The sequence below is a fragment of the Arachis hypogaea genome, chromosome 15 (genome assembly GCF_003086295.3).
Source record: "Arachis hypogaea cultivar Tifrunner chromosome 15, arahy.Tifrunner.gnm2.J5K5, whole genome shotgun sequence".
In the NCBI taxonomy this organism is placed as follows: domain Eukaryota; kingdom Viridiplantae; phylum Streptophyta; class Magnoliopsida; order Fabales; family Fabaceae; genus Arachis; species Arachis hypogaea.
The window spans coordinates 80,153,935-80,226,023 of NC_092050.1; the positions used below are offsets into that span (position 1 = coordinate 80,153,935).

At 38.4% G+C, this 72,089-nt stretch overlaps 1 protein-coding gene and 3 non-coding genes across 17 annotated transcripts; 1 reads left to right on the forward strand and 3 right to left on the reverse strand.

Moving 5' to 3' along the window:
• The first annotated feature begins 17,625 nt into the window (after positions 1-17,625).
• Positions 17,626-17,732, forward strand: LOC112753964 (small nucleolar RNA R71). The gene has a single exon (XR_003178323.1). It is a non-coding gene; the product is annotated as a small nucleolar RNA R71 (small nucleolar RNA).
• A 5,432-nt stretch (positions 17,733-23,164) lies between these two features.
• On the reverse strand, positions 23,165-26,156 carry LOC112750265 (uroporphyrinogen decarboxylase 1, chloroplastic-like). 14 transcript variants are annotated; one of them, XM_072216390.1, is made up of 7 exons: positions 25,809-26,156; positions 25,540-25,561; positions 25,247-25,292; positions 24,740-24,815; positions 24,433-24,645; positions 24,064-24,348; positions 23,165-23,541 (listed from the first exon to the last, which is right to left on the reverse strand). In XM_072216390.1, exons 4-7 carry the CDS (start codon positions 24,761-24,763, stop codon positions 23,302-23,304), a joined length of 762 nt encoding a protein of 253 aa, XP_072072491.1. In that variant the 5' UTR covers positions 24,764-24,815; positions 25,247-25,292; positions 25,540-25,561; positions 25,809-26,156; the 3' UTR covers positions 23,165-23,301. The 14 variants fall into 14 exon arrangements, with proteins under 14 accessions (XP_072072491.1, XP_072072492.1, XP_072072490.1 ...); XM_072216391.1 differs by lacking the exon at positions 25,247-25,292; XM_072216389.1 differs by having other exon boundaries at positions 24,740-24,798; positions 25,540-26,156.
• A 6,850-nt stretch (positions 26,157-33,006) lies between these two features.
• On the reverse strand, positions 33,007-33,114 carry LOC112753708 (small nucleolar RNA R71). The gene has a single exon (XR_003178080.1). It is a non-coding gene; the product is annotated as a small nucleolar RNA R71 (small nucleolar RNA).
• A 38,140-nt stretch (positions 33,115-71,254) lies between these two features.
• LOC112752614 (small nucleolar RNA R71) lies at positions 71,255-71,362 on the reverse strand. Its single transcript, XR_003177041.1, has one exon. It is a non-coding gene; the product is annotated as a small nucleolar RNA R71 (small nucleolar RNA).
• Between the last annotated feature and the right edge of the window lie 727 nt (positions 71,363-72,089).

Sequence of the window (72,089 nt, forward strand, 5' to 3'; positions counted from 1 at the left end):
TCAGTTGATGATCCCGGGTTTGTTAACCCAAGTCACCAAGTGTTGATGCACTCCAAAGAACTTAATAATCCAAGCAGATCCCAATACAAAGACACCACAGGCATATATTCTAAGGTTCAAGCTATTGGTGTCTAGCTTTGTTTCTTTTTATTTTTCTTTTGTTCTGCTGCCATTTTTGGCTTTTTCTTTTCTCTTTTTGTTTTTCTTTTCACACAAGGACTTTTATTTGATTGAGATTCATAGACAGTGAGCTGCTTTCTTCTTAAAGAGAGAACAATCTATACCTTTTATTCACTGATAGTGAGTTGCCACACAATCACACATATATGCCACCACTTACTATTATTTGACTTCTAGCTAACAATGAACCATCTTACTTCATGTTTCAAACATTTCTTTTATTGAATTGAAAAGATGCAGGGGACAAAGCATGCATTAGTTAAGTGAAAGTAACCACACAAGCACACACTTAGACTAGCTTATTTTTAAAAAAAAAAAAATTTCTACTTGTACTAGCTGAGCACTTTAGCAAGATATAAATCATAGCATTTCTCAACAGCAGAAGTTAAGTATAGATACAACCTATTGGTTTGCAGTTCTTTTGTCTTCCTTTCTGCTGTTCCCTTTTTGCGTCATGGTGCGTAATGTCTTCAATTTGTGGTTAGTTCCCTGCACAATTCTCAAAAGTTGCTTGCTTTCCAAGCCCTTTGGGTGACTGATTAGTATGCATAAATTGAGTGCGGCTTTTGGATTTAATTTGGTGTGGGAACACCAAATTTAGTTCCTTGCCACTTCCTCTGATGCAACAAGTTACTATGTGTAAAATCTTGTGCTCTTGCTAAAGGTTATGGGGTTAAACTAGAGAGCAATTAAGTAGTTGAATAATCTGTTTGATTGCTTGGAGCTAGTATTGCGCAAGAAGTGAGAATGTGCTTTTAAATGATGTTTTGGTGGAACACCAAACTTAGAATTCTTCATTCTCCCTTAAATTGTTTTGGTGTGCAACACCAAACTTAGCTTCTTGCAATGCATACAAATCATTTGACATTTTTATTGAAAAGGCTATGAAAAGAAAAAAACTACCTCAGATTGGGTTGCCTCCCAACAAGCGCTCTTTTAATGTCACTAGCTTGACATTCTCTGTGTTTGTTCAGCTCAGGTACTGAACTTCCTTTTCCTTGTCCCATTGGTCTCCTAAATAAGGCTTTGCTCTATGTCCATTTACTGTGAAGTGGCTCTGTGTGGCTTCATCTAGCAGCTCAAGACCTCCATAAGGAGAGACTTTTGTTACTAGATACGGACCTGTCCATTTGGACTTGAGCTTGCCAGGGAAGATCTTGAGCCTTGAGTTATACACGAGCACTTGCTGTCCTGGCTTGAACTCCTTCTTTATGATTTTCTTATCATGCCACCTCTTAACTCTTTCCTTGTATATCTTAGCACTCTCATAAGCTTCTAGCCTGAATTCATCCAGCTCATTCAGTTGTAGCAACCTTTTCTCTCCCGCAGCTTGGGAGTCAAGGTTGAGGAGTTTAGTGGCCCAAAAAGCTCTGTGTTCAAGCTCTATAGGAAGGTGGCATGATTTTCCATACAATAGCTGAAAGGGTGACTTTCCAATGGGAGTTTTGAAAGCTGTCCTGTATGCCCAAAGTGCATCTTCTAGCTTCCTCGCCCAATCTTTTCTTGTGCTTCCCACTGTCTTTTCTAAGATCTTCTTCAACTCCCTATTTGCTAATTCAGCCTGGCCATTGGTTTGAGGGTGGTATGGTGTGGCTACTTTATGGATCACTCCATATTTATGGAGGATTTTCTCCATTTGTTTGCTGCAAAAGTGACCACCACCATCACTAACAAGACCCTTGGGTACTCCATATCTTGTGAAGATGTGCTTCTTAAGGAATTGGAGGACAATCTGTGCATCACAGGTGGTTGTGGCTATGGCTTCCACCCACTTTGAGACATACTCGACTGCAACCAAGATATATCTGAACGAGTAGGAAGGGGGAAAAGGTCCCATGAAATCAATGCCCCATAGGTCAAATAGCTCTACTTCCAAGATGAAATTTTGAGGCATCTCATTTCTTTTTGTCAATCCTCCAGCTCTTTGACATTCGTTGCATTGGTGAACGAACTCTCTGGCATCCTTAAACATAGTTGGCCAATAAAACCCACTCTGTAGTACCTTTGCAGCTGTTCTTTCTGATCCAAAGTGTCCACCATATGCTGAGCCATGGCAATGCCATAATATGTCCTTCACTTCATTTTCAGGGACACACCTCCTAATCATTCCATCAGAACATCTCTTGAATAGGAAGGGTTCATCCCACAAGAATTTCCTTGCTTCATTGATCAGTTTTTTCGTTTGTTGCTTGGAAAATTCTTGAGGTATCTTCCTTCCTACCTTATAGTTTGCTATGTCCGCAAACCAAGGTGTTTGTTGAACTTGGAATAAGTGTTCATCAGGGAAGTTCTCATTTACTTGCTGTGGTTTATCTTGCTTGGCTTCTTGTGGTACTCTTGATAGATGATCTGCTACTTGATTTTCACTTCCCTTTCTATCCCTAACTTCAATATCAAATTCTTATAGCAGCAACACCCACCTAATAAGCCTTGGCTTTGAATCCTGTTTAGACATTAAATACTTGAGAGCAGAATGGTCAATGTACACTATAACTTTTGAACCGATCAAGTATTGTCTAAACTTATCAAATGCATATACAATTGCTAACAGTTCTTTTTCAGTGGTGGTATAATTTTTCTGTGTTTCATTCAACACCTTGCTAGCATAATATATGACATGATGCAATTTGTCTTTCTTTTGCCCCAGTACAGCACCAATAGCAAGGTTACTTGCATTGCACATAAGTTCAAAAGGTAAATTCCAATCAAGAGGTGTGATGATTGGTGCTGTAATGAGCTTTCTCTTGAGAGTTTCAAAGGCATGTTTACAAGTGTCATCAAAGATGAAGGGAGTATCATTCATTAGTAAGTTGCTCAATGGTTTTGCTATTTTTGAAAAATCTTTGATGAACCTTCTGTAGAACCCAGCATGCCCAAGAAAACTCCTTACTGCTTTCACATTAACAGGTATAGGGAGTTTTTCAATAACTTCTATTTTAGCTTTATCAACTTCTATACCTTTACATGACACTTTATGCCCAAGAACTATTCCTTCCGGAACCATGAAATGGCATTTTTCCCAATTTAACACTAAATTAGTTTCTTGGCATCTTTTCAAAACAAGAGTTAAGTTATGCAAGCAAGTGTTAAATGAATTTCCGAAAACAGAAAAATCATCCATGAAGACTTCTAAGAATTTTTCCACCATATCAGAAAAGATGGAAAGCATGCACCTTTGAAAAGTGGCTGGTGCGTTGCACAGCCCAAAGGGCATCCTCCTATAGGCGAAAACTCCAAATGGGCATGTGAAGGATGTCTTCTCTTGATCCTTGGGGTCCACCACTATTTGATTGTATCCAGAGTACCTATCCAGAAAACAATAGTAAGCATGGCCCGCTAGTCTTTCTAACATTTGATCAATGACGGGTAGAGGGAAATGATCTTTTCTTGTTGTATCATTCAATCTCCTGTAGTCTATACACATTCTCCACCCAGTCACTGTCCGAGTGGAGATCAATTCATTCTTCTCATTGGTGATGACTGTCATTCCTCCCTTTTTTGGCACAACTTGTACCGGACTCACCCAAGAACTGTCTGAGATTGGGAAAATTATCCCCGCATTCCATAGCTTCATCACTTCTTTTTGAACCACCTCTTTCATGGTTGGGTTGAGTCTTCTTTGAGGTTGAACCACAGGTTTTGATTCTTCCTCCAATAATATTTTGTGCATACAAATAGCAGGGCTGATGCCTTTGATGTCCTCAATTGTCCACCCCAAAGCTGTTTTGTGAGCTTTTAATACCTCAATCAACCTTGCTTCTTCATACATGTTCAAGGAGGAATTTATGATCACAGGCAGTGCCTCGGCTTCCCCAAGAAACACGTACTTGAGGTGAGGAGGGAGAGGCTTCAACTCCTGTTTTGGTTTATCCTCTTTCTTGTCTTCAATAGATATTTCTACCACTTCCTCTCCTTGTTCTTCCTGATGCTCCAAATAGTCTTCTTCAAACATTTCTTCTACCAGCCCTTCTATCATATCCACATTCACGTAGTTCTCTTGCTCTGAGGGGTGTTGCATTGATTTGAAGACATTGATTACCATTTGTTCATTATGCACCCTGAAGGTCATTTCTCCCTTCTCCACGTCAATCGTGGTTCTTTCTGTGGCTAGAAATGGTCTCCCCAAAATGATTGAGTTGTTTCCTTCCCCTTCTGTGTCTAAGATTACGAAGTCTGCAGGGAAGATAAACTTTCCAACCTTCACTAGTAAATTTTCTACAATTCCATTGGGTATCTTGATTGATCTATCGGCCATTATTAGTGACATCCTGGTGGGTTTGACTTCTTCTATAGCAAGCTTTTCTCATCAGTGATAGAGGTATCAAGTTGATGCTGGAACCTAAATCACATAAAGCATTTTCCAATGTTATCTTGCCTATGGTGCATGAGACTACGAAACTCCCTGGGTCTTTGAGCTTTGGTGGGATACCCATCTGGATCACAGCGCTACATTCTTCAGTGAGCATAATGGTTTCCTTCTCAAGCCAACTTCTTTTCTTGTTAATGAGTTCCTTCAAGAACTTGGCATATAAGGGCATCTGTTCCAATGCTTCAGCCAAGGGAATGTTGATTTCCAGTTTCTTGAAAGTTTCCAGGAATTTGTGGAAGTGTTGATCTTTGGTTTCTTTGTTGAACCTCTGAGGGTATGGTAGTGGAGGTGTAATGCTCTTCTCCACTTGCTGCTGTCCCTGAATCACTTCCTTTGAACTATGTGGCTGGTTGTCTTTCTCTTTGAGCTTCTCTGGGGCACTTCTTCTTGTTGTCATGTCTTTATTGCTAGCTTCCCCTTTCTCTGATGATTCTTTGTTGCTATCCAAAGGCTTCTTGGTTACCTCCTTGTTGTTGTCTATCAATGTTTTTCCACTCCGTAATTGTATAGCTTTGCACTCTTCTTTTGGATTAGGAATGGTGTCACTCGGAAGTGAGCTTGAAGGTTTCTCAACAGAAATCTGTTTGGAGATTTACCCAATCTGCCTCTCTAAGCTCTTCATGGAAGCTTCATGGTTCTTGGTTGTCATTTCTTGGTGTTTCCACATCTTGTCCATCAAGGTTTCCAAGTTAGTGACTCTTTGAGATTCTGGTGACACTTGTGGTGGGTTGTGAGGTGTGGATGGTGGATGGTAGGAATTTTGGTTGGTGGGTTGGTTATTGGATTGATAGTGGTTGGGGTTGGAGTAGTTGTTTTGAGGTTTTCTGTAAGGGTTTTGGTTAGTTTGCTGCTGGTTGTGGTTTTGGTTGTTTCTTGAAGTGTTTTGGTTTGAGTTCCTCTGCCATGGTTGTTGGTTCTGGTTGTGATTGTCTCCCTATCTGAGGTTCGGGTGGTTCTTCCAGGATGGATTGTATGTGTCTCCATACACTTCATTCTGTCCAGAGTTTTGGTTGTGCATGTACTGGACTTGTTCTTGCTGCTGCTCCTCTTGAGTCTCTTCATTTTGCACTCATGTGGATGATGGTTGGCTTGTGTTAACTGCTGCAACTTGGAGGCTATCAATCCTCTTGGCCATTTGCTCAAATTGTTGTTGAATTTGCTGCTGCATCATCTTGTTTTGAGCCAAGATTGAGTCTACTCCTTCTATCTCCATTACTCCTCTCCTTTGTGATGGTTGGCGGTTTCTTTGATGAGCAAAGAAATATTGATTGTTGGCCACCATGTCCACAAGATTCTGGGCTTCCTCAGCAGTTTTCATCAGTTGTAGTGAACCTCCAGCAGAATGATCTAATGCCTCCTGAGATTTCAATGTCAGGCCTTCATAGAAATTTTGCAGCACGTCCCATTCATTGAACACCTCTGGGGGACACTTTCTGATTAAGGCTTTGTATCTCTCCCATGCTTCATACAAGGATTCGGCATCTAATTGTGTGAATGTCTGCACCTCGGTTTTCAGCCTGATGACTCTTTGGGGTGGATAGAATTTGGCTAGAAATTTAGTCACCAAGTCATCCCAACTAGTGATACTTCCTTGGGGAAAAGTTTCAAGCCATTGTGCAGCCTTGTCCCTTAATGAGAACGGGAACAGCAGAAGCTTGTAGGTTTTAGGATTCACGCCATTGGATTTGACAGTGTCACAAATCCTTAAGAAGGTAGATAGATGTTGATTTGGATCCTCCAATGGTCCTCCCCCAAATGAGCAGTTGTTCTAGACCAATGTGATGAGTTGTGGCTTCAGTTCAAAGTTATTTGCATTGACATTAGGGGTGACAATGCTGCTTCCACAATGTCTAGCATTTGCAAAGGTGTAGGAGGCCAATACTCTCCTCTGTTGTGGGTGATTGTTAACTCCTCCTCCTGGATTAGATGTATCTCCTTCCATCTCGTGATATTCTTCCTCAGATTCTTCTTCTCCAACAATATTTTTCCCTCTTTCGGCTCTTCTTAACCTTCTAAGAGTTCTCTGGTCAGCTTCAGATAAAACAGGAACGGATCTCCCTGTACCTGACATACAAACAAAACAAAAGAAACACCAACAAAATCACTTCAATCTATTGCTAGAATGAAGTTTAGTTTAAGCAAAAATTCGAACAGTTAGTGGGTTAGTCCAAGATTAAAGAATCAGAAAAGAAAAAGTGCTTGATCTAGATCTCCACTTCACGTAATCATTGTCAATCTAATCAATCCCCAGCAACGGCGCCAAAAACTTGATGTGCGGAAAACGATCCGACACAAAACTCACCGGCAAGTGCACCGGGTCGCATCAAGTAATAATAACTCACTTGAGTGAGGTCGATCCCACAGGGATTGAAGGATTGAGAAATTTTAGTTTAGTGATTGATTTAGTCAAGCGAATCAAGTGTTGAGTTGAGTGAAGTATAATTTCAGAAACTAAATTGCTTGAAATGTAAAGGGGAGTGGGTGAATTGCAAAAAATTAAAGAGAACAGAAAATAAAAGTGCTGAATCTTAAAGAACAAGAAATTAAATTGTAGAAACTTAGATTGCAAGAAATGTAAATGACTGAATCTTAAGCTGCAAGAAATGTAAATGGCTTGAATTGTAAATGGGTTAGGGATGTGGAATTGCAGAAATTAAACACAGAAAAGTAAATTGCAACAAGCAGGGAAGTAAAGGATGAATTTAATTGCAGTAGATCTCAAACAGAAAATGTAAATTGCTTGAAGAAGCATTCAACAGAGAAACTTAAAATAGAATCTCCAGATCTCAGGACCCAAGAGACTAGATAACCAAGTCTAGATCTCAATGCCTTCCTAGATCCAATTTCAGAATTTAATTACAAGAAAAGTAAAGATGAAGCAGTAGAAGAAAAGAAGTGAAATCGCAAATTCTCAATGATGCAGTAAATCAAAACAGAGAGATCTCAAGGTGAGATTGAAACAGAATTCCTTCAATTCTCAACACTCAAGACTCAGACAAAGTGTTTAGAAAAGAAAACAAAAACAACCCAGAGGAAGAGAATTCAATTCTCCTTCCCAGGGACTCTCAAATTCTAAAAGCAACTACTAAGGTGAGCTCTCTACTGCCAGAATTGAAAATTCTAAAAAGGAAGCTCTTAAAGAAAACTCTAAAACGAAAAAAACTCTTTAAAACTTCAAATCCTAAGCTATTTATACACTTTCTTCAAATGATCATTAAGCCTTGAATTGGGCCTTTAGCCTTGATGGAATTGGGTTGATAGTAGCCTCCGTTGATTGCTCTTGGTGTTGGGAAGAAATCCATTAGTGAACCGGGCCATGAACCATTCACGTTTGAGCCAACGTTTGAGGCAAACGTTGACTCAAACGTTACTTGAGTGAGGCATTATGCAGCTAGGCCGTGTGCTGTCTTCCACGTTTGGCTCAACGTTTGAGGTCAAACGTGAGCTCAAACGTGGACCTCCCTTTTTGTATGCTTCTTGGGGGCTACTTTGTCCTCTTGTTGCGTTGCCAATTTTGTGCCCAATAGAGACTATTATATATGGTTGGAAAGCTCTGAATGTCAGCTTTCTAACCCACTTGGAATCACCTCAATTGGACATCTACAACTCAAGTTATTCTTGTTTGAAGTATGCCCCTTCATGCTGTTTGGTGCCAACGTTTGACCTCACGTTTGAGTCAAACGTTGGCTCAAACGTTGCTGTGCCCAGGAGCTCCAACTCTCTTCTTTTTGGAGCCAACGTTTGACCTCACGTTTGAGGCAAACGTTGGCTCAAACGTCGCTGCCTCCAGGGATGCCATTTCTCTTCTCTTTGGCGCCAACGTTTGACCTCACGTTTGAGGCAAACGTTGGCGCAAACGTTGCCTTCCCAGGAGCTTCAATTCTCTTCTCTTTTGGAGCCAACGTTTGACCTCACATTTGAGGCAAACGTTGGCTCAAACGTTGCTTTCCAGGAGCTTCATTCTTCAGCCAACGTTTGACCTCAATGTTTGAGGCAAACGTTGGCGCAAACGTTGGCTTTTCCCCAGGGTGTTTTTCAACTGCTACTCACGTTTGAGTTGACGTTTGAGGCAAACGTTAGCTCAAACGTGAATTCCATTTTCTCAAACCCATTCTTGCAACCTTCTTCCATAATGTTGGCACACCTTTTGTTTCCTTTCTTCACCTACAAGTAATCAAAACAACCGATCAAAGTATCACAAAATTCACAAGGTTTATAAATCAATTAATTATCAACTAAAGTTAGCTTGAACCTCATGATTTTGTATCAATTAAAAGGTGGTTTATTGATTTAAGGAAACCATGCAATTCCAATTCAAATGGTTAATTTATAATGCAAGAAAGTGCATAAAACTAAATGAAAACAAAAGAAAAAGGCTAGTGAAACTAGGCTAAGATGACTTGTCATCACCTCTCTCCTTGGTGCATCCTCCAATATGTACACCTCTAGCTCTCTTCGGGGCTTGCAACCATGATACTTCTTCACTCTATGTCCATTCACTTTGAAAGTTGCTTCACTCTTGGGATCAAACAATTCCACCACTCCGTAGGGCTTCATCTCCTTCACCTTGAAAGGACCTTCCCATCTAGAACGGAGCTTGCCAGGCATAAATCGGAGCCTTGAGTTGTAGAGGAGGACCTCATCACCTTCTTGAAAGTCCTTCTTCCCGATGTGATGGTCATGAAATGCCTTAGTCTTTTCCTTGTAAATTTGGGCATTCTCATATGACTCATTCATAAAACACTCAAGCTCTTCTAGTTGTAACTTCCTAGCCTCACCCGCCTTGGCTAAATCCATGTTGCACTACTTTACCGCCCAATAGGCTCGATGCTCAATCTCCACCAGAAGGTGGCACACCTTACGGTAGACGATCTGGAAAGGACTCATCCCTATCGTAGTCTTGTAGGCCGTTCTATACGCCCATAGTGCATCTCCTAACCGGAGGCTCCAACCCTTTCTTTGTGGATTGACCACTTTCTCCAAGATTCTCTTGATTTCCCAGTTGGACACTTCCGCTTGTCCATTTGTTTGCGGATGATAAGGAGTAGCAACCTTATGCGACACTCCATAGCGCTTGAGCAATGCTTCTACCTTCCTGTTACAAAAGTGGAATCCTTGGTCGCTCACAATTGCTCGTGGCGACCCATAACGGCATACAATGTGATTCCTAATGAAAGAAACAACGGCATTGGCGTCGTCAAGGCGGGTAGGTACGGCCTCTACTCACTTTGACACGTAGTCAACTGCTAACAGAATATACAGATACCCACTAGAGTTGGGAAATCGTCCCATAAAGTCAATGCCCCATACATCAAATATCTCACAGAACAACATAGGTTGCTGAGGCATTTCATCCCTTTGGGATGCGTTTCCTAACTTCTGACACTGATGGCAAGACACACATAACCGGTTAGCATTCTTGAATAAGGTTGGCCACCAGAATCCACAATCCAACACATTTTTAGCGGTCCTTTATGGGCCAAAGTGGCCACCACATTCGGACGAATGACAAGCATCAAGAATTGGTTGGAATTCAGACTCCGGGACACATCTTCGAATTACTTGGTCTACGCCCCTCTTCCACAAGTGAGGGTCATCCCAAATATAGTATTTGGAATCACTCCTCAACTTGTCCCTTTGGTTTTTCGAAAAGTTGGGAGGGAAGATTCTTGCAACCAAGTAGTTCGCCATTGGGGCAAACCAAGGAAAGCTATCCGACACAGCATGCAAACTATCCAATGGGAATGAGTCATTGATCGAAAATGGATCAATTTTTAAATTCTCAATGAGGCTTAAATGATCCGCAACCAGGTTTTGAGATCCACTCTGATCCTTAATCTCAATGTCAAATTCTTGCAAAAGCAAGATCCAACGTATGAGTCTAGGCTTTGACTCATTCTTTGTCAATAAGTACTTTAAAGCTGCATGATCCGTGTATATCACTATCTTTGAACCTAGCAAATAAGATCTGAATTTATCTAAAGCATCAACAATAGCTAGGAGTTCTTTTTCAGTAATGGTATAGTTGGATTGTGCCGCATCTAGTGTCTTAGAAGAGTAAGCAATGACATAAGGGAGTTTACCATCGCGCTGTGCAAGCGCGGCACCCACAGCATGGTTTGATGCATCGCACATTATCTCAAATGGCAACGTCCAGTTGGGGCCTCGCACAATTGGTGCCGTGGTAAGAACTCTCCTTAGCTCTTCAAAAGCTTTTACACATTCACCATCAAACTCAAAATCCACATCTTTTTGGAGTAGGCGCGACAATGGCAAAGCAATCTTGCTGAAGTCCTTGATAAAGCGCCTATAAAATGCTGCATATCCCAAAAACGAGCGGACCTCCCTCACGGATGAGGGGTGAGGCAAAGTGGTGATAATATCGACTTTGGCCGGGTCTACAGAAATGCCTTCATGAGATACTACATGTCCTAACACTATACCTTGTTGTACCATAAAGTGACATTTTTAAAAATTTAAGACAAGGTTAGTGTCAACACATCTAGCTAGGACCTCGACCAAGCTCTCTAAATAAAAATCGAATGAAGTACCATAAACGCTGAAGTCGTCCATAATGACTTCCAGGCAATTCTCCATTAGATCGGAGAAGACACTCATCATGCACTGCTAAAAAGTAGCGGGTGCGTTACATAGTCCAAATGGCATCCTTTTATAGGCAAAGGTGCCAAACAGACAAGTAAACGTGGTTTTCTCCTGATCTTCAGGAGCAATATGTATCTGGAAGTAGCTAGTAAATCCATCAAGAAAGCAGTAGTGAGATTTACCTACCAAGCGGTCTAGCATCTGATCGATGAAGGGTAAGGGATAATGGTCCTTCCATGTAGTGGCGTTCAATCTTCTGTAGTCAATACATACTCGCCACACATTTTGTACTCTTTTAGTGACCATTTCACCGTCGTCCTTCTCGACTGTTGTGATGCCCGACTTCTTGGGGACAACTTGAACCGGGCTCACCCACTCACTGTCGAAAAATGGGTATATGATATCCGCATCCAGTAATCGGGTGACCTCTTTCTTCACTACATCGAGGATGGTCGGGTTGAGCATCCTTTGCGGTTGCCTAACCGGCTTAGCTCCATCTTGGAGAAATATCCTATACATGCACTTGCGGGGGTCAATTCCAACAATATCCGCTAGGCTCCATCCTATTGCTTTCTTGTACTTTCTGAGAACATCTAGGAGCTTTCTCTCTTCTTCACTTGGGAGCTCACTAGCAATAATGACCGGAAACCTTTGGTTATCCTCTAAGAAAGCATACTTCAAATGAGATGGAAGGGGCTTCAATTCATTTTTTATCTCAAGTTGAGGTTCCTTTTCATCAATCTCATGGGATTCATTCTCGACAACTTCTTCATGTTCATCTTCTTGGTGATCCGTCTCCTCAACAATGGGGTAGCACAACTTGTCATGGTCTTCTTCTTGCACTTCTGCTACCACTTCATCAATCACATCACATCGGAGCACGGAATGTTCTTCGGGAGGATGTTTCATGGCTTCCTCTAAATTGAACTTGATAGTCTTGTCTCCAACCCCAAAGTAATATATACCAGTGAAGGCATCTAACTTGAATTTGGAGGTTTTAAGGAAGGGTCTACCAAGTAGAACGGAGGAGGAGCTTCTATTTTCTGTTGGAGGCATTTCAAGGATGTAAAAGTCAACCGAAAAAACCAAATCCTTAATTGCCACGAGTACATCTTCCGCTATCCCCATCACTGTGATCACACTCTTATCGGCTAAGCCAAACCTCGTCGCTGACTTCTTTAATGGAGCTAAATTCAACTGCACATAGATAGAAAGTGGCATGATGCTTACACAAGCTCCCAAGTCACACATACAATCATGAAAAGTGTATCCACCAATACAACAAGACACTAAGCACGGTCCAGGGTCACTATATTTTCTTGGAATAGGTTCCATCAAGAAAGAAATTGAAATACCCAAGGATAATGTCTCCAATTCTCCTATCCTATCCTTGTGTGTACACAAGTCTTTCAAAAATTTTGCATACTTTGGAATTTGTTGAATAGCATCAAGGAGTGGTATGGTTACCTCAACCTTTTTGAACACTTGAAGCATGTTCAAATCAAACTCCGGTGTCTTCTTCGCCTTCTTCACCATGGAAGAAAATAGAATAGGAATTGACTCATCCACTATAGCTTTCCTCTTGGGTTCCTTGAGGTTTACTCCTTCTTCCTCATGCCTTTTGTCTACCACCTCTTCTTCATGTGGAGCTTCAACAACTACCTCTTCCTCATGAATTTCTCCCATGACCCTTGGAGGTATCTTCTCTAATGTAGTTCCCGACCGTAGAGTGATGGTGTTGAGACCGCCTCTTGCGTTTGGTTGGGTTGGGATGGAAGGTTAGAGGAACTTGAGGGTTGATTGGTGTTGTTATTGGGGGTTGGTGATTGGCTTGACATGTTCATCTTTGAAAGCATGTTGGTGAGGTTGGCCAATTGAGTATTCAAGGCCTCGAATTAAGCCTTGTTGCTCTCATCTCGTTTTTCCATAGCGGCTCTAAGCTCATCAACTTGATTCTTGGAAGATGGAGGAGTTTGGTTTTGATTTTGTTGTCTATGGTGTGGTGCTTGGTACTTGGTGTAGTTGTTTTGGTTTTGGTTGGAGTGGCCTTGGTTGGCTTGGTAGTTGGTGTTGTTATGGTGGTATTGGGATGAAGATTGGTTATTGTTGTGATGAGAAGAAGAGTTGTTCCACCTTTGGTTTTGATTGCTTCTTTGTGCATAATCTCTCCACCCTTGATGTTGATTACCACCTTGATGGTAGTTGTTTTGACCTTGAGAAGGGTAGGGTAGACGGTTGTTGTAATTCAATTGGCTACCACAGGGGCATGTTCCTCTTGAATTTGATGGCATTGGTCGGTGTAATGTGTGGTGCTAGAGCACAAACCACAAATTCTAGGAGGGCCTTCAAGTTGAGCAACCGGAGGTGGGGCTTGGACGGCTTGGATGGAGTAGTATTCCTTTTGATCCCTTTGGATTTGTGTAAGGATGGTGGTCATATCCCCAAGTGCCTTGGTTAGACTTGCTTCGGAGGGGGATGGTTCTACCACACCCTTGAGAGGATTACTTCTCACCCTTGTGTGTTGTGTAGCTTCGGCAACATCCTTTATCAAATTCCAAGCATCTCCCTCCGTCTTGTTTTTCGAAAGGGAACCGCCACTAGAAGCGGTGAGCAATCTTCTATCTTCTGCACAAAGACCTCCGGTAAAGTAGCTAATGAGCAAGTGAGTGGTCATTTCGTGGTGTAGACATGACTCCAATAGCCTCTTGAACCGAGACCAATACTCGTACAAACTCTCTTGGTCTCTTTGCATTATACCCGAAATCTCTTTCTGGATGTAGTCGGTCTTCTCCGGTGGGAAGAACTTATCAAGAAACTCTCTTCTCAAGAAATCTCAATTAGTCACAATCTCATCCGGTAGCGAGTAGAACCATGTTTTTGCTTGCGCTTCAAGAGAGAAAGGGAATGCAAAGACCATGATAGCTACCTCATCGGCTCCTTGCCTTCGAGCTGTAGAACAAGCAACTTGAAAATCCTTCAAATGTCGGATGTGGTCTTGACCCGGCAACCCATGATACTTAGGAAGTAGATTTATCAAGCTACTCTTCAACTCAAAGTTTGGATCAAGGTTAGGATACCTTGCTTGCAACGGTTGAAGTATGATATCCGGAGCTCTTTGCTCATGCAAAGTGATCCGGCGTGGCTCCGCCATGTGTGGCTCACCTGTAGGATGCAAAGATGTATTAGTAGTGTCAACAAAAGAATAGGAAGTAGCGGACTCCAAGTCACTCTAGGTGACGTCTAGTGATTCGGTATTTTCCTCAAGAGAGGCCGAAGTACTAGGCGTATAGTCTAACCGTCGTCTAGCTTGCCGAGTGTGTAACAAAGTTCTTTCGATCTCGGGATCAAAATTGGCTAAGCTAGAATTCGGTTGAGACCGAGTCATCAAACTTGAAAGTCATAGCACAAATGTAAAAGAAATCTAAACTATAGCTAAGTATTGAAAGAGGTAAAATATCTACAATATTCACATATTCACATAACCAATATCAACGCATATGTTGCAACCATTCCCCGGCAACGGCGCCAAAAATTTGACAGGCTCCCAAGGGTGTATTGGTAAAGATTTTCTCTAATAAAATCACGTTGCAAGTATAGCTCTACCAACAACAATCCTCGGGGGTCAAATTTAGAGAGGAATTTGGTTGTCACAAGTTCAACCCCAATAGAAATAACCGAAGTATTCAAACCTCGGGTCGTCTCACAAGGAATGGGCAAACATGTGCTTCAACATTGGTTAGAAATCTGAGGTTGTGAGTAATGAGCATGAAAATAAATAGGAATCTTAACAAGCAAGTAATCTTAAATTGCAACAAACTAATTCAACTATCTAAGTAAAACATGAGCAATTCCAATGAACAAGCAACGTTCCACTTAATTCTATTATAAACCAAGCAAGTAACTGTAACTAAAGCAAATAATTTGGGAAAATTCATTTTCAAATATGAATAATAAAAGCAACTCTTGGCTAGGCATGGGAATTGGGGTCACGATCCTTGTCTAACAACCGTATCTTGACAATTATGAGGAACCAAGCTCATTAAGTCTACCCTCAAAGTCTTAAGTACATGATATCTACTCCTAGACTTGAAGTACATCAAATGGCTTTGATCACATCAACCCATAAGTCCCAACCTACCTACTAATTGGATTAGTATTGGGTTGGCGTCAATGAGTCTTAAATTGACCACCAAGGGCTCCCAAATCATCAAATCCATTAGACCCAATGACTCAAGTTTACCCAATTCCATTGACCTAGGCCAAGAGTAAAGAAGACTACTCCATAATCAAAGTAAAGAATTCATCGAACACTTGGTAAGCATTAAAAAAAGACATGTTCAAAATAGCAATTAAATTGAAATCTACAAGTACCCACTAACAATTATCAACATACAATAATCCAAACAACAAGATTAAACATAGAAATCATCAATGTAACATCAACAAGTCAAGATTCACAACATTCATGAAATGGGTATAAAATGATAATTGACAAGAATTCATAAAACTATCATTAGATATAAGCAAAATTGTAACAAGGAATTCAAATTGAACAATTAAAACTAGTAATTAACAAGATCCAATTCATAAATCAACAAGGAAAGATCAAATTAAAACTAGATCTAGAGAGGAACAAGGGTTTTTCTCTCTAGAATAACCAAAGAACCAAAAACTAGCTAAAATTATGTCTTAGTGTAAAAATGATTGATCCCCCCTTTCCCCTTAGCATCCTTGGGTCTTTTCCATGCAGAAACAGCTTGAAATTGGGCCTGATGAGCCTCAGAAATCGCCAGGCACGATTTCCTTTAATGAGGTCACGTGTAGCTTCCCACGCGTGTGCGCCATGCGTGCGTGCGCGCCGATTGCTTTTGCGATCCACGCGTGCGCGCCAAGTGCGCGTGCGCGTCGATAGGAATCTTCTGATCCGCGCGGATGCGTCCATCCTTGCGCTCCGGTTCCAGCCAATCCCATCCACGCATCCGCGTGAAGTGCGCGGGCGCGCCGATGCTGCTTTTCCCAATATTTCAATTCTTCATGTTCCTCCCTCTTTGTACATGCTTTCCCCCTCTCTTCTAAGTCATTCCTACCCTATAATTCCTGAAATTACTCAACAAATACATCACGGCATCGAATGGCAATAGAAGAGGATTAAAATATGGAAATTTTAAGGCAAAATAAGCATGTTTTCCATCATGGAGCAATATTGGGAAGTGAACACAAAACCATGCATTGCTTGCGAATATGTGTGAGAAATATTGATAAAATCCCCCAAAATAAGCACAAGATAAACCACAAAATCGGGGTTTATCACTCATCTCCCTTTAAAGGCTTCTTCTTTGACAATAACTCCTTCATGAATTTAACATAGAGAGGCATTTGCTCCAAAACCTCAGCAAAAGGAATATTAATTTGTAACTTTCTGAAAACTTCCAAGAACTTGAAAACTACTTGTCCTTGGTCTCCTTTTGAAGTCTCTGAGGATATGGCATTTTAGGCTTGTACTTAGGTGCCTTAGGCAATGTAGGATGAGTGTCAAGAGAGACTCGGAATGGATTATCTACACGCTTAGGAGGGGCGTGTTCCACCTCCTCTTTCTTCTCCTCTGGAGCTTCTTTTTCAACTGGCTCCTCATTAACTTGTGCTTCCGTACTTGCCACTTGTCCACTTATCAAGGTGATAGCATTGCAATCCTCTCTTTGATTTGGAATTGTGTTTCCAGGAAGGCTATTAGTGGTCCTCTGATCAATTTTATTAACTTTTGTGTCTAATTGACCCATCTGAATCTCCAAGTTTTTGATTGATGCTCTGGTTTCCTGTATAAAACTGGCCATTAGTGCTTCCAGATCAGTGTTCTTTTGCAATTGAGGAGTTGCTTGCTGAGATGACTGAAACTAGTGGTTATTAAAATTATTCTGTTGAAAACTGCCCTGTGAATTATTATTAAAATTTTATAGCCTCTGAGGTTGCTCTCTCCACCCAAAATTTAGGTGATTTCTCCACCCCTGATTGTAGGTCTTAGAGTATGTATCATTATTGGGGTTTCTAGGAGCACTCCCCATGTAATTGACCTGTTCAGAAGAGGATTGAGGTCATAATTCTCATTTTGCATAAAATTACCTGTCATGTCATAAGGGACATCTTGAGGTGCATTCTGAGTGTTGATAGCTGAAACTTGCATTCCACTCAACTATTGAGTAATTATATTTATTTGCTGAGACAAAAGTTTGTTCTGGGCAAGAAGAGGATCAACAGCTTCCACTTACAAAATGCCTCTCTTTTGAGGAGCCTCAGAGCTCACAGGATTCCTGTTAGATAAGTATAAATATTGGTTGCTAGCAACCAACTCAATAAGCTCAATAGTTTCCTCTGGTGTTTTTTTCATGTGAAATGAACCACCTGCAGAATTATCTAAGTACATCTTGGACATTTCACCCAAGCCTTCATAAAAGATATCTAATTGGGTCTATTTAGAGAACATATCTGGAGGGCATTGCCTGGTCAGTAGCTTGTATCTCTCCCAAGCTTCATAGAGGGTCTCACCATCCTTCTGTCTGAAGGTCTGAACCTGCACACTAAGCTTAGTCAGTTTCTTTGGTGGGAAAAATTTAGTAAGAAACCCAGTGACAACCTTATCCCAAGTATCCAGACTTTCCTCGGGTTGAGAATCTAGCCACAGCTTTGCTCTATCCCTCAAAGAAAATGGGAAGAGCATGGGTTTGTAAACCTTAGGGTTCACTCCATTAGTTTTCACAGTATCACAAATCTGCAGAAAATTAGACATAAACTGATTTGGATCTTTTTGAGGGAGTCCATGATACTGACAATTTTGTTGCACAAGAGTGACTAGCTGTGGCTTTAGCTCAAAGTTGTTTGCAGCAATAGGGGGTACCACAATGCTTTTTCCATAAAGATCTACAATAGGAGCAGTGTAAGAGCTAAGCACTCTCCTAGGTTGCTCATTCCCATTCGGATTTGCCATATTGGCATTAGCAGCATTATTATGGTCCGTAGTGAACTCTGTAGCCTTGTAAAGTCTTGCTTGTTGCAGACGCCACCCCAAAGTCCTTTCAAGTTCAGGATCAAACTCTAAATGAGGTTTTTTGTCCCTGTTCCTGCTCATAAATAGACAGAAGACAAGAAAATATGAAACTCTCTACGTCAGAGTGTAGAGAATTCCCAGTGAGGTAACTTGTGTAAAGAAATAAAATAAAATTACTAAATAAATTAAACAGTAAAAATTTGAAAATGATGACTGAAATTAGACTGAAAAATTCAAAAATAATAGGCAAATTAAATAGTAAAATTAAAATAAAATCAACTAGGTAACACCAAACTTACTTTTAGAAATTAATGGAAACTACTAATACTAAATTTCGAAAATAATAAGGCAAAAATTAAATAAAATTAAAACTAAAACATCTAATCTAAGCAATCAAACAACTAATAGTTGTTAATCACTATCAATCCCTGGCAATGGCGCCAAAAACTTGGTGTGGAATTTAAAGTCCACAAACTAACCGGCAAGTGCACCGGGTCGTACCCAGTAATACCTCACGTGAGTGAGGGTCGATCCCACAAGGATTGATGGACTAAGCAACAACGGTTAAGTGATTTACTTAGTTAGACAAACATAAAATGATGTTTAGAGAGTTCAAAAGCATTAACAGTAAATTCAAAATAGCAGAAAGCAAGCAGTAAATAAGTTGTGAATAATATATGGAGAAATAGTTAAGGCTTCAGAGATATCTATTTTTCGGATTGACTTTTCTTACTAACTATTTTAATCATGCAAGATTTAATTCATGGCAAACTATAAGTGACTAAACCCTAATTCCTTAGACCTTTTTAGTCTCATCTAACCTTCATCAACGGCCAATTCCTTGGTCATATAATTCTGATTAGAGGCTGAAGTTCAATTCTAGTTATATGCCACAAAAACCCTATTTACCCAAATATAAGAGGATTATATGTCACGTATCCCATTAAGTCCAGATAATTAGAAGTTTAGGAGAATATGTTTTCAAGCTGTTGATCAAGTAAAGAGCTTTTCCAAGTTATACAAGAACTCAATTAGAACAAGGGTCATACTTCCGTTCCACCCAAATTCATAAAATAAAGAACGAAAACAATTCTTGAAATATAAATCAGTACGCAAATTAAAATAGAAAAGTAATAGTATCAATCCATACAATAGACAGAGCTCCTAACCTTAACAGTGGAGGTTTAGTTGCTCATCGTTCAGAGAGAAAAACTAGGATTCGTAAAACTGTAAATTGGGGAATGAGGTTGAAGAGAAGAGATGAGAGAAGATCCCGAGGGGCTGATTCTTTTCCCATTTATATCTAATCCTAATTAATATAAATTATATTTCCTAAAACTAAATAATATCTTTTCCTATTTTAAAATAAAATAAAATTTAATCAAAATAAATTCCATTCTGCGTGCAGCGTTGTATGAGTGAATGGGGACCACTTTCGTACTAAAGGTTGTGGCGCCGAACTTGGGTAAGCTCAAGTTCGGCGTGGAGATGGCAGCATGTGGCTTTCTTTATAGATTTCATATTGACGCCAAACTTGAGCTCCCTCAAGTTTGGCCTGGAGTGGACCGCACTGCCTTCCTTGGAGTGCTTTTGAGTTGGCGCCAAACTTGAGCTTCCTCAAGTTTCACATGAAGTGGTCCGTACAAAATGGAAGAAATGGGTATACTATTATATATTGTTATAAAGCTCTGAAAGTTAGCTTTTCAATGCCGCTAGGATCACGTCAATTGGACTCTATAGCTCAAGTTCTTCTTGTTTGAGTGTAACGAGGTCGGAGTTGAAAGCATCATTCGCTTTCTTCCTTTTCTGCTACAAAACGCCATCAAATCAATCCAAATGCTACCTGAAATAAACAGAATTGCACACAACTCAAAGTAGCATCCATAATGGCTTAAAGATATTTAAATCTTGATTAAACTCAACAATTTGAATGCAAATTCACTAGGAAAAGATAAAGATGCTCACGCATCAAACTGCCAACTTGATTATACATCTCTCAGACGACTATTCCACGACTTCGTTAGGGACTTCTCGAGACACCAGTTCAGCCAATTTACGGGAAGATTAGGGTCTCTGTGGTAAAGGCTAGAACTCAAAGATGCAGCATTCTCTAATCCGGAATATTCGACCATGTCTGTGGCATTTTAAGTACGATCATTAAGGAGAATGGACCGTAGGAACTTAACCATCAATCAGACTGGATGTGCACTAACCCTGGTGTTCAGATCTAGAGGAGTATTGACGACCTCTCAAGAAAGGCGTTGATCACATACAGCCTACCATAGAAGAAATCATTCACAAGCAAAGAAGACAGTAAGACCAGAGTTAATTAAGAAAGACAAAGCAACTCCAATCCTTTACCATCTTCTTATTACTAATTCCTTTCAAATTCACAAAGTATTTTATACACTTTTTATTCCTTTTCATGCCTTTAACCAAATTCAAACTAACAACCTCTTGATTTTGCCTGACTAAGACCTGCAAGATAACCATAGCTTGCTTCAAACCACAATCCTCGTGGGATCGACGCTAACTTGCTCAGGTACTTGGACAACCGAGTGCACTTGCTGGTACAGTTGTACGAAGTATGGGGATTCGTGCACCAATTTTTTTGCACCGTTGCTGGGGATTGTTCGAGTTTGGACAACTGACGGATTATATTGTTCCCTAGATCAGGTATTGTCTTTAATTTTTGCAAGAGTATTTTATTTTCTTTTTCTTCTCCCTATTTTCGAAAAAAAATCAAAAACCTTTTTCAAAAATTTCTATTTTCTTTGTTTAATATTTGTTCTTGGTATAAGTTTTTTTGTTTGTGTTCTTGTTGAGTTTTTCGATTTTTTTTTCTTTTTCTAATTTTTTTTCAAAATTAGCGTCTTTTGTTTGAGTCTTGTGTCAAATCTTTAAGTTTGGTGTCTTCTTGTGTTTTTCTTTTAAATTTTTTGAAAATTTTGTGTTTAATTTTCAAAATTTTAAGTTTGGTGTCCTTTGCATGTTCTTGTGTTCTTTGAATTTCTTTGAATTTTGTTCTTTGTGTTCTTCTTAATCTTCAAGGTGTTCTTATGTTTTCCTTTTGTTTTGATCTTAAAATTTTTAAGTTTGGTATCCCTCTGTGTTTTTCTTTAAATTTTCGGACACTAGGTCCATTTAGATCTAAAAATTTTAAGTTTGGTGTCATTTTGTTGTTTTTCTCTTTCCTCATTAAATTCAAAAAAAGTATCTTTTCTATCTTATCTTTTAATTAATTTTCGAAAATTAACAATAAAAATTCAAATTTAATTTCAAAAATCATATCTTATCTTATCTTTTCAAAATTCAAAATTCAAAATCATATCTTTTTCAAAAATCTTATCTTATCTTATTTCAAAATTCAAAATTCAAAATTCAAAATTCAAAATTCAATCTTCAATTTTTAAAATTTAAAATTCAAAATTTTAAAATAAAGTATTTTTTAACTTTATCTTATCTTGTTTCAAATTCAAAATTCAAAATTTCAAATTTCAAAATTTAAATTTTAAAATTTAAATCTCAAAATATTTCAAAATTTAAAATTTAAAATTTAATTCTCAAATTTAAAATTTAAATTTCAAATCTTTTTAATTTTAAAACTTATCTTTTCTTAACTTCTTTATCTTATCTTTCTTATTAGTTACTTATCTTCTCTCTCTTCTTTTTCAAAACTTTCTAACTAATTATTCTCTCTTCTAATTTTTGAAAATTCTATTATTCTTCTCTCTCTCTTTTATTTTCGAAATTCATTAACTAATTTCCAATTCCTTTTAATTAATTAAACTTAATTTTTGAAACAAATAAATAAATAAACTAAAAAAATACTTTAATTCTTGTTTATCTTTTCTACTTCTATTTCTTCTTCTACTCCTTCTATCTTCATTCCTTCTCTTCTTCTACCTTTCTTCATCATGAACCCAAATGGGATTGAAGAGTTCAGAAGAACTCTGGGTTCCTATACAAACCCTACTGCTGACTTCTATGGAAGAAGTATTATCATGAACCCAAATGGGATTGGGCTCATCTTATGCTAGTTTCACAAGCATTTTCCTCTTGTTTCATTAAGTTTTTATGCACTTTCTTACACAATAAGTAAGTAATTGGATTGAAATTTCATGCATTTCGTAAGTCAATTAAACATGGTTGTTTATGTGATTTTTCATAAGGTCTTATGCTACTTTTACTAGATGTTATGAATGATGCAAATACCTCATGATTACAGCAAACTTTGAGGTAATTGTTTGATTGATTGTAGGTGGAAATAAGGCAAGAAAGAAGTAAGAAAGAAGAGGAGGAAATAGAGCAAAAAAGTATTGAAGAAGAGAGCACTACAACAAATAAGGGTTTTCGCAATGGTCAAAAACCGTTGCCGTAGATTGAAAAACCGTTCCCAAAACTTTAGGCAACGCTTTGGCAATGGTTTTTGACCTGTGGTATATGCGGCCGTTGCCAATGCTCAAAGGCAACGGTTTTTTACCTAAGGCAACGATAACAAAAAAACCGTTGCCAAAGTTACTGGTATAGACAACGGTTTTGACAACAATTTTTAAAGAACGGTTTAAAACCGTTACTAGATAGACAACGGTTTAAAACTGTTCTCTTTCATGAGGTAACGGTTTAAAACCATAACTAGATAGGCAACGGTTTTAAACTGTTGTAGTTTTATTATTCACTAAGCCAACGGTTTTAAAGCGTTGCCACTAGTGTCGTTTTTTGGCAACAGTTTTAATACCATTGCCATTTTATAGTTGTCTTTGACAACGGTTTTAACATCATTGCCTTTTGTTACTTTTGACAATGGTTTTTTGTAATATAATTCTTTATTTACAAGAATTTTCTCAAATGAAATTAGTTCCAACTTTTTTTTTTAATTTAGCGTTAATAAATAACCTAAAATATTTGAATGAAATTACGAAAGAAAACTAATTGAACATTTATCATCAAATTTGACTTACAAAAATTGTTGCAAGATCCACAATCACATTATATATCATTGTAAAATAACAATACTAATCTAGGTCATAACTACTTTTACTTATATCATCATCATTTTTCAAAATACTATAATACTATAACCTAAGGGTGGCAATTTTTTTATTTTTCTTCAACAAAGTTGGTGTGGTAACTCAGCTTGAGTGGACTCTCTTGGCTTCAATGGCAACTGCTCCACATAAAGAACTAGAAAGAATCTTAAATCTGATCTTCGATCTGCCATATCCACAGTCCAGTCCAGCCCAATAACATCAACTCCAGTATCTTTCATACGCTCAAGAAGGCCACCATTTCCATTTATATAAAGAACAATCGGTGTCTCAGGGCATCTTTTCTTGACCAAATCTACAATCTGGATGTTTAGAAATCAGTACATGGCAAAAGAGGAAAAAATATGGAACAATAGCATCTTGCGCCCAACGTTCAATTCGCAAATATTTTATGTTTTATAAATTATGATGATGCACTAACAGCAACATAGTTTTAATTAAATAAAAAAGTTTGAAGGTGTAGCCTCTGATTTGGACTTTCTCTCCGAAATTCAGAAGACCAAGATCAACATCCAGTGAGCTTATTTACCACTCGATGCTTACAAATTACAAGCTCTTAGCTCATCCTATTATTTACCAACCAAATGACAATCATGAGAGCTTGGAACAAAACAATAATTTACATAAAACAAAACCTGTAATCATTGCAAACCTTTGAAAGAGACACATGGTTTGTCTAGTTCAAAGATTCAACTAAACAAATAAGCAAAAGTTGAAATACATACACTTAAGCTTGCTATGACATGGACCCCAAATAGAACAGTTTGAAAAATTAGAACACAATTTCAATAACATGAAAAAAATTGGAACTATTTTTATATTACCTCTTTGATATAAGGCTTTGACCAGCGTTCCCACATATCAGGTGGTAGTTGTCCACCCCATGAATCAAATATTTGTATGCAGTGAGCCCCAGACTCCACTTGGAAAACAACATAATCTGCTATTGCTTGCGACAAATGAGAGAGCAGAGTCCGCAATAAATGTGGTGCTGTATGGCACATACTCTTAATGGTTGTATAGGTGGGTGTTGTACCCCCTTCCACTATATATGTTGCTATTGTCCAAGGTTCTCCCACGAAACCTAAAACGGAAGCATCACCACCAACCTAAGTAAAAAGCAATAAGTAAGGAAAACGGCTCCTTTGAAGGATAGCCATGATATATAGAAGTGGTAATGCAACTAGGTTTACCTCCTTGCGTAGTATCTTGAGTGAATCTCCAACAAAACTGAGATTTTCCAGGTCAATTGGATGCAGAGCCTTTAGTCCCTCCTCAGAACGTATTGGGGACTGAATAACAGGACCCCTTACGTCTTCAATGTTGAATTCGACCCCAAATGCAGGAAGAGGCGTAAGGATGTCAGAGAAAATGATCACTCCATTAGGCCTAATGGCATTCCAAGGCTGCAAAGAAATTTCCACTATGAGATCAGTTGTCTCCGATCTCTCTCGAAAGGATGGATATTTCTCTGCAAGCTTTCTGTAAACAGCCATGTACCTTCCCGCCTAGCGCATCATCCATGCTGATGGCCGACTAACAGGTTCTCCTCTGGCAGCCTTCACCAGCAGAGGATCTGAAGACAAAATCACCACAAAAATCATGAATTTCTCTTGCTTAAATGAAAAAGACACAAAAATACCTGAGTTACCCTCTCCTAGAACCCTATAACAATTTGCACCACTATCTAAAGCAACAAATTTGTTAAAACTGAATGCTATTAGGAACCAGCAATGTCACCTTTATTATCACACAAATAAAGTAGCTACATTACCACTTCAAAAAATAAATGAACTGAAAGAAAAATAAAAAAGAAAAAGAAGCTAAATTGAACAAAATGAAGAGCATAATGAGAAGAAGGAAAAACTGTGGTACCGGAAGAAGAGGCAGAGCAAGTGATGGAGAAGTGCGGTTTTCGGTTGAAAGGGAGTGAAAGTGTAGCGTTTAAGGAATTAGAATGTGGAAACAAAGTAAAAGAAAAGAACAAATTGAGGTTGCAACTTGTACCTGAAAGGAGCTTTTGAAGAGTAGCACAAGCTTCCTCCACGGTGGCCTTTCAAGGATACAAACTTATTTAAATTTGGATGTTTCAATTACAAACACAACATGGAAACCAATTATTGTCCTATGCAAGAATTTAGCCATATACTCGACCATTAAAAAAACTTCTCATCATCAGATTGCACAAGCAGCGGTAGATTCAAAGGAAAAAATGCACAAATTATTGTCCTATGCAATGAATATGAAAGTAAAAGAACTAAACCACAATGTCAAGCTATTAATAATAATGAATAACTGACCTTTGCCAATGATCAAACCAAGCTGCTTCAAGGTAAGTGTATGTCCAGTTTGGTGAAATTGAGTATAAGGGCAATTGGAATCAAAACAAAATTAGAGCAGCATTACCAGAGAACCAGTTACATACTAAATCAATCTTAAAATCAAAATAAAATCACAACAGCATTTCCAAATAACCAGTTACCAAATCAACATCAGAACAGCATTATACCAAATCAACATTAAAATCAATATTAGGCGACAGCAAAGTAACTAGCAGGGTAAAGCTCACTAGGACAGTGGCGAGTTGTAGCAGAAACAGAGTGGCGATCCAGACACCAACGGCGGCACACAGCTCAACGGCGATGGCGAACCCAGCCCCACCAATGACGGCTTGGCAGCAACAGAGGCAACCTCCTCCTCCCTCATCGTGTTTCTCTCTCTGCGCGAACCCTTTCTCTCTCTTCGAGCTCCTCAGTGGCGGCAGTGATGGGAGGTGCGACGTCGACGACGAGCTCGACGGTCAGGACCTTCAGCGGCGGTGATGGAGTCTTCGACGATGGTGGCTACTTCTCCTCTCTCGCGCGCACTCTTCTCCGTCTCCACACCCTCCGGTTCACGCGACGATGGCGGCTGCTCCACGGAACGGCGGCGACAGGCGGGCAGGGCATAACAACGGCGCGCTCTTCTCCCTCTCCTTCCCTTCTTCATCCCTGATTCCCCCTTCTCTTTTTTTCCTTTTCTTTCTTTCCCCCTTTCCTTCTGTTTCATCTTCTGTTTCGTTTTTCTGTATGTGTTTAGGGATTCACGGTAACAAATTTAGGAATTTTTTTAAATTAGGGTTTTATTTGATAATTTTAGAATTATGGTAAAATATATGAATAATATAATTATTTTATAAAATATTTGAGATAAAATAATAATTTATAATTTAAATTTAATATTGTAAAAATTATTTTTAAAATGTATAAAATTTTATTCATCAATATATCAATGAATTAAAATAATTATTTTTAATTTAATTTATAAAATAAATATATTAATCACATTTTATAAAATATAATTTTAAACTTAAAATATTAATTATTTAAATTAAATAATATAACTTTTCATCATTTTTCATCGTCAGAACTTTAATTTTAAATTATATGAAATAACCAATTAATAAAAATTACACAAGAATATTAATTAACTAAACTCCAAGTATTAATAAAACTAATTTAATTATTCTTAATAGATTAGTTTATAAAATAAGGAGTTCAAATTAATAATAAGTCATAACTTTTTCATAATAAAAGTTACTTAAATTAAATTGTATAATTCTTTTTTATTTTTCAATTACTAAAATTATATAAAAAATATTCCATTATAATAAAATTACTTAAGAATATTAATTTATTCAAAATAAATTTATCTTTGAATCTCTTTAATTATTTTCTAATAGAATAATTTCTAAATTTATAAAGTTTAAACTTAATAAGATAAAATCTCAATTTATTCATATTTAGATTTTCAAAAATGCAAGATGTTACATTATATATTTATAACAAAAATATATAATATTTATTAAAATTTATTTTAATTTTATATTTTCTAAAAATAATATGTGTTATATACTGATAGCAATAGTTTTTGAGTATTTTATAAATTTAGTATTTATAGAAAAAATTGTTTAAATTTTTATGATTATCTATAATTATTTTTATATATATCTTTTAATTTGTATAATTATTTAAATAATATTAAAAAATTATTATTTGATAAACAATTGTTGTAATAGTTATAAAACCGTTCTTTAAAATAGTCAAAGAGAAGGATTTTATTTTGTTGCTATAATGTAATGAAAAATTGAACTTCATCAGCAACACTATAAAAACTGTTGTCTGAAAGCATCTAATAGAACGGTTTTAAAGTGTAGCATTTTGGCAACGGTTTTTATGCGTTTCTTTTGTACAATTATTTAAACAACAATAAAAAAGCGTTGCTTAAAAACAAATCATAGTTACGGTTATAAAACCGTTCTTTAAAATAGTCTAAGAGAACGGTTTTAATTTGTGGCTATTAAATAATGAAAAATTGAATTCAACAATAACACTACAAAAAACCGTTGTCTAAAACTATCTTAGAGAACGGTTTTAAGGCATTGCAAAATTTAGCGTTGCTAAAGCCCATATTTGTTGTATGGAGGGAGATGCAACGTTGGTGGTAACGTTGATCCACCAACATTGTAGGCAACATTTTTGGAAGAAAAAAATGGTGCCAACATTGAGGGCAATGTTGGTGATCCAACGTTGCCTCAAACGTGGATTTGGAAAATTTTTCAAAACTAATAGTGCTGGCGTTGGAGGGAACGTTGGAGGTCCAACGTTACCTCCAACATCTTCGATGGTTTTCAAAAGCTGGAGCCAGAAAAATTTTGGGTGACGCGTACGCGTGGATATGCAAAACACACATACGCATGAGCTACGCACACGCATAGAATGACACAATTCACCATCCATGCGTACGCGTGGATTACGCGTGAGCGTGAATGAACGAACGTTGGAGGTCCAACGCTACCTCAAACGTTACCTCCAACGTATGCGACAAGCAGCCCAAAATTGGATTTGAAAAATTGCAATCGACGCGCACGCATACGTGTGCATGCATAATTTGGCTAGACACACCCACGCGTGAGCGACGCATACGCGCAAAACTCTGTTTTGATGCATACGCGTAGAGGACGCGCACGCATGGGTGGAAAAATGTTGGTGCACCAACGTTGAGTCAAACGTTGGCGCCAATGCTATTCTTTTGGAAATCCTTTCTCAAAACCAACTGATAAACCACTATTTTATGGTTTATCTTGTGTTTAATTGAATGATTTCATCAAGTCTTCACCCACTTATTCATATATTTTGCATGATTTTACATTTTCCTTCATGATTTTGTGCTATGATTGAAAACATGTTACTTTGGTCTTAAATTTCCTATGTTTAATCCTCTCTTATTACCATTCGATGCCTTGATGTGTGTGTTAAGTGTTTTCAGAGATTATAGGGCAGGAATGACTTAGAGGATGGAAAGGAAGCATGCAAAAGTGGAAGGAATACATGAAACTGAAGGAACTGCTAAAGTTGTCCAGCCTGACCTCCTGGTACTAAATCGATCATAACTTGAGCTACAAACGTCCAAATGACGCTATGCCAGTTGCGTTGGAAAGCTAACATCCGGGGCTTCGCAACAATATATAATTTTCAATACCTTCCTGAAGATAGGAGAAATGCACGCTTGAATCACGCGGACGCATGACCTGGAAAAAATGCAATCCGCGCGAACACGTGGATGACGCTCCCGCGTGACTTTGCGGCGACCTGTACGTACCAAAAATCGCTGGGGGCAATTTCTGGGCTGTTTTTGACCCAGTTTTCGGCCCAGAAATCACATATTAGAGGCTATAAAGTGGGAGAATCCATTCATTCATAACAACAATTTATACAACATTCAAAAATTAACAATTTTAGGTTTTAGATGTAGTTTTAGAGAGAGAGGTTCTCTCCTCTCTCTTAGGTTTTAGAATTAGGATTTCTTTTATTTTTATGGTTATTTCTTCAATCTAGGTTCAACATTCCTTTAAATTTATTTTCTCTTCTACTTTTATTCTATTACTTTAGTTGATTACTTGATGTTGCCAATTTGGCTTATGAATTCTTATGTTTAATTTGATTCAATATAATTTGAGGTATTTCAGATTTATGATTGTTTTATTCCATTTATGATGCTTTCAATATAATTTAGATTTTTTTCCTTTTGGCTTTGGTTAAGTAATTGGTGACACTTGAGTTATCAAACTCAGCAGTTGATTGAGAATTGGAAACTGCTGATTGATTTAGATCCCTCTAAAGCTAGTCTTTCCATAGGAGTTGACTAGGACTTGAGGAATCAAGTTAATTAGTCCACTTGACTTTCCTTTATTTAGTAAGGGTTAACTAAGTGGGAGCAATAACAATTCTCATCATACCTGACAAGGATAACTAGGATGGGATTTCCAGTTTTCATACCTTGCCAAGAGTTTTCTTTCTAATTATTAATTTATTTTTCTTGCCATTTAAATTACTTGTTCCTTATTTCAAAAACCCATAAATATACCTGATGAGCAGATAATTTATACGCTTTTTGGCATTGTTTTTAGTATGTTTTTAGTATATTTTAGTTAGTTTTTATCATGTTTTTATTAGTTTTTAAATAAAAATCACTCTTCTGGACTTTACTATGAGTTTGTGTGTTTTTCTGTAATTTCAGGTATTTTCTGGCTGAAATTGAGGGACCTGAGCAAAAATCTGATTCAGAGGCTGAAAAAGGACTGCAGATGCTGTTGGATTCTGACCTCCCTGCACTCAAAGTGTATTTTCTGGAGCTACAAAAGCCCAATTGGCACACTCTCAATTGCATTGGAAAGTAGACATCCTGGGCTTTCCATCAATATATAATAGTCCATACTTTGCCCGAGCTTTGATGGCCCAAACAGGCGTTCCGAGTCAGCTCAAGAATTCTGGCGTTTAACTCCAAAATTGGCACAAAAGCTGGAGTTAAACGCCCAAACTAGTACAAAAGCTTCAATGCTTAACTCCAAGAAAAGTCTCTACATATGGAAGCTTCAATGCTTAGCCCAAGCACACACCAAGTGGGCCCGGAAGAAGATTTCTGCATTAATTACTGATTTCTATAAACCCTAGGCTACTAGTTTTCTATAAATAGGACCTTTTGCCATTGTATTTTCACACCATCTATCTTTTACTCATACTTTGATAGACCTTTTCACGTTTGGGGGCTGGCCTCTCGGCCATGCCTAGACCTTGTTCTTTTGTATTTTCAATGGTGGAGTTTTTACACACTATAGATTAAGGTGTGGAGCTCTGCTGTTCTTCATGAATTAATACAAGTATTATTGTTTTTCTATTCAACTCAAGTCTATTTCTTCTCCAAGATATTCATTCGTTCTTCAACTTGATGAATGTGATGATCCGTGACACTCATCATCATTCTCACCTATGAACATGTGCCTGACAACCACCTCTGTTCTACTAGCAATGGCTTGAATGCGTATCTCTTGGGTTTCTAATCTAAGATTGGAACCTTCGTGGTATAGGCTAGAATTATTGGCGGCCATTTCTGAGATCCAGAAAGTCTAAACCTTGTCTGTGGTATTCCGAGTAGGATCTGGGAAGGAACGAATGAACGAACAATAATTTTGCATTTGTTTCCGGGAACAACACCAAGTTTTTGGCGCCGTTGTCGGGGAAGGAACGAATGAACGAACAACAATTTCGCATTTGTTTCCTGCAACAACAGTGCCAAGTTTAGTCCGGCAACAACACCAAGTATATGGCGCCGTTGCCGGGGATTATTCGAGTTTGGACAACTGACGGTTCATCTTGTTGCTTAGATTAGGTACTTTTCAGAATTTTTTAGAATGAATTCTAGAGTTTCAAGGTGATGTTCTTATCATCACAAAAGCTGATTGATTCTCATCAATTTAGCTACTGAATGTAATGTCCTGCTGAAGCTTGGCCAAACATGTCTAATCTTTTTAGACTGAAGCTTTAGACTAACATTGCATGATTCCTGGAATTCTTATTGAAAGTTTTGAATCCCTTTATTTTCTTTTCCATATAAGTTTCAAAAATCACAAAAAAATTTATAAAACCATAAAAACCAAAAATATTTTATGTTTCTTGTTTGAGTCTAGTATCAATTTTTAAGTTTGGTGTCAATTGCATGTCTTTATCAATTCTAATTTTCAAAATTTTATGCATTATGTTCTACATTGATCTTCAAGTTGTTCTTGATGATTTCATTGCTCTGATCTTCAAATTCTCTTGTTTTGTATGTTTTGTTGTTTCTTACATGCATTTTTACATCGTTATAGTCCTTAGTATACAAACTTTTAAGTTTGGTGTCCTGCATGCATTGTTTAATTGATCTTAGTTGCATTTTTATTGATTCCCATCATTGAAAAATTCAAAAAAATTCTCAAAACTATGTCTTTTCAAGTCAATAATACAGAGAATTGAAGATTCAGAACATTCAGCAGAGGAATCAAACAGAAAAAGCTGGGCGTTCAAAACGCCCAGTGAAGAAGGAAAACTGGCGTTTAAACACCAGCCAGGGCACCTGGCTGGGCGTTTAACGACCAAAAAGGTAGAGTTTTGGGCGTTAAACGCCAGAATGGGCACCATTCTGGGCGTTTAACGCCAGGATGACACTAGAGGGAAGATTTTGTTTTTAATTCACATTTTTTTTCAAGTTTTCATAATTTTTCAAACTCAAATCTTTTTCAAATCATATCTTTTCAATCATATCTCTTTCAAAATCATTTTCTTTCCATTTTATATTTATTTTCACTATTTTCAAAAATCCTTGCTTCAATTCAAGATTTACTTCAAAAATTTTCAAGTTGTTACTTGCCTATTAGGAAAGGATCAAACTTTAAATTTTGAAATCATATCTTTTAATTTCTTGATAGTCAAGTAATCAACTTTAATTTTAAAAATTTTCTTTTTCTAAATTGATTTTCAATCATATCTTTTCAAACATATCTTTTCAATCACATCTTTTTCAAAATTAATTTTTTTTCAATCATATCTTTTTCTAATTTCAAAATCTTTTTCAAAAATCACTTTTATTTATTTCCCAATCTTAGTTTTCGAAAATCTCAATCAAAATTTCAAATTTCTTTTTAATTATTTCAAAATTTTTGTAAATTATTTTCAAAAATTCTTCCCCTCTTTTCACATCCTTCTATTTAAGGGACTAACACTCCTCCTCAAGATGCAATTCGAACCCTAATTCTTTAGTATGTTCGAATTCTCTCATCTCTATCCTCTCCTTCTATTCTTCTTTTCTTCTGACACTTCAAGGAATCTCTATACTGTGACATAGAGGATTCCATACTTTCTTGTTCTCTTCTCTTTCATATGAGCAGGAACAAAGATAAAGGCATACTTGTTCAAGCTGATCCTGAACCTGAAAGGACCTTGAAGAGAAAGCTAAGAGAAGCTAAAGAACAATTATCTTTAGAGGGCCTAACAGAGCTTTTCAAGGAAGAAAAAACCATGGCAGCCGAAAACAACAACAATGCGAGGAAGGTGCTTGGTGACTTTACTGCACCTACTCCTGATTTCTATGGGAGAAGCATCTCAATCCCTACCATTGGAGCAAGCAACTTTGAGCTTAAGCCTCAATTGGTTTCTCTAATGCAACAGAATTGCAAGTTTCGTGGACTTCCATTGGAAGATCCTCATCAGTTCTTAGCTGAATTCCTGCAAATCTGTGACACTGTCAAGACCAATGGGGTTGACCTTGAAGTCTACAGACTTATGCTCTTTCCTTTTGCTGTAAGAGACAGAGCTAGAACATGGTTGGATTCACAACCTAAGGAAAACCTGAACTCTTGGGAAAAGCTAGTCAATGCCTTCTTGGCAAAGTTCTTTCCACCTCAAAAATTGAGTAAGCTTAGAGTGGAAGTCCAAACCTTTAGACAGAAGGATGGTGAGTCCCTCTATGAAGCTTGGGAGAGATACAAGTAATTGATCAGAAGGTGCCCTTCTGACATGCTTTCAGAATGGAGCATCATAGGAATCTTCTATGATGGTCTGTCTGAACTATCCAAGATGTCATTGGATAGCTCTGATCCTAGTCCTCTCCCTTAGGAAGGTCTAGCGTTAGTAAATACAAAACTAGCCAACAACGTTCAATTTAATCGACACTTAAGCCTTCCAACTCAAGTGTTTCCTCTTAATCAACCCCCATGTCAAGTAGAAAAACTACTCCATTGACATGGATATAATACTCGTAAAAATATAAGAAGACATAATAAATTAATTAAAATAAAATAGAAAATTAAAATTAATTCAAAAGTGAAAGTAACTCTATATATTAATAAATCCTAAATGCAACATAATTATCTGAATAGGATTAACGAATAACTGAAAAGAGTAACGGAATAAGGAAACAAACTAAAGTAGTAACTTGGTGCACGAAATTGTGATTATCAATGGCGCCAACAACTTGGTACGCACAATTGTAATATCAACTCTTTTTCACAATTCCGCACAACTAACCAGCAAGTGCACTGGGTCGTCCAAGTAATAAACCTTACGTGAGTAAGGGTCGATCCCACGGAGATTGTCGGCTTGAAGCAAGCTATGGTCATCTTGTAAATCACAGTCAAGCGGATTCAAATGGTTATGGAGAATTGATAATTAAAAGATGAATAAAATATAAAATAAGATAGAGATACTTATGTAATTCAATGGTGAGAATTTCAGATAAGCGTATGAAGATGCTTTGTTCCTCCTGAACTTCTGCTTTCCTATTGTCTTCATCCAATCATTCATACTCCTTTCCATGGCAAGCTGTATGTTGGGTTTCACCGTTGTTAATGGCTACCTCCCGTCCTCTCAGTGAAAATGGTCCAAATGCGCTGTGACTGCACGGCTAATCATCTGTCGGTTCTTGATCATGTTAGAATAGGATCCATTGATCCTTTTGCGTCTGTCACTACGCCCAACACTCGCGAGTTTGAAGCTCGTCACAGTTATCCCTTCCCAGATCCTACTCGGAATACCACAGACAAGGTTTAGACTTTCCGGATCTCAAGAATGGCCACCAATAATTCTAGCCTATACCAAGAAGGTTTTAATCTTAGATTAGAAATCCAAGAGATACACATTCAAGCTTGTTTGCATGTAGAACGGAAGTGGTTGTCAGGCACACGTTCATAGGTGAGAATAGTGATGAGTGTCACATAATCATCACATCCATCATGTTCTTGTGTGCGAATGAATATCTTAGAGAAGAAATAGGCTTGAGTTGAATAAAAAAACAATAGTACTTTCCATTAATTCATGAAGAACAGCAGAGCTCCACACCTTAATCTATGGTGTGTAAAAACTCCACCGTTGAAAATACATAAATGATGAAGGTCCGGGCATAGCCGAATGGCCAGCCCCCCCCCCCCCCCCAAAACGTGATCAAGAGATCAAAAGATGAATTAAAGATGAAAAAAGATTATTAAAAGATGAACTCAAGATGAAAATACAATAGCAAAAGGTCCTATTTATGAACTTGTAGCCTAGGGTTTACAGAAATGAGTAAATGATGCAGAAATCCATTTCCGGACCCACTTGGTGTGTGCTTGGGCTGAGCATTGAAGCTTTCACATGTAGAGACTTTTCTTGGAGTTAAACGCCAGCTTGGGTGCTAGTTTGGGCGGTTAACTCCAGCTTTTATGCCAGTTCTGGCGTTTTGACGCCAGAATTTTTATGCTGACTTGGAACGCCGGTTTGGGCCATCAAATCTCGGGAAAAGTATGAAGTATTATATATTGCGAAAAAGCCCAGGATGTCTACTTTCTAACTCAATTGAGAGCAGGGCGATTGGGCTTCTGTAGCTCCAGAAAATCCACTTCGAGTGCAGGGAGGTCAGAATCCAACAGCATCTGCAGTCCTTTTTCAGCCTCTGAATCAGATTTTTGCTTAGGTCCCTCAATTTCAGCCAGAAAATACCTGAAATCACAGAAAAACACACAAACTCATAGTAAAGTCCAGAAATGTGATTTTTATTTAAAAACTAATAAAAATATAATAAAAACTAACTAAAACATACTAAAAACAATGCCAAAAAGCGTATAAATTATCCGCTCATCACAACACCAAATTTAAATTGTTGCTTGTCCCCAAGCAACTAAAAATCAAATAGGATAAAAAGAAGAGAATATACAATGAATTCTAAAAACATCTATGAAGATCAGTCTTAATTAGATGAGCGGGGCTATTAGCTTTTTGCTTCTGAACAGTTTTGGCATCTCAATTTATCCTTTGAAGTTTAGAATGATTGGCATCTATAGGAACTCAGAATTTAGATAGTGTTATTGATTCTCCTAGTTCAGTATGTTGATTCTTGAAGACAGTTACTTTATAAGTCTTGGCTGTGACCCTAAGCATTTTGTTTTTCAGTATTACCACCGGATACATAAATGCCACAGACACATAACTGGGTGAACCTTTTCAGATTGTGACTCAGCTTTGCTAAAGTCCCCAATTAGAGGTGTCCAGAGCTCTTAAACACACTCTTATTGTTTTGCACCATGACTTTAACCGCTCAGTTTCAAGCTTTTCACTTGACACCTTCACGCCACAAGCACATGGTTAGGGACAGCTTGGTTTAGCCGCTTAGGCCAGGATTTTATTCCTGTGGACCCTCCTATCCACTGATGCTCAAAGCCTTGGATCCTTTTTATTTTACCCTTGCCTTTTGGTTTAAAGGGCTATTGGCTTTTTCTGCTTGCTTTTTTTTTCTCTTTTTTCTTTTTTTTCTTTATTTTTTGCCTCTTTTTTTTCGCATATATTTTTTTCTGCAAGCTTTTCACTGCTTTTTCTTGCTTCAAGAATCAATTTTATGATTTTTCAGATTATCAATAGCATTTCTCCTTTTTTCATCATTCTTTCAAGAGCCAACAATTTTAACATTCATGAACAACAAATTAAAAAATATGCACTGTTCAAGCATTCATTCAGAAAAAACAAAAAGCATTACCACCACTTCAAAATAATTAATCTATTTTAAAATTCAAAATTCATGTACTTCATTTTCTTTTTGCAAATAAACACTCTTTTTATTTAAGAAAGGTGATGGATTCATAGGACATTCATAGCTTTAAGGCATAGACACTTAGACACTAGTGATCATGTAATAAGACACAAACATAAATAAAACGTAAAGCATAATTTTTGAAAAACAGAAAAATAAGAACAAGAAAATTAAAGAACGGGTCCACCTTAGTGATAGCGGCTTGTTCTTCCTCTTGAAGATCTTATGGAGTCCTTGAGCTCCTCAATGTCTCTTCCTTGCCTTTGTTGCTCCTCCCTCATGACTCTTTGGTCTTCTCTAATTTCTTGGAGGAGCATGGAATGCTCTTGGTGCTCCACCCTTAGTTGTCCCATGTTGGAACTTAATTCTCCTAGGGATGTGTTGATTTACTCCCAATAGTTTTGTGGAGGAAAATGCATCCCTTGAGGAATCTCATGGATTTCATGATGAGGAATTTCCTCATGCTCTTGTCCATGAGTGGGCTCTCTTGTTTGCTCCATCCTTTTCTTAGTGATGGGCTTGTCCTCATCAATGAGTATGTCTTCCTCTATGTCAATTCCAGCTGAATTGCAGAGGTGACAAATGAGATGAGGGAAGGCTAACCTTGCGAAAGTAGAGGACTTGTCCGCCACCTTGTAGAGTTCTAGGGATATAACCTCATGAACTTCTACTTCCTTTCCAATCATGATGCTATGGATCATGATAGCCCGGTCTATAGTAACTTTAGACCGGTTGCTAGTAGGAATGATTGAGCGGTGGATGAACTCCAACCATCCCCTAGCCACGGGCTTGAGGTCATGCCTTCTTAGTTGAACCGGCTTCCCTCTTGAATCTCTCTTCCATTGAGCGCCCTCTTCACATATCTCTATGAGAACTTGGTCCAACCTTTGATCAAAGTTCTTCTAGTGTAGGGGCGTGCATCTCCTTCCATCATGGGCAAGTTGAATGCTAACCTTACATTTTCTGGACTAAAATCTAAGCATTTCCCCCGGACCATTGTAAGCCAATTCTTTGGGTCTGGGTTCACACTTTGATCATGGTTCTTGGTGATCCATGCATTGGCATAAAACTCTTGAACCATTAAGATTCCGACTTGTTGAATGGGGTTGGTGAGAACTTTCCAACCTCTTCTTCGAATCTCATGTCAGATCTCCGGATATTCACCCTTTTTGAGTTTGAAAGGGACCTCGGGGATCACCTTCTTCTTGGCCACAACTTCATAGAAGTGGTCTTGATGGATCTTTGAGATGAATCTTTCCATCTCCCATGACTCAGAGGCGGAAGCTTTTGCCTTTCCTTTCCTCTTTCTAGAGGTTTCTCTGGCCTTAGGTGCCATAAATGGTTATGGAAAAATAAAAAGCAACGCTTTTACCACACCAAACTTAGAAGGTTTGCTCGTCCTCGAGAAAAAGAAGAAAGAAAAGAGTAAAAGAAGAAAATAGAGGAGATGGATGGGGGTTTTGTGGTCCGGGCCCACTTGGTGTGTTCTTGGGCTGAGCATTGAAGCTTTCACATGTAGAGACTTTTCTTGGAGTTAAACGCCAGCTTGGGTGCCAGTTTTGACGTTTTGACGCTAGAATTTTTATGCTGCCTTGGAACGCCAGTTTGGGCCATCAAATCTTGGGCAAAGTATGGAGTATTATATATTTCTGGAAAGCCCAGGATGTCTATTTTCCAACGCAATTAGGAGCGCGCCGATTGGGCTTCTGTATCTCCAAAAAATCCACTTCGCGTGCAGGGAGGTCAGAATCCAACAGCATCTGCAGTCCTTTTTCAGCCTCTGAATCAGATTTTTGCTCAGGTCCCTCAATTTCAGCCAGAAAAATACACAAACTCATAGTAAAGTCTAGAAATGTGATTTTTATTTAAAAACTAATAAAAATATAATAAAAACTAACTAAAACATACTAAAAACTACCTAAAAACAATGCCAAAAAATGTATAAATTATCTGCTCATCATAACTTCAACGGAGGTGATGACTCTTCAACATCCAAAATCCAAAGCAAAAGCATAAACTATGAATGTAAGGCAAATCTAGATTTAGATCTAAAACTAAAAGTAATCCTAATATCAATGTATCAGAATGTGTGTTTATTGCCTCCTGAGTCTCTACATGTTCCCTGGTTTTATTTTGTGTTTCGGGGCCGAAAACTGGGTTAAAATGTGGCCAAAATCGTCCCCAGTGTATTCTGTTATTTCTGCAGATCGCGCAGGTCACGCATACGCGTCGTCCATGCGTTCGCGTCATTTAGCGATTTTCCTTGTCATGCGTACGCGTCGTCTACGCCTTCGCGTCATTCGTGCAAACTCCAATCCACGCGTACGTGTCAGGCACGCGTTCGCATCGCTGCGATTTCTTCATTTCGTACGCTCGTGTGAGCTATGCGCTCGCGTCAGTGTTCTCTGGTCATCTCCTTAGTTTCTTGTATTCCTTCCATTTTTGCAAGCTTCCTTACCATTCTCTGAGCCATTCCTGCCCTATGAAGCCTGAAACACTTAACACACGGATCAAGGCATCAAATGGTATAAAGAAGAGTTAAAATGTACTAATTAAAAGTTTCTAGGAAGCAAGTTTTCAACCATAAATAATACTAGGAAGGAATTATAAAATCATGCAATTCATATGAATAAGTAGGTAATGACTTGATAAAAACCACTCAATTAAACACAATATAAATCATAAAATAGTGGTTTATCAACCTCCCCACACTTAAACATTAGCATGTCTCATGCTTAGCTTAAGGAGATAAAATGAATGAGTAGAGAAATGTAAGACTCATGCAATGCAATGCAACCTATATATATGAATGCAACTATATGATTCTTGTCTACTTGGTTAAAAGTAAATAAGCTCTTCAAGAAAAACATAAATTGGATTTCACTAATTCAAATTATATAGTAAAAACAGGTAAAATTATAAGAAGACAACTCATGAAAGTAGGGAACATAGAATTAAGCATTGAACCCTCACTGATGGTGTATATGCACTCTAGTCTCTCAAGTGTATAAGGTAATCACTCTATTCTTCTCTAATCATGCTTTCTAAATTTTGTTCTTCACCTAACCAATCAACAATATTTAATGTACCAATGCAAACATCATGAGGTCTTTTCAAGGTTGTAATGGGGCTAATGTAAGGGTAAGGGTATGCATATGGCTAAGTGAGCTATAAATTGAATCCTTGACTAACCTAAGATCTTACCTAACATACATACTCTTATATGCTTTAAATTCATGCCTAGCTACCCGTAATTCCCCACTTTCACATTCCATACTCATGTATTAACTTTTTCTCTTAACTTGTATCACATATGCATTGATTTTTCATTAACTTAACATTGGGATAATTTTGTCCCCTTATTTAATTACTTAATTATTATTATTATTATTATTATTATTATTATTATTATTATTATTATTATTATTATTATTATTTTTTTTTTTTTTTTTTTTTTTTTAACTAGGAAAATAAACATAGCTTATCAATGCACATGGATTTTTTAATTTTTCTAGTTTCACATGAGTAGGTACCCAAATTCCCATTATTTTATCATGACACATTCCCTTAATAACCCATGTTCCCACAATCTTCCCATACTCAATTGACACACAATTTCTATCTTAAGCTAACCAAAGATTCAATTTGGGGTAATTAATTTGTTTTTCTACTTAAGGCTAGTAATGTGGTAAAATACAGAACAAATGGGATTTAAAAGGCTCAAAGTGGCTGACAAAGGTAAATGGAAGGGTAGGCTATTTAGGGTAAGTGAGTTAAAACAATTAATGGCCTCAATCATATGCATGCATATAACACATTAAACATTGGACATATAGGATGGGACAAAATAAAGATTACAATCATAGAGAAGCAAACACTCAAGAATAAAAATTTATGGTTAAATAATGTAACCATATAAATAAGCTCAAAATCTCACAGGTCGTGTGTTCTTAGCTTTTTTTTAACTATGTTCCAATTACAACTTCTAACAAGTTTTAACACAAAAGTTTGATTTAAATTAGTGAAATTTTCCAAAAAAAAATAATAGGGGCTTAAAAAGAAACTTATTATTTTTCAATCAAGTAGAACATGCATGCAATTAACCTATTACTATGCAATTTATCTTATCCTAAACAAAAGAAAAATTAACTAAATATCCTATTTTATTGGTGTTTTAAGGAAAAGAAATTACCTCCGGAAGTCAGGTACTGACCGACCTCCCCACACTTAAAGCTTTGCACTATCCTTGGTGCCATCTGTCAGGAACAAAGGGGGGCTGGTAGCAGCATCTCCACCATCGGGATCGTCATGGCTCCCTATGCTGGTAAATGAAGTGGAGTCCGGGGTGTCTGGGTCTTCTTTAGGTGGGTGGTTACCAACAAGTAGCTCCTTGAGGTATGTAAATTTGTGCTTGTTACGACGCTCTCTTTGCTTTCCTTTCCGGTCAAGCCGGTCTAGCCTCTCAAGTATTTGATGGAGCAGTTGGTTTGTTGAAGGTGCTTGTGATGTGGAAGAAGAAGGGATATCTTCTGCAGGTTCTGTGCTCCGGTTGATAGTGGCTACTAGAGGTCTGATATACTTCCCGTTAGGGACGTATTGATCATCTCGTGAAATCATGGCCTTAGTGTCCCCAGCTCTGTAGGAGACTCCGGCTGCTGAGACTAGATCTGAAACCAAGGCGGGGAAAGGTAAGTTGCCCGCGATTTGTACGTGTCCCATAGCTTGCCGAATGTGTCTTGGTAAATTGAGGTGCTGGTCTGTAAGGATACACCAGAGTAAAATTGCCATGTCCGCAGTGACGGAGGACTCATGAGTGCTCAGAAAGACGTAATGGGACATGATCTGTGCCCATACTCGAGCCTCCAAGGTGAGTGCTGAAGCCAAGATTCCCTTAGGTCGGGAACGATGGTATCCGTAGATCCATATGCTGCCAGGTTGTGCGATAACTCTGAGAACAGCATCCCAGTCAAATTGGTATGTCTGGGACTTGAGTGAGGCTTCTTGAAATGCATCCAATCCTTCTGGAGCAGGGGGAAGATCTAAAGCTCACTAATTGGCTTCTTCTGTTATAGGGACTTGCTTCTGACGGACATAGACAGACTGCATGGTTGGCATGTGAAAATTGGAGTAGAATTTGACTACCCATGAAAGATTAACCTGCCGTGGCTGTCTCCGTAGGAATCCTCATTGTCTTCACTCAATGGTTCAACAAATTCAATAATGTTGGTCGGGAGGATAAGAAGATACTCATTATTATAATTCCTTTCAGCCAGGATGGGGAACATCTGCTCATAGTAGCGGTTAGTGAACCGTGCAGTGTCCTTTGCTAGAAAGGCTTTCTCTTTTTCATCGACCTTGATGATCCTCTTGATTCGTTTTGTTGAGGGTTTCACCGCTGTTGAAGATGGCTCTGCCACTAATGTTCTTTTTGTTCCTCTCCTTGCTGGTGGTTTGGGAGTAGCTTTTTCTTTACCTTTCTTGGTGGCCATCCTGAAAAAGGAAAAAGAAAGTAATATGTAAAGCTAAGGGTTCGAACAAGGGAGCGAATATTATGGGTGATAATCAATGCACGGTAAAGAAGGATGTCGTTAACACATGGTATAGACTACATGTGAAAAGTTCATCAAAGATAATATAGCAAGTGCATGTGATGGCAATTAGATGCAAGATGTTTATTGGCATGCCGTCAAAGGCATGAGTAGCATAGATTAAGCATTCAATGTCCAAGTTAGATTACCAACCCTTTCAAACTAACACCCTGTTTGTATTGACAATTATATTTAATTAATAAAATATAAAAGGAGTTTTGTGAAAAACAGGCATTAAAGTAGTAGAATAGAATAATTAAAAATAATGTGCAATGCCATACAGGCTTTTTCACAAACACATAGCATGCATGGTAAATATGTAATTGAAAGTAGTAAATTGAACATGCAAGCAACCCTTTAAAAAGTAATATTAATTGTCAAACAATTCCACAATAACTCACAAACAAAATATAGAAGTAACTAATCACCTAATTAAATTTCTAACACCAATTAAAGGAATAAAAAGAAAAAAAAAGAAAAAGAAAATATAGATAATGAAAGTAAAAAGAAAAAGGAAAAGAAAACATTAATAAAAATAATAAAAATTAAAGAGGGAAGAAAGAAAGAACAGAAATAATGAAAGTGAAAAATAAGGGAGGAGAAAGTAAAAAGTGAAAAAGAATAAGGAGGGAAGAATAGAGAAGAAAGAAATAAGGAGAGAAAAGAAAAATTAGGATTTGGGGAAGAAAAGATATGATATTTGGCTGATCTGGATAAACTATGCGCCGCATGTGACGCGGACGCGTGAGTCACGCGGTTGCGTGGTGTGTGATGCTTTTCAAGCGACGCGGACGCGTGGGTCACGCGATCATGTGACTTGATTTGTGCTAGTGGCGCGAGTGCAGCCTCGCGTTCGCACAACTCTTTGTCTCAAACTCTTTTTGCCAAAATTTAAGGTGACGCATTCGCGTGGGTAACGCAATCGCGTGAATGGCCATATTTTGAAAACGACACGGACACGTGGGGCACGCGGTCGCGTGATAGGGCTGGTGCTTCCAGCATCATTCCAGTCCAGCTCCATCATAACTTACTACCATATACCTCTTTTATGTCGATTTTTAGGGGCATGCGTTCGCATGGGTGACGCGAACGCGTGGGAGGCTATTCTTCAAAATGACGCGGACGCGTCAGTGACGCGGTCGCGTGGGCATGTTTGTGCCTAAGGCACGCCTCCAACCACGCTTTCACGTGACTTTCTTTTCAATTCTCTCTTCTTCCGAACACAACTATGACGCGGACGCGTCAGCGACGCTTACGCGTCGCCTGTGTTTTTTTTTTTTTTTTGTAGAATGCGAATGCAAATGTGAATGCAGACTATATGCAGCTATATGCAGAGATTATGAGAAGAGTCATTAACAAAAACAAAAATAGAATAAAGCAAACTAAAACTAAGACTGAAATGGAACGATCATACCATGGTGGGTTGTCTCCCACCTAGCACTTTGCTTTTACGTCCTTAAGTTGGACGCTCTTCAGACTCATTCTGCTACTGTTGGTGGGTCTTCCAAGAGGAAGACCTCTAGTTCTTTGTGGTCCTTAATCTTTTCTCCATGGTAGAGCTTTAGGCGATGTCCATTGACCTTTAAGAATTTGGAGCTAGAAGGATGACGCAGGTGAAAAACTCCGTATGGCTCTGCCTTTTCTACTCTGTAGGGGCCTTCCCATCTTGATCTCAGTTTAACTGGCATAAGCCTCAGTCTGGAGTTATAAAGAAGAACTAACTCCCCTGGTCTGAATTCTCTCTTTTTTATATGCTTGTCATGGACAACCTTCATCTTTTCTTTGTATCTCCTGGAGTTGTCATATGCTTCTAGGTGAAGGTTCTCCAGTTCTGCTAGTTGCAGCTTTCTTTCAGCACCAGCTTCCTCAAAATTCATGTTGCACTCCCTCACAGCCCAGAAAGCCTTGTGTTCCACCTCTACTGGAAGGTGGAAAGCCTTTCTGTATACTAAGCGGAAGGGGCTCATCCCAATGCGTGTCTTGTACGTTATTCTATATGCCCAGAGTGCATCTTGTAGCCTGGTGATGAGCGGATAATTTATACACTTTTTAGCATTGTTTTTAGGTAGTTTTTAGTATGATTTAGTTAGTTTTTATGAAAAATTCACATTTCTGGACTTTACTATGAGTTTTTATGTTTTTCTGTGATTTCAGATATTTTCTGGCTGAAATTGAGGGACCTGAGCAAAAATCTGATTCAGAGGATGAAAAAGGACTGCAGATGCTGTTGGATTCTGGCCTCCCTGCACTCGAAATGGATTTTCTGGAGCTACAGAAACCCAATTGGCGTGCTCTTAGTTGCGTTGGAAAGTAGACATCCAGGAATTTCCAGCAATATATAATAGTCCATACTTTGCTCGAGTTTTGACAACGCAAACTGGCGTTCAAACGCCAATTTCCTGCCCTATTATGAAGTTAAACACCAGAAACAGGTTACAAACCAGAGTTAAACGCCACAAACAGGCTGCAACCTGGCATTTAACTCCAAGAGAAGCCTCTACACGTGTAAAGCTCAATGCTCAGCCCAAGCACACACCAAGTGGACCCCAGAAGTGGATTTCTGCACTATCTGCACTTAGTTACTTATTTTCTGTAACCCTAGCTACTAGTTTAGTATAAAAACAACTTTTAGAGACTTACTATGTACCTCATGACATTTTCACATCTGAATTTTGTATCCTCTACGGCATGAGTCTCTAAACTCCATGGTTGGGGGTGAGGAGCTCTGCTGTGTCTCGATGGATTAATGTAATTACTTCTGTTTTCTATTCAATCACGCTTGTTTCAGTTCTAAGATACTCGCTCGTACTTAACCATGATGAATGTGATGATATATGACACTCATCACCATTCTCAGCCTATGAACGCGTGCCTGACAACCACTTCTGTTCTACCTTAGATTGAGTATGTATCTCTTTGATTTCTGGTTCACATGTTTGATTGCATCTCCTGACAAAAGAGCATTCGAATCCGTGAGATCAGAGTCTTTGTGGTAAATGCTAGAATTACTGGCGGCCATTCCTGAGATCTAAAAAGTCTAAACTTTGTCTGTGGTATTCCGAGTAGGATCTGGGATGGGATGACTGTGACGAGCTTCAAACACACGAGTGCTGGCGTAGTGACAGGCGCAAAAGGATCAATAGATCCTATTCCAACATGAGTGAGAACCGACAGATGATTAGCCGTGTGGTGACAGCGCATTTGGACCATTTTCACTGAGAGGACGGATGGTAGCCATTGACAACGGTGATCCACCAACATACAGCTTGCCATGGAAGGAGCCTTGCGTGCGTGAAGAAGAAGACAGTAGGAAAGCAGAGATTCGGAAGATAGAACATCTCCAAATCCTCAATCTGTTCTCCATTACTGCATAACAAGTATTATTTAATTTATGCTATTTACTCTTCATAAACCCAATCATTTTTATTACTAATTTCCTAACTAAGAGTTACAAAATAACCATAGCTTGCTTCAAGCCGACAATCTCCGTGGGATCGACCATTACTCACGTAAGTTATTACTTGGACGACCCAGTGCACTTGCTGGTTAGTGGTACGAGTTGTGAAAAGTGTGATTTACAATTTCGGGCACCAAGTTTTTAGCGCCGTTGCCGGGGATTGTTCGAGTTTGAACAACTGACGGTTTATTTTGTTGCTTAGATTAGGAAAAATTTATCTTTTTGGTTTAGAGTTTTCTATTATTGTTTTTGGTTAAAAATTTTTAAAATCTTTATTTTCTTTTTCTAATTTATTTTCAAAAATTTTCTTTAAAACCAATAACTTCATAATTTAGTCTTCTGTTTGAGTTTAGTTTCATATTTTAAGTTTGGTGTCAATTGCATGATATTATTTTTCTTTCAATTTTCGAATTATTAATGTCCAAAATATAAAAATTTTTAAGTTTGGTATCCTTTGCGCTTCTATTTTATTAAAAATTTCTAAAATTTGTTCTTGGTATTCGTCTTGATTTTCAAAGTGTTCTTGGTGTTCATCTTGAAATTCAAAGTTTTATTGTTTGTTTTCTCTATTTCGATCTAAAAATTCTAAGTTTGGTGTCATTTTATTGTTTTTCTCTTTCCTCATTAAATTCAAAAATATCTTTTCTCTTTATTTTAAATTGAATTTTTGAATATTACTTTTTAAAATTCAGATTTTTATTTTAAAAATTTTTATTTTATCTTATCTTAGTTTTAAAAGTTCAAAATTCAAAATCTTTTTCAAAAATCATATCCATAGTTTTTCAAATCTTCTTAATTAAGTAATTATTTTGGTTTTCGAATTTCTTTTTATTTTTTTTAAGTTATCGAAATTTATATTTATTCTCCAATTGTTTTATTTTATCTTATATTTTTTTTATTTATTCGGTTTGTTTTTAATTAAATAAAATAAAATAAAAACATATTTTATTTGCAATTCACATCAATTTCCTTTTCTCCATAATAGATCTAAGTGGAAATGAACAGTCCAGAAGGACTCTGGGGTCATATGCTAACCCCATTACTGTTGCATACGGGAGTAGTATCTGTATACCCCCCATTAGAGCAAGCAGTTTTGAGCTAAATCCTCACTTCATTATCATGGTGCAGCAAAATTGCCAGTATTCCGGTCTTCCACAGGAAGAACCTACTGAGTTTCTGGCACAATTTTTACAAATTGCTGACACATTACATGATAAAGAAGTGGATCAGGATGTCTACAGATTATTACTGTTCCCATTTGCTATAAAAGATCAAGCTAAGAGGTGGTTAAATAACCAACCCACAGCAAGCATAAGAACATGGAAACAGTTATGAGACAAATTCCTGAATCAATATTACCCTCCAAAATGGATGACACAGCTAAGGCTAGACATCCAAGGCTTTAAATAAGAGGATAATGAATCTCTTTACAATGCCTGGGAGAGGTACAGAGGGATGCTAAGGAAATTCCCCTCTGAAATATTTTCAGAGTGGGTATAGTTAGACATCTTTTACTATGGGCTTACAGAAAAAGCTCAAATATCTCTAGATCACTCAGCTGGTGGATCCATACACATGAGAAAGACAATTGAAGAGGCTCAAGAACTCATTGATACAGTTGCTAGAAATCAGCATCTGTACTTAAGCAGTGAGTCCTCCCTGAAAGAAGAGGCTAAAGCAGTATCCACTGAACTTAGTCCTCAAGAACAACTTGCTGAACTCAATCAGTAGTTGCTTATTATAACAAAACAGTTCGCAGAATTCAAGGAGATGCTCCAAGACACTAAAATTGCTAATCAAAATGTGGAAGCACAATTGGATTAGACAAGACAGCAGCTATCTAAACAGATAACAGAAGAATGCCATGCTGTTCAATTAAGGAGTAGGAAGACATTAAATGTTTCAACTCAAGGCAGCAGGAAGGCAAGAAAGGAACAACCAACAGAGGATGAGCAGACCACTACCCAAAATCCCTCTGAGGACAGTAAGAGCCCAGAGAGGAATTATTCTGGCGTTCAAATGCCAGAAAAGGGTGAAAAACTGGCGTTAAACGCCCAATCCATGTCCAGTTATGGCGTTCAAATGCAAGGAAAGGGTAGGAATCTGGCATTAAACGCCCATCCATCTCCCTATCCTGGCGTTCAAACGTCACTGAGGGATCAGACACCTGCAAGTGCTGATAATAACTCCCTCAAGAAGGCTTCTCAACCTGCCTCTGTAGGAAATAAACCTGCAGCAACTAAGGTTGAAGAATATAAAGCCAAGATGCCTTATCCTCAGAAACTCCGCCAAGCGGAACAGGATAAACAATTTGCCTGCTTCGCAGACTATCTTAGGACTCTTGAAATAAAGATTTCATTTTGCAGAGGCACTTGAGAAAATACCCTCTTATGTTAAGTTCATGAAAGATATCTTAAGTCATAAGAAGGATTGGAGAGAAACTGAAAAAGTTTTTCTCAGTGAAGAATGCAGTGCAGTCATTCTAACAAGCTTACCAGAAAAGCTTAAGGATCCCGGAAGCTTTATGATACCATGCACATTAGAGGGTACTTGTACCAAGACAGCTCTATGCGACCTTGGGGCAAGTATCAATCTAATCCCTGCATCCACTATCAGAAAGCTTAGCTTGACTGAAGAGGTCAAACCAACCCAGATATGTCTTCAACTTGCTGATGGCTCCATTAAATATCCATCAGGCATAATTGAGGGCATGATTGTCAAGGTTGGGCCATTTGCCTTTCCCACTGACTTTGTAGTGCTGGAAATAGAGCAGCACAAGAGTGCAACTCTCATTCTAGGAAGACTTTCCTAGTAACTGGACGAACCATCATTGACGTCCAAAAAGGGGAGATAACCCTGAGAGTCAATGAGGATGAGTTTAAGTTGAATGTTGTCAAAGTTATGCAGCATCCAGACACATCAAAAGACTGCCTGAGCGTCGATATTATTGACTCCCTGGTGGAAGAGGTCAATATGACTGAGAGTCTCGAATCAGAGCTAGAGGACATTTTTAAAGATGTTTAGCCTGATATGGAGGAACCAGAGAGAATAGAAGAACCTCTGAAGACTCCTCAGGAAGAGGAGAAGCCTCCTAAACTCGAGCTCAAACCACTACCACCATCCTTGAAATATACATTTCTGGGAGAAAATGACACTTTTCCCGTGATCATAAGCTCTGCTTTAGAGCCACAGGAAGAGAACGCACTAATTCAGGTGCTAAAGACACACAAGACAGCTCTTCGGTGGTCCATAAGTGATCTTAAGGGCATTAGTCCAGCCAGATGCATGCACAAAATCCTATTGGATGATAATGCTAAGCCAGTGGTTCAACCACAGAGACGGCTAAATCCCGCCATGAAGGAGGTGGTGCAGAAAGAGGTCTCTAAGTTACTAGAGGCTGTGATTATTTATCCTATTTCTGATAGCCCATAGGTGAGCCCTGTCCATGTTGTCCCCAGGAAGGGAGAAATGACAGTGGTTCATAATGAAAAGAATGAACTGGTTCCTACAAGAACAGTTACAGGCTGGCGTATGTGTATTAACTACAGAAGGCTCAATACAGCCACCAAGAAGGATCATTTTCCTTTATCATTCATAGACCAGATGCTAGAGAGACTAGCAAGCCATGAATACTACTGATTTTTGGATGGCTATTCAGGTTACAACTAAATTGTAGTAGATCCTCAGGACCAAGAGAAAACAGCATTCACATGTCCATCTGAAGTGTTTGCCTACAGAAGGATGCTATTTGGTCTGTGCAATACACTTGCAACCTTTCAGAGGTGCATGCTCTCTATCTTCTCTGATATGGTAGAGAAATTTCTGGAAGTCTTCATGGATGACTTCTCAGTATTTGGAGACTCATTCAGCTCCTGTTTTGACCATCTAGCACTTGATCTGAAAAGGTGCCAAGAGACTAACCTAGTTTTAAACTGGGAGAAATGTCACTTTATGGTGACTGAAGGAATTGTCCTTGGGCACAAAATTTCGAACAAGGGAATAGAGGTGGATCAAGCTAAGATAGAGGTAATTGAAAAATTACCACTACCTGCCAATGTTAAGGCAATCAGAAGCTTTCTGGGGCAGGCAGGATTCTATAGGAGGTTTATAAAGGATTTTTCAAAAATTGTAAAACCTCTGAGCAATCTGCTAGTGATGGGCTCGAGAGGATGCTATGTTGGTAAAGATTTTCTCAACAAAGTTGCGTTGCAAGTATATCTCTACCGTCAACAAGCCTCGAGGATCAAATTTAGAGAGGGATTTGGTTGTCACAAGTTCAACCCCAATAGAAATAACTGAAGTATTCAAACCTCGGGTCGTCTCACAAGGAATGGGCAAACATGTGCTTCAATATTGGTTAGAATTCCGGGGTTGCAAGTCACGAGCAAGAAAATAAAATGGGAATCTTAACAAGCAAGCAATCTTAAAATGCACGAAATTAATTCAAATAACTAAGCAAGACATGAGCAAATCCAAACTAACAAGTAACATCCAATATGATTATATTCTAACAAAACAAGTACCTATAACTAAGACAAGTAATTAAGAATTTTGGGTTTTCAAATAGGAATGATAAAAGAAACTCTTGGCTATGCATGAGAATTGGGGTCACCATCCTTGTCTAATAACCATATCTTGACAATTATGAGGAACCAAACTTATTAAGTCTACTTCTATAATTGAAGTATGTCAAATGGTTTGGTCAACATCAACCCATAAGTTCTAACCTCACTACTAATTGACTTAATAGAAGGTTAGCGTCAATGGTTATCAAAGTGACCACTAAGGGCTCCCAAATCATCAAATCCATTAGACCCAGTGACTCAAGTTTACCCAATTCCCTTAGCCTAGGCCAAGAGTGAAAAGAACTACTCCATAATCAAGGTAAACAATTCATCAAACACTTGGTAAGTATTAATAAAAGACATGTTCAAATTGCAATTAAATTGAAATTAACAAGTACCCACTAACAATTATCAACATACAATCATCCAAAGAGCACAATTAATCATAGAAATCATCAAAATAACATCAACAAGTCAAGATTCACAACATTCATGAAATGGGTATAAGGTGACAAGTGATAAGAATTCATAAAACTAACACAAGATCTATGCAAAATTATACTAAGGAATTCAAATTAAACTATCAAAACTAGTAATTAACAAGATCCAATTAAGAATTCAACAAGGGAAGATCAAATTAAAAACAAGATCTAGAGAAGAACAAGGGTTTCTCTCTCTAGAAGAACAAAGAACCAAAAAACTAGCTAAAATTGTGTCTTAGTGTAAAATGGTTGATCCCTCCCTTTCCCCCTAGCATCCTTGCGTCTTTTCCATGCAGAAACAGCTTGAAATTGGGCCTTCTAAGCCTCAGAAATCACTAGGCACAATTTCCTTTAATGAGGTCACGTGCAGCTTCCTGCGCGTGCGCGCTATGCGTGCGTGCGCGCCGATTGCTTTTATGATCCACGCGTGTGCCCCAAGTGCGCGTGCGCGTCGATAGGAATCTTCTAATCCGCGCGGATGCGTCCATCCTTGCGCGCCGCTTCCAGCCATCCTCATCCACGCGTGTGCGTGGAGTGCGCGTGCGCGCCAATGCTGATTTTCCCAAAAATTCAAATATTCATGTTCCCTCCTTTTGTGCATGATTTCTTTCTTTCTTCTATGCCATTCCTACCCTATAATTCCTGAAATCACTTAACAAATACATCATGGCATCGAAAAACAATAGAAGAGGATTAAAATATGGCAATTTGAAGGCAAAACAAGCATGTTTTTCATCATGGAGCAATATTAGGAAGTGAACACAAAACCATGCATTTCTTGTGAATAAGTGTGAGAAATATTGACAAAACCCCCCAAATTCTACATAATATAAACCACAAAATTGGGGTTTATCAAATCTTCCCACACTTAAACCAAGCATGTCCTCATGCTTAGAATAAAAAGACCAAAGATCACGGTGAGAAAGGGTTTATGAAATGCAAACTACCTAAGTAAATTCATGCAACTAATGTAAAATCATCTACCTACTTGGTCAAGGGTAAATCTATCCTCCAAGAACACATGTGAGCATATGGGGTGAAAATAGTATGTAGCTCATGAATCCTACCAAATTGGGCAACCCTAAGGGGTGCATATAACTTGCTAGATGAACGCTGTGAAAGTCGGGAACAAAGAATTGAGCATCGAACCCTCACCGGAAGTGTATCCGCTCTATTCGCTCAAGTGTATAGGGTTTGTCACTCAATCCTCTTATAATCATGCTTTCCAAGATTTGTCTTTCATCTAACAATCAACAATTACTTAATGCATGCTTACAAGTATCATGAGGTCTTATTCATGGGTTGTAATGGGGCTAGGGTGAAGGTAAGGATGTATATGGCCAAGTGAGCTTAAAATTTGAGTCCTTGATTAACCTAGGATCCTGCTAGACACATAGAACAACCTGTACAACTATAATACATTACCTTACTACCCTTGAGTTTCACTTTTTGCATACTCATGCATTCTTTTCAATTCACATTCCATATGCATTGTTTTCTTCATCACCTTGTCTTGGGGTTTCTTTGTCCCCTTTTATTGCTTTGTTTTTTTTTTATGACCCCCTTTTCTTGGGGCTTTATGTACAAAAGTTTCAATGCATATAGTTCAATCATTCAATACATGAGCATGTTCTCAAATCTTAGAATTTCAATTACACTACAATTATACACCTATATATCTACCCAAATTTCCCAAGTATACCCTCCTAATTGAATGACACACATCCTAACTTACCTAAGCTAATTAAGAATCCAAATTTAGGGACATTTATGGTTTTCACTTAGGGTTGTTGATGTGCTCTATTTAAGAACAAAAAGGGTTTATCATGGGCTCAAAATTGGTTAGCAATGGTAGATAAAAAGGTTAAGGCCATTTGGAAAAAGTGACTATTGAATTGATGGCCTCAATCATGTAAATGCATTCATACACAAAGTAATGGACATATAGAATCAGACAAAGCAAGGATCATAATCGTAGAGAGAGAGATATGCACACAAGAATGGGAATTAATGGTTAGAAGATGTAACCATGCAATAGGCTAAAAACTTACATGCTTGTGTTCTTAGCTCAATCACTATGTTCCAAAATACATTCTTAAAGCAAGTTTGCTGCAAAAAAATTTTCAAAAAATTGGTAGGGTACCTCAAAACACAGTTTCTTGGGGAAGAAGTTATTGTTTTGATCAAGCAACTCTATAGAAACTAGCTATCATGCAAGGAGTATTTACAAGCAAAACTAACTACACATGCAATGTACTAACAATGTACTAACTACTAAGCAAAAGATAAATCCATGGGTATTGAAAGGAAGAGGTTGTTACCCATGGAGATCGGTCGAACGACCTCCCCACACTTAAAAATTAGCATGGTCCTCCGTGCTACGAACAATGCGCAAAGGGCGGTAGGGACCGGAACCGTCACTATCCTCTCCTTCAGAGCTTCCATCACTTGGGTTTGAGGTGGATGTGAATATTTCGGGTTCCTCCATGCTAGGGGTAACGCATCGTAGAAGCTTCTTGATGTAAGTGTATCGGCGTTGATTGTGCCGCTCATATCTATCAAGCTTCCAGTGTAGATCTTCTATCCTTTGAAGTGTGGATCTTTGTCGTCGTGGTGATGATGAAGTGGAAGGGATAGTAGATGGAAGGGCTATGTCAAGGCTTGGGTTGTTGATGAGCGGATAATTTATACGCTTTTTGGCATTGTTTTTAGTATGTTTTTAGTAGGATCTAGTTACTTTTAGGGATGTTTTCATTAGTTTTTATGTTAAATTCACATTTCTGGACTTTACTATGAGTTTGTGTGTTTTTCTGTGATTTCAGGTATTTTTTGGCTGAAATTGAGGGATTTGAGCAAAAATTAGATTCAGAGGTTGAAAAAGGACTGCTGATGCTGTTGGATTCTGACCTCCCTGCACTTAAAATGGATTTTCTGGAGCTACAGAACTCAAAATGGCGCGCTTTTAATTTCATTGGAAAGTAGACATCCAGGGCTTTCCAGAAATATATAATAGTCCATACTTTACCCAAGTTTAGACGACGCAAACTGGTGTTCAACGCCAGCTCTCTGCCCAATTCTGGCGTCCAGCGCCAGAAACAAGTTGCAAAGTGGAGTTCAACGCCCAAACTGGCACAAAAGATGGTGTTCAACTCCAAGAATGACCTCTCCACGTGTAGACTTCAAGCTCAGCCCAAGCACACACCAAGTGGGCCCCAGAAGTGGATTTATGCATCAATTACTTACTTCTGTAAACCCTAGTGACTAGTTTATTATAAATAGAACTTTTTATCATTGTATTCGTAGTCTTGGTTACTCCGGTTCCCCTCTGGGGCCGAGACCAATGAACTCCATTATCACTTATGTAATTTCAACGGTAGAGTTTCTGCACTCCATAGATTAAGGTGTGGAGTTCTGCTGTTCCTTAAGGATTAATGCAAAGTACTACTGTTTTCTATTCAATTCAACTTATTCCGCTTCTAAGATATTCATTCGCACTTCAACCTGAATGTGATAAACGTGACAATCATCATCATTCCCTATGAACGCGTGCCTGATAACCACTTCCGTTCTACATTAGACTGAATGAGTATCTCTTAGATTACTAATACAGGGGACCGAGTCCGAGATATTGGGATCTTTGTGGTATAAGCTAGATTGATGGCGGCATTCATGAGAATCTGGAAAGTCTAAACCTTGTCCGTGGTATTCCGAGTAGGATTCTGGGATTGAATGACTGTGACGAGCTTCAAACTCGCGAGTGCTGGGCGTAGTGACAGACGCAAAAGGATAGTAAATCCTATTCCAGTATGATCGAGAACCTCCAGATGATTAGCCATGCAGTGACAGCGCATCGGACCATTTTCACAAGGAGGAATAGGATGCAACCAACGACAAAGGTGATGCCTCCAGACGATTAGCCGTGCTGTGACAGAGCATTTGGATCATTTTCCCGAGAGAGATCAAAAGTAGCCATTGGCACCGGTGACATCCTTACATAAAGCTAGCCATAGAAAGGAGTAAGATTGATTGGATGAAGATAGCAGGAATGCAGAGGTTCAGAGGAACGAAAGCATCTCTACACGCTTATCTGAAATTCTAACCAATGAATTACATAAGTATTTCTATCCTTATTTTTGTATTATTTTCGAAAACCACATTACTATTTTATATCTGCCTGACTGAGATTTACAAGGTGACTATAGCTTGCTTCATACCAACAATCTCCGTGGGATTCGACCCTTACTCACGTAAGGTATTACTTGGACGACCCAGTGCACTTGCTGGTTAGTTGTGCGAAGTTGTGAACCATGGTATTGGCATCATGTTTTTGGCGCCATTGCCAGGGAAAGAAAGAGCAATGAATTTTACATAATCAAATTGTAATCACAATTTCCTCCACCAAGTTTTTGGTGCCGTTGCCGGGGATTGTTCGAGTATGGACAACTGACGGTTCATCTTGTTGCTCAGATTAGGTAATTTTCTTTTTGTTTTGTTTTCAAAAATTTATCCTTTGCTTTCGAAAAAATCTTAAAAAAAAAAAGTTTTCAAAAATATAATAAAAATGTTTCCAAAAATATATTTTTCTTCAGAATTTTTAAGAATAAATTCTAGTGTTTCATGAAGCATGTAAAGCCATGTCTAAATTCATTTGGACTGAGGCTTCCAATTTGTTATCAAGAGCAAGCTAGTTGTTGCTAATCCACCTGCTACTGTTCCTGATTTACATACTAAAGCTTGGCTGGCTATTAAGCCATGCCTGACCCTTTGATTGGAGCTTTAGACAAAAGAGCATAAGGATTCCTAGAATTCATATTAGAGATTTTAGAATCTTTATTTTCCTTTTTCAAAATAATTTTCAAAAAAAAAGTTCCAAAAAATTTAGAAAATCATAAAAATAAAAAAAATATTTTTTGTGTTTCTTGTTTGAGTCTTGAGTCATGTTATAAGTTTGGTGTCAATTGCATATTCATCTTGCATTTTTCGAAAAAATTCATGCATTCATAGTGTTCTTCATGATCTTCAAGTTGTTCTTGGTAAGTGTTCTTGTTTGATCTTTGCATTTGCATGTTTTGTGTCTTTTCTTGTTTTTCATATGCATTCCTGAATTCTTTATGTCTAAGCATTAAAGAATTCTAAGTTTGGTGTCTTGCAAGTTTTCTTTGCATTAAAAATTTTTCAAAAATGTGTTCTTGATGTTCATCATGATCTTCATAGTGTTCTTGGTGTTCATCCTAACATTCATAGCATTCTTGCATGCATTCATTATTTTGATCTAAAAATTTCATGCATTGCATCATTTTTCATGTTCTTCTCTCTCATCGTAAAAAAATTCAAAAATAAAAAAAATATCTTTCTTTTTTTTTTCTCTCATAAAATTTGAAAATTTGAGTTGACTTTTTCAAAAAATTTTTAAAATCTAGTTGTTTTCTATGAGTCAAATCAAATTTTCAAATTTTATCTTTTTTCAAAATCTTTTTCAAAAATCAAATCTTTTTCATTTTTTTAGTTATTTTCGAAAATTCCAAAAATATTTTTCAAAAATCTTTTTCTTATTTTTATATCAAATTTTCGAAAATAACATCATCAATTAATATTTTGATTCAAAAATTTCAAGTTTGTTACTTGCTTGTTAAGAAAGATTCAAACTTTAAGTTCTAGAATCATATCTTGTGATTTCTTGTGAATCAAGTCATTAATTGTTATTTTAAAAATCAAATATTTTTCAAAACTAATTTCAAATCATATCTTTTCAAAAATATCTTCTTATCTTATCCTTTTCAAAAATTTGATTTCAAAATATCTTTTCTAACTTCCTAACTTCTTATCTTTTCAAAATTGATTTTCAAATTTGTTTCAACTAACTAACTAACTTTTTGTTTGTTTCTTATCTTTTTTAAAACCACCTAACTAACTCTCTCTCTAATTTTCGAAAATATCTTCCCTCTTTTTCAAAAATTCTTTTTAATTAATTAATTATTTTAATTTTTTATTTTAATTTGCAAAAAAATTACTAACCTTTTTCAAAAACCATTTTCGAAAATCACTAACTCTTTTTCAAAAATTATTTTCGAAATTCTCCCTCTCTCATCCCCTTCTATTTATTTATTCATCTACTAACACTTCTCTTCATCTCACATCACTGCTCCTATCCTTACCCTTGTGTTTGGATTCTTCATTCTTCTTCACCCCTATTCCTTTTCTTCTTCTACTAACAAAAAGGAACCTCTTTACTGTGACATAGAGGATTCCTCTTCTTTTCTTTTTCTCTTCTCTTTCTTATGAGAAGGGACAAAGAAAAAGGAATTCTTGTTGAAGCTGATCCAGAACCTGAAAGGACTCTGAAGAGAAAATTAAGAGAAGCTAAATTACAACTATCCAGCAAGCACCTGTCAGAAATTTTCGAACAGGAAGAGGAGATGGCAGCCGAAAATAATAATAATGCAAGGAGGATGCTTGGTGACTTTACTGCACCTAATTCCAATTTACATGGAAGAAGCATCTCCATTCCTACCATTGGAGCAAACAACTTTGAGCTGAAACCTCAGCTAGTTTCTCTGATGCAGCAGAACTGCAAGTTTCATGGACTTCCATCGGAAGATCCTTTTCAGTTCTTAACTGAATTCTTGCAGATCTGTGATACTGTTAAGACTAATGGAGTAGGTCCTGAAGTCTACAGGCTCATGCTTTTCCCTTTTGCTGTAAGAGACAGAGCTAGAATATGGTTGGACTCTCAACCCAAAGACAGCCTGAACTCTTGGGATAAGCTGGTCACGGCTTTCTTAGCCAAGTTCTTTCCTCCTCAAAAGCTGAGCAAGCTTAGAGCTGATGTTCAAACCTTCAGACAAAAAGAAGGTGAATCCCTCTATGAAGCTTAGAAAAGATACAAACAGCTGACCAAAAAGTGTCCTTCTGACATGCTTTTAGAATGGACCATCCTGGATATATTCTATGATGGTTTATCTGAGCTATCAAAGATGTCATTGGATACTTCTGCAGGTGGATCCATTCACCTAAAGAAAATGCCTGCAGAAGCTCAAGAACTCATTGACATGGTTGCTAATAACCAGTTCATGTACACTTCTGAGAGGAATCCTGTGAGTAATGTGATGCCTCAGAAGAAGGGAGTTCTTGAAGTTGATACTCTGAATGCCATATTGGCTCAGAACAAAATATTGACTCAGCAAGTCAATATGATTTCTCAGAGTCTGAATGGAATGCAAGCTGTATCCAACAGTACTCAAGAGGCTTCTTATGAAGAAGAAGCTTATGATCCTAAGAACCCTGCAATAGCAGAGGTAAATTACATGGGTGAACCATATGGAAACACCTATAATTCATCATGGATAAATCATCCAAATCTCTCATGGAAGGATCAAAGGCCTCAACAAGGCTTTAATAATGGTGAAAGAAATAGGTTTAGCAATAGCAAGCCTTTTCCATCATCCACTCAGCAACAGATAGAGAATTCTGAGCAGAATCCATCTAGCTTAGCAAACTTAGTCTCTGATCTATCTAAGGCCACTGTGAGTTTCATGAATGAAACAAGGTCTTCCATTAGAAATTTGGAAGCACAAGTGGGCCAGCTGAGTAAAAGGATCACTGAAATCCCTCCTAGCACTCTCCCAAGCAATACAGAAGAGAATCCAAAAGGAGAGTACAAGGCCATTGACATAAGCACCATGGCCGAACCTGTAAGGGAAGGAGAGGACGTGAATCCCAAGGAGGAAGACCTCCTGGGACGTCCAGTGATCAATAAGGAGCTTCCCTCTGAGGAACCAAAGGAATATGAGACTCATCTAGAAACCATAGAGATTCCATTGAACCTTCTTATGCCATTCATGAGCTCTGATGAGTATTCCTCTTCTGAAGAGAATGAGGATGTTACTGAAGAGCAAACCGCCAAGTTTCTTGGTGCAATCATGAAGCTGAATGCCAAATTATTCGGTATTGAAACTTGGGAAGATGAACCTCCCTTGTTCACCAATGAACTAAGTGATCTGGATCAACTGACATTGCCTCAGAAGAGACAGTATCCAGGAAAGTTCATAATACCTTGTACCATAGGCACCATGATCTTTAAGGCTCTGTGTGACCTTGGTTCAGGGATAAACCTCATGCCCCTCTTCGTAATAGAGAAACTGGGAATCTATGGGGTGCAAGCTACTAAAATCTCATTAGAGTTGGCAGATAATTCAAGAAAACAGGCTTATGGACAAGTAGAGGACGTGTTAGTAAAGGTTGAAGGCCTTTACATCCCTGCTGATTTCATAGTCTTAGATACTGGAAAGGAAGAGGATGAATCCATCATCCTAGGAAGACCTTTCCTAGCCACAACAAGAGCTGTGATTGATGTGGACAGAGGAGAATTGATCCTTCAATTGAATGAGGACAATCTTGTGTTCACAACTCAAGGATCTCTCTCTGCATCCATGGAGAAGAAGCATAAAAAGCTTCTCTCAAAGCAGAGTCACGAAAAGCCCCCACAGTCAAACTCTAAGTTTTGTGTTGGGAGGCCACAACCAAACTCTAAGTTTGGTGTTGAACTCCCATATCCAAACTCTAAGTTTGGTGTTGGGAGGTCTCAACAAAGCTCTGCACATCTGTGAGGCTCCATGAGAGCCCACTGTCAAGCTATTGACATTAAAGAAGCGCTTGTTGGGAGGCAACCCAATTTTTATTTATCTAACTATATTTTTCTTAGTTATATGTCTTTATAGGTTCATGATCATGTGGAGTCACAAAATAAATATAAAAATTGAAAACGGAATCAAAAACAGCAGAAGAAAAATTGCACCCTGGAGAAGAGCTGGCGCTGAACGCCCAGAACAAGCATGGTTCTGGCGTTCAACGCCAGAAATGGCCAACAAATGGGCGTTGAACGCCCAAAATGGGCACCAACCTGGCACTGAACGCCCAGAGTTGTGTGCAAGGGCATTTTACATGCCTAATCTGGTGCAAGGTTGTAATTCCTTGAACACCTCAGGATTTGTGGACCCCACAGGATCATCTCAGGATCTGTGGACCCCACAGGATCATCTCAAGATCTGTGAATCTCACAGGATCCCCACCCACCTCACCCTCTCTCTCTCCATTCATGGTCATCCCTTCTGTTTTCCATTCACCACTCACATCCATACACACATCCCTCTATCTCCTCCATATCTTCTTCTTCTTCATCTATTCTTTCTTCTCTTGCTCGAGGGTGAGCAATATTCTAAGTTTGGTGTGGTAAAAGCATAAGCTTTTTGTTTTTCCATAACCATTAATGGCCAGAGAAACCTCAAGAAAGAGGAAAGGGAAGACAATTGCTTCCACCTCTGAGCCATGGGAGATGGAAAGATTCATCTCACAAGCCCATCACTAAGAAAAGAATGGAGCAAACAAGAGAGCACATTCATGAATCTCAACAGGCACATGAAGAAGCTCATCATCAAGAAATCCCTGAGATACATCAAGGGATGCACTTGCCTCCACAAAATTTTTGGGAGCAAATCAACACCTCCCTAGGAGAATTAAGTTCCAACATGGGACAATTAAGGGTGGAACATCAAGAACACTCCATCATCCTTCATGAAATTAGAGAAGATCAAAAAGCAATGAGGGAGGAGTAACAAAGACAAGGAAGAGACATAGAAGAGCTTAAGGACATCATTGGTTCCTCAAGAAGGAAACGCCACCATCACTAAGGTGGATTCATTCCTTGTTCTTATTTTTTCTGTTTTTCGTTTTCTATGTTATGTGCTTATCTATGTTTGTGTCTTCATTACATGATCATTAGTAGTTAGTAACTATGTCTTAAAGTTATGAATGTCCTATGAATCCATCACCACTCTTAAATGAAAAATGTTTTAATTCAAAAGAACAAGAAGTACATGAGTTTTGAATTTATCCTTGAACTTAGTTTAATTATATTGATGTGGTGACAATGCTTCTTGTTTTCTGAATGTATACTTGAACATTGCATATGTCTTTTGAAGTTGTTGTTTAAGAATGTTAAATATGTTGGCTCTTGAAAGAATGATGACAAGGAGACATATTATTTGATAATCTGAAAAATCATAAAAATGATTCTTGAAGCAAGAAAAAGCAGCAAAGAACAAAGCTTGCAGAAAAAAAAAATATAAGCGAAAAAAAATAGAAAGAAAAAGCAAGCAAAAAAAGCCAAAGCTCTTAAAACCAAGAGGCAAGAGCAAAAAGCCAATAACCCTTAAAACCAAAAGGCAAGGGCAAATAAAAAGGATCCCAAGGCTTTGAGCATCAGTGGATAGGAGGACCTAAAGGAATAAAATCCTGGTCTAAGCGGCTAAACCAAGCTGTCCCTAACCATGTGCTTGTGGCGTGTAGGTGTCAAGTGAAAACTTGAGACTGAGCGGTTAAAGTCAAGGTCCAAAGCAAAAGAAGAGTGTGCTTAAGAACCCTGGACACCTCTAATTGGGGACTTTAGCAAAGCTGAGTCACAATCTGAAAAGGTTCACCTAATTATGTGTCTGTGGCATTTATGTATCCGGTGGTAATACTGGAAAACAAAGTGCTTAGGGCCACGGCCAAGACTCATAAAGAAGCTGTGTTCAAGAATCATCATACTGAACTAGGAGAATCAATAACACTATCTGAACTCTGAGTTCCTATAGATGCCAATCATTCTGAACCTCAATGGATAAAGTGAGATGCCAAAACTATTCAAGAGGCAAAAAGCTATAAGTCCCGCTCATATGATTGGAGCTATGTTTCATTGATAGTTTGGAATTTATAGTATATTCTCTACTTTTTATCCTATTTGATTTTCAGTTGCTTGGGGACAAGCAACAATTTAAGTTTGGTGTTGTGATGAGCGGATAATTTATACGCTTTTTGGCATTGTTTTTAGTATGTTTTTAGTAGGATCTAGTTACTTTTAGGGATGTTTTCATTAGTTTTTATGTTAAATTCACATTTCTGGAATTTACTATGAGTTTGTGTGTTTTTCTGTGATTTCAGATATTTTCTGGCTGAAATTGAGGGACTTGAGCAAAAATGAGATTCAGAGGTTGAAGAAGGACTGCTGATGCTGTTGGATTCTGACCTCCCTGCACTCAAAATGGATTTTCTGGAGCTACAGAACTCAAAATGGCGCGCTTCCAATTGCATTGGAAAGTAGACATCCAGGGATTTCCAGAAATATATAATAGTCCATACTTTGCCCAAGTTTAGATGACGCAAACTGGCGTTCAACGCCAGCTCTCTGCCCAATTCTGGCGTCCAGCGCCAGAAACAAGTTGCAAAGTGGAGTTCAACGCCCAAACTGGCACAAAAGATGGCGTTCAACTCCAAGAATGACCTCTCCACGTGTAGACTTCAAGCTCAGCCCAAGCACACACCAAGTGGGCCCCAGAAGTGGATTTATGCATCAATTACTTACTTCTGTAAACCCTAGTGACTAGTTTATTATAAATAGAACTTTTTATCATTGTATTCGTAGTCTTGGTTACTCCGGTTTCCCTCTGGGGCCGAGACCAATGAACTCCATTATCACTTATGTAATTTCAACGGTAGAGTTTCTGCACTCCATAGATTAAGGTGTGGAGCTCTGCTGTTCCTCAAGGATTAATGCAAAGTACTACTGTTTTCTATTCAATTCAACTTATTCCGCTTCTAAGATATTCATTCGTACTTCAACCTGAATGTGATGAACGTGACAATCATCATCATTCCCTATGAATGCGTGCCTGACAACCACTTCCGTTCTACATTAGACTGAATGAGTATCTCTTAGATTACTAATACAGGGGACCGAGTCCGAGATATTGGGATCTTCGTGGTATAAGCTAGATTGATGGCGGCATTCATGAGAATCCGGAAAGTCTAAACCTTGTCCGTGGTATTCCGAGTAGGATTCTGGGATTGAATGACTGTGACGAGCTTCAAACTCGCGAGTGCTAGGCGTAGTGACAAACGCAAAAGGATAGTAAATCCTATTCCAGTATGATCGAGAACCTCCAGATGATTAGCCATGCAGTGACAGCGCATCGGACCATTTTCACAAGGAGGAATAGGATGCAACCAACGACAAAGGTGATGCCTCCAGACGATTATCCGTACTGTGACAGAGCATTTGGATCATTTTCCCGAGAGAGATCGAAAGTAGCCATTGGCACCGGTGACATCCTTACATAAAGCTAGCCATAGAAAGGAGTAAGATTGATTGGATGAAGATAGCAGAAAAGCAGAGGTTCAGAGGAACGAAAGCATCTCTACACGCTTATCTGAAATTCTAACCAATGAATTACATAAGTATTTCTATCCTTACTTTATTATTATTTTTGAAAACCCCATTACTATTTTATATCTGCCTGACTGAGATTTACAAGGTGACTATAGCTTGCTTCATACCAACAATCTCCGTGGGATTCGACCCTTACTCACGTAAGGTATTACTTGGACGACCCAGTGCATTTGCCGGTTAGTTGTGCGAAGTTGTGAACCATGGTATTGGCATCATGTTTTTGGCGCCATTTCCAGGGAAAGAAAGAGCAATGAATTTTACATAATCAAATTGTAATCACAATTTCGTCCACCAGTTGTTCATGGGAAGATGTAAGTATTTTCCGTTTGGGACCACATCGCCCTTAACCGGAACTATAATCTTCCTGTCCTTGGCTTCCTAAGGAACACCCATAGCAGCAACTAAATCAGATACCAATGCTGGAAATGGCAAATTACCCCAGCCGTGAACTTGACTCATTGCTTGCTTGAGAAGAAATGGAATGTTCACCAGCCTTTCCGTGAGAACACACCAAACAAGCAAGGCGAGATCCACCATGAAGGACGACTTATGGGTGCTAGGTAGCACATAGTGGGATAGGATCTGGGCCTAAGCTCTAGCTTCTACAGTGAGGAAGCGAGCGTCAATGCTTTTGGGCCTCATCCAGAGTTGACCTTGGGTCCAAAATGTCTCCGACTCAGCAATGACTCGGAAGATCGAGTCCCAATCAAATCCAAACTTCTCTTGCTGATGTAAGATTTTTTGGTAGCCATCCATGTCACTTGGTACCGGTAGGACATTAAGCACTTGCTGTATAGCCTCTTCTGAAACTGAGACTTGCTTCCGGTGCATGTACACTGATTGAAGAGAGGAGAGATCGTAGTTAGTGTAGAATTCTTCCACCCAAGAGAGGTTGACTTCCCTTGGTTTCCTCAAAAGAAACTCCCATCCTTGTTGTTCAATGCGGGGTAGAATATAAGGAGCAACCTTGTCCGGCGGAGCAAGTAGATACTCAGGATGATAGTTCCTCACAGTTATGGAAGGGAACATAAGTTCATAGAAGCGGTTGGGAAACCTTGAAGAATCCCTTGCCAGTTTGCTCTTTTCATTCTCATCAATAGGAGTGGGTGTCTTTGCCTTCTTAGTTAGGGGTCTGGCTCCCAATAAAGAGTGCGCCTTAGAAGTTGATCTTTGGGGTGCCCTCTTTGCGGCCGGTTTCCTTGGAGCTTTCTCCTTGCCTTTCTTGGTGGCCATCCTGAGAAAGGAAGGGAAATAGAAAGACAATAAACCCAAAGAATAATTTTAACAAAAACATGCAAGTGAAGGGTAGTGCCCAAAAGAAACATTACAATAATCTAATCATAAAGACATGGGTCATCACACTTGGCATGGGATGCAAGAGGAAGTGAAGCATGCAAAATGGCATGAGAAGTATAGACTCAAGCATCCATAACAAAGAGCAAGTCATGTTCAATGAGTATTTAATCAACAAGCAAAGTGGACTCAATGCATATAGAAGACAACAAGTGAATGAGGAGAAGCACCCAATTAAAAGTACATTATTAAAAGAAACCCAAATGGAATTCATGCATTTCCTCGAACACCTGATGTGCAATTATTAAGCAAAGAACAAGTATGAGATACTCAATCAATTCAAAGCCCAAATTGAAACATCAATCATTACATAAATATCACATATTGGCAAAGATAAGGAAAGAAAATGACAAAAGATCTATTAAAGCGAATTAAACTCACAATCAACATCCATGGAAAAATAAGGAAAAAGGAAAAGTAAGCAAACAAAAGTGAGTCATATAATCACGCAATTAAAAGAAAAACTAAGTAAAGCAACAAAAAGAGCCTAACTAAAGGATGAAATAATGTAAAGAAAATGAAAGAAAAGAAATGGAAGAAGTATAACCTTGAGAAGTGTAAAAGAACAAGGTTGAATTTTCTTTTGTGAAGATGAAAAAGAAATAGGAGAGATGTAGTGCCACCAGAAGAGGTGGTTGTCGCCGGTGAGTGGCCGGAGACGGTGGTGGTGGATTGTGGAAGAAGAAGAAGAAAGGGGAAGTGATGGACAAGGAAGAAGGAGAAAGAAGATATGAAAGGGGGTGAGATAGGAAACAGAACAAGGCGCGAAGCTTTAAAACTGATTCGTGCAACCGGCGTGCGCGTACACAGTGCGCTAGTGATGCGTTTGCATCTTTGCTATATTAGCTAGTTAGTTTAAGTAGTTTTAGCTTAGTTTCATTCATTTTCTTTGAAATAAATAAGCATTTTAATGAGTTTCATCTCCATGCATTCATGAACCAAGAACTAGGTGAAATTTGGCATAAACCATGCAAATGATTCAAGGAGTTTATAAACAAATTGATGTGAATGATTCCCTTGAAATTTATTTCATAGAATGACAAGACTTTGAGGAAGTTTGTTTGGTTTGTGTTAGGTGATGAAATAAGAAAGCAATGGAGCAAGAATTGGAGCAAGAGAGATTGGGAACATAGCAAGGTGATGGAGCAAGGAGGAACAAGCACGTTGGTTGACTTGGAAACCAAGTTGGCAATGCCAAAACGTGTGCACAGCAAGGAGGAAGAAGGGGCGTTGTTGGCTACGTATTCAGCAACAACTCCAGCAACAACGCCCAACAAATCAAGCTGCCAGGGAGAAGAAGGCTTGGGCGTTGTTCCTGGCGTGTTTTGCCAATAACTTGGGCAACAACACCAGGAAGCCACCAAGGAAGAAGGATGCACGTTGTTCCTGGCGTGTTTTGCCAATAACTTGGGCAACAACGCCAGGAAACCACCAGAGAAAAAGGATGGGCGTTGTTGCTGGCGTGTTTTGCCAACAACTTGGGCAACAATGCAAGGCAGCCTGACCTTGCCCTCTTCAATGGAGTATATCTTGAGCTAGAAAGCTCCAAATGAGGTGATTTTAGTGGCATTTGAAAGTAGACATCAAGAGCTTTCCAACCATATACCATAGCATGGGATTGGAGTTCATTTGAAGACTCAAAAGTTGGCTTTATTTAGAGCCTCAGAGACTAAGGGCGTTGTTGCTGGCATGTTTTGCCAACAACTTGGGCAACAACGCCAGGCAGCCTGACCATGTCTTATTCAACGGAACATAACTTGAGCTACAGAGAACCAATTGAGGTGCTTCAAGTTGCGTTGGAAAGCTGACATTCAGAGCTTTCCAACCATGTTTAATAGTCTATAGTGGAGCACAAAATTGAAGCTCAAACCAGAGGCAACTTTGGGCATCAAAACTGAGTTCAAAAAGGCAGAAAGGGCCAAGTGTTTGGCAACAACTTGGGCTGGAAACGCCGAAGCACCAAGTTCCTAGCCCAAGAAACTCTTGGGCACATTGCCAACATGAATAAAGCTGGCGTGTTTGCCAGTAACGCCAGACCATTGGGCCAGAAGCGAGAAGAATGAGCTCTGTTTCCTCTGTTTAGCAACACTTCCTCCATTGAGCCAATATTCAACAAGGATAAACCCCACATTGCTAACCCAATTGAAGATCTCCAAATGAGTCTTAGGACTAGTATAAATAGAGAAGGAGTTTGTACTTTAAGGGGACTTTTGCTTTTACTTTTTAGACACTTTTACTATTACACTAGGATTTTTATTTTTTTACTGCATCTCACCCGTCTTCTAATTTATTTTTCTTGCAACTTTGAATTTCAGTTTTAAAGGAATACTTCTTCTTCTTCTTCTTCATTCTTCTCTACACTTAGTTTAATTTTCAGCTTTTACATTTATTGTTGAATTTAGAGCTATGATTCACTAAACCCCACCTTCATTAGGGGAGGAGCTCTGTTTATTTGAATGGGTTGATAATTCTTCTTTTCTTTCTCAATTCAAGTGGTTCATCCAAGAGAAAACTCTTGTTTTTCAAAGATTCAACTACATTCGAGAGAAGGGTTGAATCTACATGAATTATATGGTGAACTTGAGAAAGGAGCCATGTAACTCAGTTTAGAGTTCATCCTTTCATGATTTCTTTGATCAATACACTTTGGGTTGGTATGTGAGATGTAACCTCCCTTAGTTGAAATCCTGGAAGTTGTGTGGCCTTGGATTAGAAATTAAACTTCACCTCTTCTCATGACCAATTAGATCATGAGAGTGGCAATTGATTGTGTTGAAGAGAAATTGAATTGCCAAGAGATTGGAATTCAATTATTCACATTCCGCCATGGATCTATACCCATGATTGAGAAGGAATTGAGTAACATCAATTCATGAAAATTTACATCTCTGATCCCTAATGATCTCTCCATCATTAATTCTCATCTCTTTTGTTCTTTAGTTCTTTGAATACTCACTACCCAATTCTCCTCTACATTCTTGCAATTTATTATTCTTGCCATTTACATTCTGTTTCTATATTTCTTGCAATTTACTCTTCTGCTCTTTAAAATTCTGCAATCTTTACTTTCTTGCAATTTATCTTTAATGTCATTTAAGTTTCTTGCACTTTAAGTTTCAGTTATTCACTTTTATTTTCTTTCTCTATTCTAGTTCTTTAAATTCCTTGCCATTTAAACTTTTGCAATTATGTTCAAAAATCACAAATCTCATGAAATCAAAACCATGTTTGCTTGACTAAATTTACCGTTTAACTAAAGTTGCTTAATCTACCAATCTCCGTAGGATTGACCTCACTCTTAGTGAGTTTTATTACTTGATACGACCCGGTATACTTGCCGGTTGCGCGTTAATATTTAAATTTTCGCGTATCAAGTTTTTGGTGCCGTTGCCGGGGATTGGCAAAGATTAACAATGATTAAGTGAATGGAAGTTTAGATTAAGCATTTTTCTTTTCTTTGTTATAGCCCACTAACTGTTTGATATTTTGTTTTGCTAACTTTAACTTCACTCTAGCAATAGAGTGTTTCAATTATGTTGTTGGTTGGCGTGTGTTTGTGTATGTCAGAGGCAAGGAGATTTGATCCTAAAGACGAGAGAACCCTCCGAAGCTTAAGAAGAGAAGCAACAGGAAAAGGGATAATTGGTGAGGAGGATTCAGAAGGAGAAGACCAAGTCATGGAGGGCAATTCGCATAACCCTCCAGAGGGAGTTGCCAAGAATAACCACCCACCTCAAAGGAGAGTTCTAGCCTCTTACACGTTCCCAAATCCAAGACACTATGGGAGCAGTATACTCACTCCCAATGTTCATGCAAACAACTTCGAATTGAAGCCTCAACTCATCACTCTGGTGCAAAACAATTCTTCCTATGGAGGAGTTCCCCTTAAGGATCCAAATCAACACCTATCTGTCTTCCTAAGAATATGTGAAACTATCAAGACAAATGGTGTGCATCCAGATAGTTACAAGCTACTGTTGTTCCTATTTTCTTTGAGGAACAAAGCATCTCAATGGCTGGAGACATTTCCCAAAGAAAGCATCAACACTTGGGATGATTTGGTGAATAAATTCCTATCTAAGTTCTATCCACCTCAGAGGATCATCAGGTTGAAGACGGAGGTGCAAACATTCACTCAAATGGATGGGGAATCATTGTATGAGGCATGGGAAAGATACAAAGCTCTGATTAGGAAATGTCCACCTGAGATGTTCACTGAATGGGATAGACTTCAAAATTTCTATGAAGGGTTAACTCTAAAGTCTCAAGAGTCCCTGGATTACTCTGCAGGAGGCTCGCTACAATTGATGAAGACAGCCGAGGAAGCCCAGAATCTCATAGACATGGTGGCAAATAACCAATACTTCTATGCTCATCAGAGGCAACGCCAACCCGTTCAAAAGAAGGGAGTGTTGGAATTAGAAGGAGTAGACACGATCTTGGCACGAAACAAGTTGATGCACCAACAAATCCAGCAACAAATAGAAATGATGGCTAAGAGAATAGATGGCCTCTAACTAGCTTCAGTGAGCACAACAAATCAACCTTCAAATGAATGGGGTCAAGATGAAGCGAGCAATGTTGAGCAGCAACAAGAACATGTTCAATATATGCATAATACCTCAAATTCTTCTCAAAATGATTTCCATGGTGACACATACAACTCATCTTGGAGGAATCACCCCAACCTGAGATGGGGTGACAATCAAAATTCATGGCAGAGAAACCACAATTCCAACAACTCCCGCAACACAAACAACCAAAATCATTCATCCAGTAACACTAACCAATACAAAAACTCACAAAACACATATCATCCACCTCATAACAACTCACAAACTCACCAAAATAACTTTTCCACACTTCCATTCAACTCACAAAATAATCACCTCAATGCTCCAAACAACCTCCACTAGCAACCATCACCTCCCATGCAACCACATCCAGACTCTCAGAGGATCTCTAACTTAGAGATGTTAATAGAGAAACTCATCAAGACTCAAGAGATGGCAAGACAAGATCAAGCCCTGACACTCAAAAACCAGGATGCATCTATGAAAAATCTTGAAAGATAAATGGGACAAATGGCTAAATAAACCACAGAGATAGGTGAGAAGCGAGCATTCCCTAGTACCACTGAAGACAACCCAAGGGACACACGAAAAGCCATAAAGTGGGAGGAGTGTAAAGCAATCACATTGAGAAGTGGGAAGAAGGTGGAAACAGAAGCCATCACTCAGGAAGAGTGATAAACCACTATTTTATGGTTTATATTGTGTTTAATTGTGTGGTTTTATCATGATCCTGACCCACTTATTCATTAATATAGCATGCATTTATATTTCCTTCCTAAAATTATTACATGAGTGAAAACTGCTTCCTAGAGACTTTTAATTATACATTTTACTTCTCCTTTATTCCATTCGATGCCGTGATCTATGTGTTAAGCGTTTCAGGCTTTATAGGGCAAGAATGAGTTGGAGATTGGAAAGGAAGCTAGCAAAAATGGAAGGAACATAAGAAATTGAGGAGATGACCAGCGAGAAGCGACGCAACCGCATGGACGACGCGACCGCGCGAAAAAGAGCAATTTGCATCGACGCGGCCGCATGGATGATGCGACCGCACGGATGGAACAGCACGAGTGACGCGGCCGCATGGACGACGCGTCCGCGTGGTAAAGTAGAAACGCGAATGACGCGTCCGCATGAGCGACGCGATCGCGTGACGTGCGCGACCTGCATAATTTGCACATTTGCTAGGGGTGATTTCGGGCCCTATTTTGACCCAGTTTTTGGCCCGGAACATCAGACTAGAGCCAGAGAACATGCAGAAACCAAGAACAACATTTATTCTACATAGTTTTAGTTTTAGATCTAGTTTTACTCCTCCTCTAGGTTTTCTCTCTACACATTCATAGTTCTTAGGATTTTAGTTTCTCTAGCTTTTGCATTGGGATATTGAGAAGAGTTATTACCTCATCAAGACTTCGTCATTCTAGTTCGTTTTCTTTACTTGGCTTACTCTTCCATGTTCCTTGCTTTGTTTAATTTTACCATTGGAATATTTTTAGGATTATTTAATACAAGGATCACTTTTATTTTAAATTGATTAATTTTAATTTTTATTTACAATGTCTTTCTTTAATTCCTTTTCATATGCTACGACTTTTACCTTTACAATGAGTGAGTAGTTCCCTAACTTGATGGGGAGTTGAGTGATAAGAACCCTTGAGTTGGAAGGTTCAAGAGAAAGTTTGTAATTGGGTTATTATTGGATTGCCTTCTAATTCCTGACACCAATCCTCCCCAGAGTGGATTGGGACTTGTGAATAGAACAGAATTCCAATTTGTTTTACCTTCCCTTACTTAGTAAATGATAACTAAACAGAATAACTCTCAATTGTCAACTAATCTTAAGAATGTTCCATCATGAATAGGGCTTCCATGTAATCAACTCCCAGTCAAGGCTTTTATTTACATTATTCAATTTCATCAGTTTAATTTCCTGTTTACTCAACTCAACCCTTTTCAAAAACATCTGATTAATAAAATAGCACCCTTTCCTGCAACTCGTTGGGAGACGACCTGGGATTCATACTCCCAGTATTTTAAATTTCAATTTTCTGTGACACCTTTCTAAATTGAGCACTGGATTTCTGGCGAGTTAAGAACTATACTTGCAACACATATATTCTAATAATTTTTAATTCACCAATTTCTGCCCGCATCAATTTTTGGCGCCGTTGCCGAGGAGTTGCAATAGAGTGCTAAAGTTATTAATTATAATTTATTTATTTGCATTTTATTTTATTTTGCTACTATGAGCTGTCTGTTTCTTTCGTCAAATGACGCGTTCACTTCCTGATCTGCGCTTGCTAATATTCGATCCTGAAATTGAAAGGACTATTTCACGAATAAGGCGAGCTCGGCGTCAGTTAGCCCGCTCCGAGGGCGGATCTGAAAGTGAACTTGAGGAAGAAACCAGCTCCCGTTCTACTGATTCGATTGATTCACGTGCAGAAGACATGGCAGAACCTAGGAGAGTTACCATCCAGGAGGAAGGAGCCCCTAATTTTACAATGCAACTGTTTCAAGCGCATCACCCAGCAGTGGATACAGATTTTGAAATAAAGACCGCACTGCTCAATTTGATGCCCAAGTTTCATGGCTTACCCGCTCAAGAGCCTATCAAGCACCTGAGAGATTTTCAGGCAGCCTGTTCTACTGTCAGGTGAGATGGTACAGATGAAACTTCAATTTTGCTGAAAGCTTTCCCATTTTCTCTTGAGGGAAAAGCAAGAGAGTGGTACTACACTCAACCCCTAGCAAATGTATCCAACTGGGATACGCTCAGAAAAGAATTTTTGGAGAAATTCTTTCCATCTGAAGTTACTGATAAACTAAGGAAAGATATTTCCAATATTGTTCAAGATGACAACGAGACTCTCTTTGAATATTGGGAGCGCTTCAATAATCTTCTGGAAGCATGCCCCCACCACATGATTGACAAGATAGTGTTACTCAGTTATGTCACACAGGGCATGAGGCCCCAAGATAAAACCACATTGGAAAGTTCTAGCAATGGGTCTATGAAGAAGTACAAGACCACTGATGAGGCATGGCAATTGATCAGCAACTTAGCTGAATCCACTAGGAACCACAGACAGAAGCAAGGTCGTTCAAAAGCCGTTGCAGAAGTATCCTCTAGCAGAGAGACTGCTGCTCTAACTCAGAGTATCTGTGAGATGACCAACTTGCTGAAGCAGATGCAATTGAATCAACAACAAGTTCAGCAAGCTCAATTTTCTCCAGCACAGCAAAACCAACAGTTAGTCCCACAGAGAGTTTGTGGAATTTGTGCTGATTATAGCCATTATACTGATGAATGCCCGCAACTCCAACAGGAAGACAACATGGTGGCATCCACTCATAACTTCTATGATCGCCCCAACCAAGGGTACAATCAAGGTGGAAATAATAACCATGAATGGCAAGAAAATTCTAACCAGAATTGGAGGGACAACAATAATAGAGGAGGCAGAGATAATCAGGGAAATCAGAGGTGGAATAATAACAACAACAGGCAGCAGAACCAACCTTACAGAGCACCTCACCTGAGGCAATCCCAAGGACCACAGAATACCCAATAGCAGACCTCTCAATTTACTCATTCTTCTTTATCTCCTAATGAAGAGTTACTACAATCTTTTGAGCGGAGACAACAGACCATGG

Coding starts and splice junctions, on each gene's coding strand:
- LOC112750265 (XM_025798901.2), bottom strand. CDS start 24,735: ATGGCTGTTTACAGAAAGCTTGCAGAGAAATATCCATCCTTTCGAGAG. Junction 24,349..24,432: donor TCAAGATACTACGCAAGGAG/GTAAACCTAGTT, acceptor CTTTTTACTTAG/GTTGGTGGTGATGCTTCCGT. Junction 23,542..24,063: donor CAAAGCCTTATATCAAAGAG/GTAATATAAAAA, acceptor CTAAACATCCAG/ATTGTAGATTTGGTCAAGAA.